This window comes from Antedon bifida, chromosome 2 (assembly GCF_963402885.1).
Source record: "Antedon bifida chromosome 2, ecAntBifi1.1, whole genome shotgun sequence".
Taxonomy (NCBI): domain Eukaryota; kingdom Metazoa; phylum Echinodermata; class Crinoidea; order Comatulida; family Antedonidae; genus Antedon; species Antedon bifida.
In genome coordinates, this window is record NC_136227.1 from 33,272,103 (window position 1) to 33,333,768 (window position 61,666).

Here is a 61,666-nt window from a genome sequence, read left to right on the forward strand (position 1 = left end):
CTAGTTTAGAGTCTACTACTAGGCCTAATTAACGTAGGTGACCTCAATGTCTGATCAGAATTGTCTTCATCTTCTCACAGCAGGATGGATTACGGTCGAAGCGGCCGCCAACGAAAGCGGCCGCTAGTTCAATAACGGTAATTTGTATGGAACGCCGTGTGCGCTTTGATTGTCGTTGTTTTGTAATCTTTGATTGTCATTGTTTCGACATGTTTTCTTTACCTCGGACGTAAATAACAATCTAAATTATTATGTAATTTATTCTCTTTTTTTACAGATTGAATGTGATACGTTCTTTTAAACGAAATGGCGAATCGATGATTACTTACTTTATAACTGTTCTAACCTGATATATATGTTTAATAAAGTCAATAAAATACATTGTGGTGTTTGTATTGTATATTAATATAATATATAATAAGCCAATTATTAAGAATAATATATATATATTTTCAATAAAGTATATCAAAATATATATATTTGTTATTGTATTTTAATTAATTAGTAAAGTAACTACTGTAGTAGTGTTCGCAATAATAATTACAATAACATGATGACATCAATTTATTTATTTAATATCCTAAATTATTTTATACCTTCAGATATATAAATATTGATCAATTTAAAATGAGTTTTAAATACTAAAATAAGATGCAAGTGTCTGTACGGTACGGTAATTAATTACGCGAATTTCTGCTAATAACTACACGGCCGGCCAGGAATAGTGCTGTTGAAGGTCGCGTTTTCGTCCCTATGTTGCTTTATTGAAAACACAAACAATGTATTACAATGGAATAACACTTAATGTATAACACACCCTATTACTAATCAATAAAAAAACAAGATTCGATAGTACAGTGTAAATGAGATATAAAGATTCGGCAATACCGTACGTAAATTATTATTGCAATACTGTATGAAGATTCGATAGTACAGTGTAAATGAGATATAAAGATTCGGCAATACCGTACGTAAATTATTATTGCAATACTGTATGAAGATTCGATAGTAAAGTAAATGAGATATAAAGATTCGGCAATACCGTACGTAAATTATTATTGCAATACTGTATGAAGATTCGATAGTAAAGTAAACGAGATATAAAGATTCGGCAACACCGTACGTAAATTATTATTGCAATACTGTAAAAAGATTCGATAGTATGTAAATGAGATATAAAGATTCGGCAATACCGTACGTAAATTATTGCAATACTGTATAAAGATTCGATAGTATGTAAATGAGATATAAAGATTCGGCAATACCGTACGTAAATTATTATTGTAATACTGTAAATAGATTCGATAGTAAAGTAGATGAGATATAAAGATTCGGCAACACCGTACGTAAATTATTATTGCAATACTGTAAAAAGATTCGATAGGAGAGTGCTCGAGAAACGTCGGGTTAGTTCAACGGTATTTTTTTCCTTCACATGTATTTAAAAAAAAAGAGATATAAATAAATAAATAGTACGTAAATGAGATATAAAGGTTCAATAGTACGTAGATTGATGCAAACGTAAATTATTAATGATTCGATAGTATATGTAAATATATTTAGTTAGTTAATATTAAAATACAAATAAAATATACATTAATTTTTCGGCAGGCAAACTTAATTATTATAGAAATATAAAGATTCGATAGTACATGATTTGGCTTATATTTATTGGTTTGACCATACATACAGCTGTAACTCAACTCGCCATAGGCCATGGTGTTGACAACGACAATCAAAGATTAAAGCGCACATGGCGTTCCATACAAATGACGATATTAAACTGGCGGCCGCTTTGGTTGGCGGCCGCTTCGACCATACTCCAGCAGGATGACAGTGCGTGACATACGTGAAGATTACAGCTGCTACACAGAGTTGTTATAAATACCTCCACCACGACCATGTAGACCTACATACCGCCATGTACAGAGACAGAACTACTGTGTCGTCTAGATGGCTGTTGACAGGTAAGCACTCATGGATACAGAGTAAAGAAACAACTAACTTTTGCCAATTTGTAAATGTAAATTATAGTTATGCACAATTAATGGCCAGTCTGAGTTAATGTAGACATTTCATTCATTCAGATTTTAGCAGCAACTAAGCCTACTGCATGCTGTATTATTACTATATAGGCCATCAGCTGTAGCCTGTATTGTTTCATCCCGTTCCAGTGGAAGTGGCACTACATAATTTCACTTGAAACATATTGTAAATAAAATAGTTAAATAAAATATAAAAGTTCTTTTTACGATATTCTGTAGTTTTTGCGTAATTTTAATATAAAATTCGGACTATTTTTTTCAAAACACATTAACAAATTTTCATACGCCGACGTGGTTTTTAGGTCACGTGATTGCATTCAACCAATAACAATTAAGATTGTCCGTCACGCTTCATCTACTTTAACCATAACACACACTAGCTGTCAACATGGACGAAGCATGCGAGCAGACAAAGAAAAAAAAACATTCGACAGAATTTAAGTGTATTATACATTTAGAATCCGTTGTATCAGAAAAGGTAAGCCCGTTTACAAATGTACGGTGGAAAAGGGTAACAGAATGTGCCAGTAAATGGCAAAAATTGGATGGTTATGACCGTATCCTAGCCGAAGCCTCACGTCATCTATTTGAAGGTAGTTTTGAAGGCCTACATAATGAAGGGTTTCACCCAACATGCTACCGACGGTTTATTGACAAGACACGAATTGTTAAAGCTGTTAAAAGATGTGAAAATAAGATTTCTAGTTCTAGTAGTGAAAGTAGTAAAGGTAGTAGTGATGAAGGCTTGTATCCAACAACAACGAAAAAACTACGATCATCTTCGGTACTGGCCTCGTCCATCACCAGCAGGGTGCCTTATCCAAGGTCGTCATCATCTAGGCCTAGTCGCTCAGTCTTACCAGCTGTTTGCATAATTTGCAACAAGGTTGATTGCTACATAACAGTCTATCATAAACGCAAGAAGGACAAACTGTGTCAAGCAGAAACTAAAGATGGAGGTATGTGACACCATTGATTGATTGTTTTTAGGTGACCTCGATACATAATAGCATTACAGTATTTTGCATTACAGTAATAAAAATCCTACAAATATTTCTACTGTTGTGAATTCCCAGTTTGGGATAATACAGTTTTTAGAATAAAATTTGAATAAATAATGATAAAATGATGACAGAATTGTTATGCATTAAGTAATTCTTATTTTACTTTATTTGTCTTTATTTGTATCTTAAGGACTTTTACGCCAAGCTGCAGAAGCTAAAACTGATGAAAATGTGTTGATACACATACGGGACAAGGACTGTGTAGCATTAGAAGTTCGCTACCATCGTTCTTGCTACAGGCATTATACTAGATTTCTGTCAAGGAGGACAGGTAGTCATAAGTAAGTACTGTACATTATTACTATAGTTGTGCTATACATAGTATTAAATAAACACCCCAAGTGGACAGCAACCTTATGATCAAGAGACTGTCTCACTACACGACTATTGCATTTTCAAAGTGTATTATCTATCTTTTTTTAGAACGGATGCTTCACTAAAACCAGAGTATGATGCATCATATCAAGTTTTCAAGCAAACAGTCATTCAGGAGCGTCTCATAAAAAATCAAGACATTTTAAGGATGCGGAAATTGGTACAATTGTTTACAAAGATTGTTAAACAGCATGAAGGGCTTGAAATGATTAATTACAGGTACATATAAAACGAATCTAATCTAAAGAACAAAAACATAATACAAACAAATTAAAGTTTTAATTAAGCATTTAAATGTCAATGAACAGTATTATTCTATTTTGATTTGAATAATACTGTCCTAGTATCCATTAATTAGGCATAGTGAAACAATTTTTTAATGTCATTTAATTCCTACTTTAGATCTGATAGACTTAAAGAACGAATGAAGCAAGACTTTCCGCAATTGTGCTTCCACAAGCCTTATCGTAAAAACCAATGTGAGATGGTATTTACAGAGGAACTTTCAACTGGAAGTGTGTTAGATCGTATCAAGTCATCTGAGGAGTCTTCAACAACTGGTGAATCTAGCTCTGAAATAGAAATTGAAAACACCATTCCAGCAATACATCATGAAATAGGTCTAGAAAAGGTTAGAACTGTTTTTAATGCAGGTACAATTGTACACAACGAAATAAAAGATTCACCTGCTATGAGTTGTAATTGGCCTCCAACATCAGACGATATAAATTTGAAGGAAGCAATAAAGATGATTCCATTTCACCTTTACAACTTAATTGCATGGTGCATTGGTGCCACATTTGAACCAAACATGGCAACTTATGTTGATGTTTCTCCTGAGACCCATGTTAAAATTTTATCCATTTGCCAGGACATTGTTTATTTAACATCAAAAGGTAAAAAGCAAACTCCGAAGTCTCTTGGACTTGGATTGACAATACGACACTTGACTGGTTCATCCCAAGTGTTGAATCTGTTGAATAAATATGGACACTGTGCTTCATGGGACACCATTATCGACATGGAAACAAGTATAGCAAAACTTCAGCTATTAACTGTAAATGAAATTCCAAGTGGGTTTGCTAAGCATGTACCAACAACTCAAGTCAATTCACTGCAGCTGTAAAGTGGGAAATTGTGAAAAAGGAAGATGTTCCTGTTTGAAATCTGGATTACCATGTACAGACTTATGTAAATGTAAAAACTGCCAAAACATAAAAACACCCCCTACCGATTCAATGAATGATAATGAAGATTATAATATTAGTGATGACGAGTCGGATGATGATCTAGAATATTATGATCTATGAAGAAAAACAGTTACATTATAAATATTATAAGTTTTACATCCGGGTATGAAGCGTCTCACATACACACAGAGCCAAGATATAAGGAGCTTGGACTTGCACAGTGTATGGACTCTAACCTTACGGTTTTCATTAAATAGATCATTCCATGCTATCCATTCTAAATATCTTATTTTTCAAACTCTTGCATTCTTCTTACTCATCTCATTCATTTTTGTCTTGGTGAAAAGGGAGGGTATTTTATATTCCTCCCCTGAGTTTATAGCCTCTCTACCCGAACATGAACACAAAAAACGAGCTTTATAGAATAATGAAAACTGTCAAAAGTACGTTTTTAATCAATTTTTATCGTCTTTATATTGCCATTTTGTTACTTCTTTATATATTTAAATTACTTTTTTAAAATGTAAAACAACGAATGCAAATATGGTTTTAACAACAACAAAATCAATCATTTTATGTATTTATAGGAAATGTTTTTATTACAACTACTTTCAACGTCTGTTACTCTGTATAACATTACTGTATAATGAGAACTTAAAAGTTTTGTAGGAAAATGTCAATAGAGGGCGTCATCAAATGTATGGAAGGCCACTGCAACCGACCAAAAAAAAATCACAATTTTCTTTGTTTCTTATTATTTTTCATTTTTTAAAACCAAACCAACTGTTTATATTTAGTACATAACAATATGTTTATAATGTATATACAATTAACCGATTCGTTCGTTTTTTTTATTGCTGTATTCTAGTAATAAGCCAACGGCGGCAGCACCGTATCATACAATTTGCATCGCGACGCCATTTACTCGATGTAAACATTCACGGCAGAAGGTCTAACAACTCGCACTTTTTCAGTTACTGTTATTTTAAGGATTTTTACATTTGAAATTTAACATTTTGGATTTGTGATATAAACTGTGTTTGGAATACGTGTTAAAAATTTCAAATGCTAAAGGTATTTATAAATAAAGTTACAGCTACCCAAACATGGGCTCAGACCTCAAAATAGGCCTTTTTTATGGTACCATCACGAGTTTAAATCACTCCTGACAAAAAACAGCAGCATGTTTTTTAAAGAAACTTTAACATAACATGTATAAAGGGTTAAATTATCAGTATTTGCTTTCAAAAAGTAGTGCCGCCGTTACTGGAACGAAAGTCATTTTCTAGCCACTTTTTGAGTTACAGCTGATGCCGTGATGGCCTATCTGCTTTCAACAAGAGCTAGTGGGTTAGGCATCAACTTGACAACAGCTGACACAGTCATTATATATGACTGTGATTGGGTAAGTTAAATAAATAATTACTACATTTTATTACAGCGTGATCAATAATCTGCCATACGATTTACACACAGAGTGTCATATGTAAAGAAGTATTTGTGCTGAGTGAAGTTGAGCCTAACCTAAATTGATTCTACCCAGCTTATATTTCACACACCAACTTAAGTCTGTTCATAACCTAGTCTTACCTACCACTTTCACTGTTTGGAAACCACCATCATGTTTATAGAAATATCCCAACATGTTTGTAATGAATTTATAGCAGTGCAAATTTGCCTCCAACTTTATACAAGCTATTTAAATAATAAGGTGGTAAGATAAATTGTTTGATTTTGTATTCAACTATGTTTATTTTAGAGAACTGAAGACGTACCAATCTGCCAACAGACTTCTACTTACTGGTACCCCACTTCAAAACAACCTGTCTTGAGTTGTGGTCTATGCTAAACTTCTTACTATCAGAAGTGTTTGATAATCTACAAACGTAAGTTTTAATTGTTATCAATTTGGATCCGGTCCTGCTCCAGTTGAGGTTCGCAACAGATTGTGCGTCGTACAGCATTAGTGACTTTTTGTTTTCATGACGTGTGATGCAGCTACACGCATATCGAGGAAAAAGAACATGGCACATGGTGCGTCGTGAAAACAAAACAAAATGAGACATGATTTTTATTTTCCGAAGCAGGTGTGAAAGGCAAACATGTCAATCACTGCCCACCAAACAATTTCCCTCTGTATAAGAACAAAACTGATGTGGATGTAAATTTTCTTTATTTTATTTTTGAGGTTTGAATCCTGGTTTGATTTTAATTCATTTTCAAGTCACGAAGATGAAGAAGCCATTGTAGCTAAGGAGAGAGAACAACATGTTATATCCATGATGCACCAGGTACTGCCAACAAATCAGTTAACAGTTTCTTAGATCAAAAACGAAGGGAACGGTAATTGCTCCATCTATCAGACCGAACGTTAAATCAACCAATTATAGTCCCGATGAGATTGGAACAGATTATACTGGGCTTAAATGCATGCACAGATTAATGTTGATATTAAAACTGTTTGTATCTTATAGATCATTTTTATTATGACGCTTAAAGACAGATGTTGACCTGACAATACCTCCAAAGAAAGAGATCATTGTAAATGCACCAATGACGAGTATTCAACAAGAATTCTACGCATCAACTCTAGACAGTGCATCACGTGCCATGGCTCTGTTATAATCAACCTAGCTGCCTACAAGCCAGAGTGTTAGTTAGCATGAAATTAGAAACACCTGCGAGATTCTGCAGCTGAAAAATTGCAGTAAGAATTAGCCAATGATTGGTTGGTAACTTTCTATAGTTTGTTTAGGTGCCTTAGGTTATTAAGTATAATCTCTCTATGACTCAGTTATTATTATTACTACGAGTACTGTTTCCAATTTTTCACATTTTAAAGTGACCTTTAAAGATAATTTTTTTGTTTACATCGCTAGTCTACTCCATGTTTCGACCTTCCTGTTTAGTTTTGTGTGTGTCTGTGTAAACAAAACCAAATGAACCTACCTACTGGAAATAACAATGATAAACAAAACCGATTAGATAATCAAATTTTTAATCCTTATTCATCATATGATAAACATGAACAAAATCTCAACCCAGATTCCTATTTTTTTTCTTCCAGCCAAACAAATTGTGAATACTACCAACCTGAACAAATCGCCTGTCTAAGTGAAAGTGACAATCATAAACAAATATTTTCTTCCCTCCATATCAATGCCCGAAGCTTACTACATAATATAAATAACATTCAAATATTATTAAAATCCCTTAACCATAACTTTGATGTAATTGGTATTACAGAAACTTGGTTAAAGGATGATAATCCCCTAGCACAAATTGAACACTATTCCTTTATTCATAAGAACAGACCTGGGAGGGCTGGTGGAGGTGTTGGCTTTTATATCCGAAATGGTATTAAATTTAAAGAAAGGGTCGATCTACTATCTGATAGTTCCGTATACGAATCACTTTTTATCGAAATTGAAAGAAAATCTGGGAAAAGTATTATTGTTGGTGTCATCTACAAGGCCCCCTCTTTAGATGCAAATAACTTTATTGAATCGTTTGACGCCTTATTAAACAACTTGTCCAGTGAAAACAAACATATTTATTTATTGGGGGATTTTAACATTGACATTTTAAAACATCAGTCCAATAATCAGTCAAGACACTTTGTCAACTTACTATTTAGTAATTTCTTCCTTCCTTTAATCCACAGACCCACCCGTATTACACAAACCTCCTCAACGTTAATTGATAACATAATTACCAACAATATTGAATTCCCTAATATTAATGGACTGATCTACAGCGATATTAGTGACCACCTACCAATTTTTAATATTACATCACTTTCTACCAATTCATACGACAAATGCCCAAATTCCCCAATATCATTTCGTAAGATCAATAACACCACCATAAATAACTTTAGAGAAGAACTTGAGAGAGTGTCTTGGACCGATATTTATTTAACTGACGATCCTACCCCTGCATTTTCCTCCTTTGAAACAAAATTTAAACAGTTATTTAATAAGCATTTTCCATTTGAAGATCGGGTTAATAAACATAAAAAACTTAAGACTTGGATGACCAATGGACTCATTACTTCCGTCAAACATAAACATAAACTGTACTCTAAATCTCTAAAATTCCCAACTAATAGAAATATAATTGAATACAAAAAATTTCGAAATAAACTAAATTCTGTAATAAAAAAAGCTAAAAAGGATTATTATGAAGATCAATTTTACCAAAAAAGAGATGACATTAAAGGTACTTGGAAAATTATAAACACCCTAATTAAAAAACGTGTAGTGAGTGATCACGGTGAATCTGTAATTGACTGCGGGGGTAATCTTACAGATGACCCTACTACCATTTCCAACCACTTGAATAATTATTTCGTAAATATTGGGCCTAATCTCGCATCAAACATTAATACTTCTAATGTAAACTATAAAACTTATCTTCCCCCTCCTATCCTAAATTCTATATTTCTCAGTCCTGTTATCAGCGATGAGATAATCGACTTAGTTAAAAATTTCAAAAATGACAAATCCCCTGGCATTGATGATATAAGTCCATCTATTATCAAACAAGTTATTCATCAAATATCAGATCCCCTATGCTACATTTTTAACTTATGTTTATCAAACGGTTTCTTTCCCGATAGTCTCAAGTTAGCAAAAGTTACCCCGATCTTCAAATCCGGTGTTAAACACGACCCTGGAAATTACCGCCCCATTTCAGTACTGCCAATCTTCTCCAAAATTCTTGAACGTCTTATTTATGACAGAACATATACATCTCTTCAGCAGAATAACATATTATACAAAAATCAATTTGGCTTCCGTAAGGATCATAACACATCTATTGCACTTCTTAAATTAACAAACGAGATTGTACAAGCATTTGAAAAAAACAAATTAGCAATTGGCCTTTTTATCGATCTTTCCAAAGCATTTGACACAATAGACCATGATATCCTAATGACAAAATTATTTAATTATGGAATCCGTGGCCCTGCGTATAATCTTTATAAAAGTTATCTGACCAACCGTTACCAATGCACTAAATTTAAACAATCTATATCCGATCTCCAACCCATTACATGTGGAGTCCCTCAAGGATCCCTGTTAGGCCCTCTACTGTTCTTGCTATATATAAATGATATTTACCGATCCTCAAATTTACTTTCATTCCTTTTATATGCAGACGATACCACCCTCCTATATACTGACACAAATTTAGACTCGCTCCTTAAAGTTACCATTGATAGCATACCCAGCATCCTTGATTACTTTTCTGCAAACAAGCTCTCCGTAAATTTTAAGAAGTGCAATTTTATGATTTTTCGGAATTCGCCCAAACCACTAGTAGGATGCCCAAACCAACTCCAGTTTGGCACTTACCAAATACCATTAGTGAATAAAACAAAATTTCTTGGGGTCTATTTAGATAGTAGATTGACCTGGAAAGCCCATATTAACGAAATCGAAAACAAAATATCTAAAAGTTCTGGTATTATTTTTAGACTTTCAGCATTTATTCCTCAAAACATCCTTCGTACTATATATTGCTCCCTTATTCTTCCTTATCTCCACTATTGCAATATTGTCTGGGGGAACACTTATCCGTCGTACCTAAACAAACTTCTTTTACTACAAAAAAAATGTATTAGAAACATTTCAAACTCGCCTCCAAGAGCCCACTCAGATCCGTTGTTTGCATCCCTTTCCCTTTTAAAAATTTTTGTATACTCTTGGTTAAATTCCCTAATCCCCGCTCAATTTCAACCCCTGTTCAAATTCAATTTCAACTATCATAGTCATAACACAAGAACCTCAAATAAAATACATATTACATTACACAAAACACTATCTTTCCAACATAACATTCAGTTTTCAGGGCCAAAATATTGGAACAACTTACCCAAATACATAACCGAATCGCCAACAAAAAAACATTTCACTTTTAAGCTAAAAAGGCATCTATTATCCACATATAATCACTGAATCCTAAATAATATTAATTCAAATTTCATTGATATTTTCAATCTGTTATTTTTGTTTACTTTGGTTTTTTTATGATTTTTTGATATTTTTTATTTTTTGGCAGCCCACCACAAGTTTACACTTTCTGGGGTTCGCCTCTCTTATTTAAAATTGTTTTTTTTTTACAAACACTGTTAATAGAAAAGAGAAGAGAAATAAATGTTCTGAATATATAAGTGTATATAAAAAGAATGTTGTTGTCACTCATCATGGCGTCCTTTTGTTCCACAGAAAAGAGAAGAGGTAACATTGACCCCAAAAGGTCGACCCAAGAGAGGATGCTCTAGAAGCGACTGCACCTGGTGAGAGGGTGTCCCTGTCCACCTCCACCACTACAACATCCATGAGTACATTACTTTATGCCCCTTTTATTATTTATTTCAGAGAACCAACTGCACCTGGTGTGACCCCATCAAATACAGAATCAGTAGTTAATATTAAGCTTCAAAACATTGTAATGCAACTAAGAAAATGCTGTAACCATCCTTACCTACTGGAGTATCCACTTGATCCGGTCACGCAACAGTTCAAAGTTGACGAGGATCTTGTCAAGTCATGCGGAAAGCTTTTAGTGTTGGAGAGAATGTTACCTGAACAAAAGAAGCGTGGGCACAAGGTATCAATCTTAAATATTCATGTTAGTTTAAAAGAATGCAATAAGTTAATGAAATTGGCAATTGGTACCGGATTATTTTATAAAAACATCTGAATTATATGTCTGTTTGTCTGTAGGTCCTGATCTTTTCCCAGATGACCTCAATGTCTGATATGTTTGTCTGTAGGTCCTCATCTTTTCCCAGATGACCTCAATGCTTGACATACTTGAAGATTACTGCCACTTAAGAAACCACAACTACTGTCGTCTAGATGGCAGCATGGCTTTTGCTGAGAGACAACAACAGGTATATGGTGAAGATGAAGAAATTTAGAATTATTTGGAAGAACTTGTAAATATAAATGATACTGAATTAAGTTGATACACTCATTCTGATTTTAGCAACTACTGCTGTATTATGTTAATTAGTATTATGAATGTTTTTACTGAGAAAAAATAGAAAATGTGTTTGTCTTAATTTTTACCAAATGTCCACCTAATGCTAATTATCTTTAATATCAGTTGGTTGTAGCAGTTTTTTGTTTGTTTGTCTCAGTTATTCAAAATTAGTAGAAGAAAGTTGTGTTATTATCTTTCTCAGACTAGTAATTTTAGCAATGGTCCTGATTATTTCATCTTTCTGCTTTCAACAAGAGCTGGTGGGTTAAGCATCAACTTGACAACAGCTGACACAGTCATTATATATGACAGTGATTGGGTAAGTTAAATAAATAATTACTACATTTTATTACAGCGTGATCAATAATCTGCCATACGATTTACACACAGAGTTCAATATGCTTTTTTGCTGCGCACTTTTTGCACTCAAGTGCATGATAGTGAAAAAATAAAGAGCGCACACGTGACTCATTTCAGCGCGTCTGATTGGCTACATCCTTGAACCCATGTTATAATAATTAGTCACAAGCTTGTGGTGTAATGTTTGTTTTAGTGTAATGACTTTCAATACATTGTAAAGTAGCATATATAGTTGTATTATAGAATCCACAGTCAGATCTACAAGCCCAAGATAGATGCCACAGAATTGGTCAAGAAAAGCCAGTGATTGTCTACAGGTTAGTGACCATTAACACCATTGACCAGAAGATAGTGGAGAGAGCAGCTGCAAAAAGGAAGCTGGAGAAGATGGTCATTTATCAAGGTCAGTTTTGTCTTTCACACCTCCCTAAAACCTAAAAACCCTCCTGAACAATAAACGCCTGGGGTGTTTATTCATATAAATACGTTAAAGATGTATTGTCCCTTGAAACACAAAAAAATGAAGGTCAAAATATTCTAAATTTAAATTGGCCATATCAAAGTAATATTAAAGTTATTCACTTTAAGTCGAAAATTCAAGCCAAAAGCAACAAGCAACAACGTAATTAACAGGTAAATTAGTTTGATTACATTTCTCTGGAAAATCGTCGCGAGCGAAAGTAAACAAACATTTCAAACCACGAGTACGCATTATGCATGATGCTAATTAGGATTGTTTACAACTCGTCACGATTGAGAAGGTATTTTCACACAGATTGTGAGGAAGTTTTATGATTATGCATACAGAGTAGCCAAACAAGCGCGTTTCATTATGGGATATGTTTTGATCGAAAACTTTGACTGGAAGTCAAAGTTATTTTTGTAACAAAAAAACGTCTGTATTTCAGTTAAATGATTTTTTTTTGACAAATTTTTGGTGATAGTTAATAACTATTATGATACTTCAAAATGACCCACCTTTTTTCGAAATCTGTTTTTATTTTTTTGGAATTGTTTTATATACTTCTACCGCAGTATGCATTGACTGTTCTCATTCATTTCATTATCTTATTTTTTTTTTTTAGGTAAATTCAAAGGCTATGGTGAGAGACTCAAAAGCTGTGATGGATCCTATGGAACTATTAAAAGTGTTACGCTCCACTGATCACTCTGGCATTATCAAAAACTGTGAAGAACAAGTCATCAGCGACGCAGATCTTGAGCTCCTATTGGATCGCAGCGACCTTGTTGGGAATGACACGGGAAAAAAATTGAAACCAGTAAAGGAGAATGAAGTGTTTAAGGTTCTAGAATCCTGCGATGAGAATGTCATGGAGTTAAAGATCTCAGTACTGGGTTCACATACTGTATACCCAATATTGCACAAATTGAAATCTGGGATTGTTAATGGTAATGGTATGACATTTATTTCTATGCAAGTAGTTACTGTTGTTTTCGGCACAGCACAGTGTTTAGGTTTAAACTGTTGTTAACACCAAGTGTTATTACAAGTCAGCACAGTGTTCAGGTTTAAACTATTGTTAACACCAAGTGTTATTACAAGTCAGCACAGTGTTCAGGTTTAAACTATTATTAACACCAAGTGTTATTACAAGTCAGCACAGTGTTCAGGTTTAAACTATTGTTAACACCAAGTATTATTACAAGTCAGCACAGTGTTCAGGTTTAAACTATTGTTAACACCAAGTGTTATTACAAGTCAGCACAGTGTTCAGGTTTAAACTATTGTTAACACCAAGTGTTATTACAAGTCAGCACAGTGTTCAGGTTTAAACTATTGTTAACACCAAGTGTTATTACAAGTCAGCACAGTGTTCAGGTTTAAACTATTGTTAACACCAAGTGTTATTACTCTTACAACATAAAGAAAATCAAAGACTGTACACAAATATATCTGAACATTAAGTAGAACTTTTAATTATTCCAATCTCTATATTTTCACCCTTAAATTTATTTTATACAGGATTATATTTCACTATTTCTACATCATAACATAAAAAATAAGTCTACATCAAAAAATATATTTAAAAACAATCATTGATATCAAACTATATTATATAATGTCTTCATTGTTTGATTTTTGTCATTTTTAGTTTTACAAATTCTACTACAACTTTGTTCTGTTGTTGTTACTGTGCCAAAGACATCTCATAATGTGTTTATTTGTTAATTTAATTTCTAATTACGTTTTCATTTAATAAAACTGCTTTTGATAACTAATTACGTTTCATCATTATGTTCATGTTATGTTTTATAGTTTAAAGTTGTACCACTTTACTTTTAGTATTGGATGGTTAAAACCATCCAACCTAATTATAAAGAGTGAAATTACATTTATGATTTAATATTATTTTATCACATAATATTATAATTACATTTAATATAATACTATCACATAATTACTTTAAAACACGCACAACCAATTCTATACAATATATCAAGTAAAAAACATTGCATTATTATAAAAGAATCATTTTCATTAAATATGGCAGCACAGCTTATAAAGATTATAATGAATAAGAAACAAACATTCTTGTTTATCTGCATGCTACACAGCTGTTAATAATTATTACTTCCGTTGCTAGTGTGCCGCGTGCGGAAGTACGCGCGCGCGCTCCGTCGATGAAGGTAAGTATGTCAAAATAAAATGTTTAAAAACAATTTATGTTTTAGATTATCATATTGATTTAATCTACTATACGATTTATATATAAAAGGTCGTTTTTATATTGTATACACATTTAATGTTAGAAATGCAATTATTTGCGATATTAAAAATTGACACCAGCTTGCTGCGAGATTTAAAAATGTGTCTGTTATATAGTAGACGTAACATACGTTATCAGTGAAAACTAACGATGATCAAATGTAATATTTCTTATTGAACACTTTTCAGACACGTGACGAATGTCGTCAGCTGATAGATTGCAATCCTTCATGACAAGCCACTCCAGCTCAGGACACATAATGAGAAATGAAAACAATGTATTAACATCAATGTTGTGAAGTTTACTATCATAGATACCGAGATCACGTAATGCTAATTGAACTTGTTTGAGAGAACATTCTGATACAAAGTCATTAAATACATCACGTGATAGATTCCGAATCCCAACACAGTAGCCACATCTATCTTCAATGCCTAAAATGTGTGCAATAACTCTTCCCTTTCGCTCCAATGCCATCTTATCACAAAAGTAACTGACACTAACACTATCATAGTGCATAAAATACAATTGCATAATTAGACGTATGAAATGCCCGTCACATTGTACACCTGGACTAATGTAATCAATAAACATTCTTATGGAGGTAGATATATCATCCAAATGATCATTTATTTCTAAATCTTTGCTTGTCATGTGATTAATTAATTCATTTACCACATCATCTTTATGTTCTTTTTTAACAAAGTTTAAATTTCTCGGCAGATTGCGATATGTTGACAAACTATTTGTAACCCAGTGCTTGAGGAAACCGCCAGCTTTATCACCAAGGAAACCAGTTGCAAACTCTCTCGCTCTGTATAAATGCTCACTCTCTCGTATCACCTTCCACTCATCATCATCCAATGGTGTAAGTAATGTTCGTACATCTGAGCACTCATTCTCCATACCTTCACGTTCACATAATTTGCACAAGTAAAATCCCACCAATGACTCTACTATCAATTTGTGGGGAGGCATAAAAATGTTATCAAAATTCGATTTTAAAATCGGTGCTTCTTCATAAACAAATCCAAGTTTCACGGACATATCAACCAAATCTTTATTCGTATGTTTATCATTCAAATCTTTCATGTTTATTGAAAGTTGATTTACTTTCAAGCTATCATACATACATTTTCCTAGCAATATCATAGCATTTACGTATTTTGCTGGTGTGTCTTCAAATTTAGACAGCTTTGCGAATTGTTTTTGTTTGTTGAACTGATTTAAAATATTACGAAATATTTCTTTAAAGAGTTCAGCTTTATCTGTAGGAAGGATTTGACTGTCTTGCCATAGCAAACAGATTGAAAAAAGAAGCATGGGATTTTTGCACATTTCACACGCCTCAGGATGGGTTTTCCCAGCCCACCAATAAGTGTCAATATCTAATTCGTTTCTAAGGGATTTTCCCAATTCTGGTTTTTCAAAATACTCAAAATGTTTGTCAATGTACTTTCCTATGCTCTGTTTATTAAATCCCTTAACTCTTATATGTACGTCACTCTCTTTTACGAATTCATCTATGCTTTCTGATCGTGAAGTAAGTATCACGGTACTTTCTTCTAGGTTGTTCTTTTTGAACAGACTAATTACGCTTGGATTATTAAATCTCAATTCGTCTAACCCATCTAGTAGCAGTACAACTTTATCGTCATGTTTGTTTATGAATTTCTTAATCAACCGTGGATCATCTGGGAGATCTGTTTTTAAATTAAAATCTTCCATATCCAGTTGCTTTACAATGAGATCGGAAATGTTATCATCTTTGTCTAAATCCCGTACACTTAAAAGAAATACAATTTTACCTTTAAATGTTTTAATCGATTGAGTAGCCGTAGCCCAGTTGTATGATAAATGCCTTAATAAGGTAGTTTTACCTATCCCACCCTCTCCGTCTACAAGAGCTCTACATCCAGGTGTGGAGCTGATAACATCTACCACTTCTGTTAATGTTGGTGGTTTGCAGCCTTCATTCTTGTCACCTTCTTTCAGTAGTTCCAAATCTGTGAACATCTGCGAAATGTCAACTTTGTATCTATCACGCATTGTTGCTGGTGTAAATCTACTGGCCTGGCTACACAATTTCCTTTGTCTTTGAAGCAGATATTCTTCAATCTTGTCTAGATACGAAGAAAAATGGCAAAAACAATATTTTAGTAAAATAAATTTATTTTATCTAATAAGGGCCTTGCAATTTCTAGTATTATAATACAATAAGTAGTATTGAAGCCGCGCCGAAGTAGTAAACAAAGTAAATAATATAGAGGGCGACAAACATAATTTATTATCAATCAGAAATAAAACTCTGTTAATAAACGACTGGTGGTCGCCAGCAAATCGTAACAACCGATAAATGTAGAGCAATCCACCGCTTATGGTAAAACCATATCAATCATTGATGCTGATGGCCGCTTTTAGGAAGAAAGCAAGGCGGTCGCTTTTTTTTAAACAAAGGTTCAATTTTGTAAAAAACATAATAATTCTATGCTGATCGTCGATAGTAAAACTACATTAGCGTGAGGCAATTTCGTTACTCCATTAACTTTTGACTGTTCTACATAAGCTGTGTGTGTTTCTACTAGCTGAAAGTTTTACTAAAGCTGATTTTTCTAGATTCACTGTTTACGACATTAGCGTTGTAACACGCATTACATTCATTTTTTTGTAGGTGAAATAAAAACGTGTTGTAGGCCTACAGTGTAGTATAACAAATTAAAGATTTTTCAGGCATCTCAGTACAACTTTTGTTCTTAATACGAAAGCAATAACAAATAACAGAAATAGAAAATGCGTTCAAAGTGATAGTTTTTACATTTAATTTTAATAGGAAAAGTTAAAATTGTAAATAAATTTTGCTTTTATTCAAAATTGAAATATTGCACGCGTGTACGAATTAATTAAATACCATGCATGTTATTAGATTAAAAGGCTGTTTGTTGTGTAAGGTGTTTTTGATTGAAACTGAATTCAAATTTTATTCCAAATGGCATATACCATTGTGCATTTATAGGCCTTAATAAATGCTGTATCCATGAAAATCAAAGGGATTATAGAGGGTGGCATACATAATATATTATTAATCAGAACAAAACTTTAAACAATGTTATATATTTGACGGTGAATTACTATTTTTGAATCTGATTACAAAATCTCATTAAATGTTTTATGAAGACATTTATTTTCAAATTAATTATGACTTTATAATGAGCAAGACGATGTGATTTTATTAATCATTCAATCTTTTATCTCGGAATCTCTGGTCCATAGAAAGTAAAATTACATATAAATTAAATGAATTAAAAATAAAAATTATTACTACTCATCTCATGTTTTTAATGCATTAAGAATTTTTGATTGTTATAGAAATGTAGTATGAGGCCATTATTCACTTTTAGATTTTCCCTTGTATATTATTGTTGTTTATTTTTTCGCCAGATCAGAAACTTTAATCACACTTTATGGTTAATGAAGTTATTGTTGCAACATTCGTTTTTTCATTGAATTGTAGTATAGGCGGAATTATAGAGGGCGGCAAACACAATGTTTAATCCATCGGAAATAATAAAACGTCCTCTGAAAATCTTAAAAACTTTTAAGTAGACCTATTTTTATTTTAATTCAGTAAACAAACTTTGCAATGCGGATTAGAATTAAGCTTATTGGATCCCAAAGAATAATAATATGTGTAATATGAGTCTTACTTTTTATGATGTTAACAACATTTCGTTTTTAAAACAATGAATCTTCCTAATTATTATATCGTTCTACACGTGGTTAGGATTGGAATTAAACATCTAAAAGGATTTTGTTTAATTATTATTATTCTGAAAGCAACTAAACTGTTTTTTGATTTAACCTCTTTTCGAATTCCTTGTTTTAAATTATACAGTACATTAGTAACTAACCTGTTTCTGATTTAACTTCTTTTCGCATTCCTTGTTCTTCATTACTACTGGTTGCCACTTGCCCTGTTTTAATAATAGAATAATAATAATAAGAAAAAAAAATGAAATACTTATTCTACCTAAAAAACTACCGATTGAGAGCAAAATTATACGGTACATTATTAGTAACTAATCTGTTTCTGATTTAAATCTTTTTCGCATTCCTTGTTCTTCATTACTACTGGTTGCCACTTGCCCTGTTTAATAAATGACAGGACAAAACCTGAATTTAGGCTACAATGATATTCTATACCGGTATGCTTCTTTAAAAATATCATTTATTACATTAATTCAACACAAATATTTTTCATTGTATATACAAAATAATAATAATTAACATAACAAAACAACTGCAATGTATTAACATGCACCTTCAGTCGGCGGACATGGATTTAATGTTGCCAGACTGTTTTATATTTCTTTTTACCAAATTAATGTTTTTTACGCTTTTCTCACTAACATACCTTCAGTCAGATGTGTTACTCTTGATTCCAGTCCAACTTGTCTTAAATTGTTAATAAATTCTTCAATTTTTTCTTCACAGATTTTTTTTCTCTGTTCCAAATCCAGAATCATACTCCAAGCATCTTTATAATTCTTTAACGCACTACTATTGTACAATGCATCTATTCTGTCCACATCAGCCTGTCTAAGTCCATTTCCGAAAGCTACAATTTGGAGTCGATATCGAGTGAACATAGTAATTTCTTGAACATCGAGAAAAGAATGTTTGAGACGATCTATGACACCAAACTGTTCAGTTACTTTTATTGTCTCGTATAACAATATACGATTGTCTGAACTTAAACGTCCATTTGCCATTAATTCCTGTAGTAAGTGTATTGTGTTGGTGGCGCTGTCTATGTTCGATGCTGCAATCAAATCTTTGTACAAAACTTTCAGCTTTGTGACGAGATTACGTTCATCATACCAAGTTGAAACATTTACTAAATCTAGATCAAAATCTATAAAATGGTGAAAACAGAACAATATTAAAAATGTGTATTATTATTTAATGCAACACTAGGATTACTGTATATAATCATGTAAAGCGGACCGATCTTTTTTTATGTCGGTACTTATTATACTAATATATGTTTATAATTTTGTATTAAGTCTTTATGAGTAAATACATTATCAGTGTACCTGTTGCCATTTTTCAAATTTCTGTCTTCATTCCTGAAAAATAAGTGTTAAATCGGATCATATTCGCAAATATATCTACTTCCGATAGGCTGATGTATACTTATGACGTGATGATCGTTTCATACTAAGTTCAATGTAACGATAAGATCAATGATTGAACTGTCTGCAGTTTGTTTATAGTCAATAAGTGTGGAGCATCCCAGCAATTTATATAATGTTCTTTATGTCTTGCTACCCGTGCGTACTTCAGGATTGGACAGGACAGGTTGGGCATCAGTGACAAACTGAACACAAAGTAACTTCACATTAATGGAATATTGGTCAAAATTTAACGAATTTACTGTATTACACTATAGCATAGTTAAAATATAAAAACTGAAAGATGTATGTATCTGATTTGATTATTGTGATGGCCACATTCTGGATTGAGAGATGAGAAAAATGTGTGCTTGTTCGTTATAGGGTGTACAGATACGTTTAATTAACAGGAACAGGTCATTTTCGATCCACAACCACATACTCGCTCCCTCCCATTAAACGTAAAAATAACTATAGTAAGCCTATAAATGTGGTACGAGTAAGTTTAATATTATTGTAGTTGGCGGTGTTAGCATTGCGCAGAACGCAAGAGGAGTGAACACCCGCTACATTTATGATTATGATCAGGTTCGGCAATCACCCGAGGATTATGATCAGGTTCGGCAATCACCCGAGGATTATGATCAGGTTCGGCAATCACCCGAGGATTAAGATCAGGTTCGGCAATCACCCGAGGATTAAGATCAGGTTCGGCAATCACCCGAGGATTAAGATCAGGTTCGGCAATCACTGGAAAAATGAGATTGAATGTTAGCATGTATAAAACCGTACTTAAATATAAAAAAACATACATAGGTATTATAATTATCTTATATGATATATCGTTTGTTGTGATGGAATTCTTCAGAGAAACTCGCTGTTTGTTGACGATTATGTGTGGCACAAGAATAGTACGTTCAGTGATATTAACAAGACATATACCACAATCCACACTCTACTTTATGCCTATATTCTCATATTATTGTTTTGCAAATAAATTAGGCTATATTAATGAAATGATGTAAACTTACAAATTGGCTTAAGACTGGACTGTAACTGGATCTCGTATCTGGACTATCAATATACCGATACAGTAAAATGTGACGATTTATAGCAGCAACTGCACCACTCCCTTTGACGTCAACTACTGTGTAATTATGATTCATAATCCACGTACATGTATGCTATATTGACTTTGTGTGTGACGTCACAAAAGCTATTCCACGGTCCAACGTACACGAATATATCGTCGTCGTACGACGTCTATAATTATTCCATTCAAAAATCCCTAGAAAGCAAAGAAGAGAGAAAGACTCTTTTTGAATAATATTTAAAAACTGCAGATTATTTTAGTATATATTATATTCATGGTATTTTTTATTTGCAAAAACATTAAAATACAGTGGCAGCCAAAAGCTGAAATAAAGTATCTTTTACAAATTACAATTAAAGATTAGTAAATAAACAGCAATACATTATATGGTACTTACTAAAACTAAAACTTGTAATATCAAAAAGGGCAATTTGTGATTGCAGATAATAATTACGATTAAAGATTAGTAAATTAACAACAGCAATACAATGGTACTTACTAAAACTAAAACTTGTAATATTCAAAAAGCAATTTGTGATTGCAGATAATAATTGTTCTGATATGCATTGTACCAACACACATTTATACAAATGTGTAAATTGCAAAAGAACTATCAATATTCATTTCAATATTCCAATATTCATTTCGTAGCAACAATTAATGCGCGCCACTCTCTTTGAGGTCAACTTTAATATCACGATCACATGTCGCTATTGACTTTGGCCGTGACGTCACAAAAGCTGTTCCACAGTCTGGTGCAGGTCTTTCTGTAGAAGCACAATAGGGTTACTACTAAGTCTATACTTATTCACTCAAAATTCTACAGAAACTATTTTAGAAAAATACTTACAATTTCCTTCTGAAATTATATGGTTTTATCGAATATCGATTTAAATAATATCAATACCTATAATAATAGACTTTTTGAAAAAAGTTGCCTATCGTTGAGTTTATTAAAACACACACTTAAAATTATTGTTATAGTCTTTTTTTGTTATCACATACTAAAACTGGGTTGGTTACTGATTTTGGGGTTGGTTCTTCCATGTTCGGCTTTGTTTTCGCCGCCGAGTTAAATATACTTATAAGGATTTTGTGTGAGTTCAATGATGAGCGACATGAAATGAACAAACAACAACGGTTTTCAAGTCCTATTTCATGAGTAGGCCGTAGAAGCTGATGCCACAATAAAATAAGAATTCTAGGTTCTTGAGTTTAATATTTTATCAAAAAGGAAGTACCGGCTTCCTTTGTGCATTCATGCATGGCGTGATGTTTAAATAATCACTAAAACAAACACATGATTTGTTAGTTCAAACTTCGTATTAAACAGTTTACCATATTTAATGATTTATGTTTTTTTTTTTTGTACACATGTACGGAACAAATTTTATTTATTTGACCTATTATAAAGTGCTATAACTTAAACAGACACACTCTGTGTAGGCGCGGATGCTGAAACCTCTGAACATTTCGTCATGTGAAAGGTCAAATGAACTACAATGAACGGTTTTGATTGCATACAACAACTTTTTGTACACTATCAACATAAATATGTATATCTTTAGAATGAGTGACTAACAGACAGACTACTGTAGGTAGTCGTCGAGTGTAGCTTGCTGCAGTAGGCATACCTTGCATTTGGACTGTTACAACATTCTACGCAGATTTTAAAGCAGGAAACATTGATCAAAGATGTACTCATTCTTGCTGAAAACATCTATCCATATTTTTGGTAAAAATGATGACTTTCGATTCTCTAACATTTCGATTTAAAAACTACATTGTAAAATGATGATGACGATGATGATGATGATGATGCACATGTATCAACCATGGAGTAAAGAATATTCTTATTCTTTACTCCATGGTATCAACAATGCATAATTTGTGTTTCACCGAATAAGGAGTGACGACGAGTTTGCGAAGTAAAGAGTGGCTGCACTGACGTCGTCACATTAGGTTTTTTAGAAACTTCAGTAAATGAAGGACCTTTAAACACATGATTTGTAGCAGTTGTACAGTGTATTATTTTGATATTAACGTTTTTATTGAAGTCAAATATGATCTATGATTGCAATCTGTATCATAGTCTACATTGTATTCGCTGTGTAATCGTATTGAGTTGTTTTTCTTCTCGTTTTACGTCACAATGGGTTCTTGTTACTAGCACGCTATAAGGAAGTTATCAAAACGATCTCTTTTCCGACCTCTTTCCTTATAAATCTAAACTGGCAGAATGTTGTCTTTTTGGTGAAGGAAATAAAACTAATATTTAAAAGAAAAATGAAACAAATTCCAAGATCAGATCTTCAGATTATTATTACATCACGCATAGAGGCCTATCATAACATAAGGAAGTTAAGCACAATATTATCTTATAGCTATCTTGTTTATAATAGATAACATTTCTCAACTTAATTGTTTCTGATGTACTTGTTTACAACAGTGTTTATAAGAATAAAATGTGCAATAAAATATTCTATTTATCAATATTTTCCTAAAGCCCTGTCCACACTATCAAACTAGTTTGACAAAAAAATGGTGATGTGCCCAAATATGTTAGTGATATGACATCATCGTGTCCATATGGGCACATCACATTTGTTGTAACATACAATTTGATAGTGTAGACAGAGCTTAAGAAGCAGAGCATTACAAACTACTGAGGATCAATGATCATGTTTCATGTCTGAATCCACCTCTTTGTTTACCTCACAATTGTTTTTGCAAATAACGTTACACAGTATCGATGGAATAGAAAAAAGAACCAAACATCTATACCATTAGTTTACAATGTCTTATTCTGACGTCATTACTATTCCCGTAAGCGGTATTGACGTAACGTTTTGCTTCCCCACAGTGTTGTCTGCCTCTAAGCGAGGTACAAATTGTTTCCTATACATTAGAAAGGCATTCTGTAACAGACAGTATTTTGCGGCATACATACCTTGAACCTTTAAGTAGAACATTTCAGCATTCGAAGAATGGGAAAAAATGAAAATAAAGACATATATAATAATATTACTCATGCATCATAAAGGCCAATTTACACAGAAGGTAACGATACTGAAAATATAGAATCTATGTTATTCCGTATGGCCGTTTACACACAACGCGGAGCGGACGGACGGTTTCCGCTCATGATAGATACAGATTCTACGTGGGACAAGCTACGCGGTATTCCACTCAGGATAGATACTGACTCTACGTGGGACAAGCTTACCGTCTGTGTTGGCCTTTATTGTTTTGTCAATACACATTACTCTTGTCGGGTTGGCGTGCCATACATTACCCATGTACAGAATGCATGTTAAAGAAAATAGTAATCCAAGTTCTCAAGTTCAGTTTTATGTTCTTAATTGAATATATACTATGTATTTATCAACATTAATGTTTCTCGTTATGAGTAGGGATTTAGACAACATTTATGGGAAAACGTTGATATTATAGTAAAGTGTATTTTCGGTAAAATGGTGAATTTAATCTAATATTTCGATTAAACACTATTACATGATGATGATGACGCACGCGCACATGTATCAATAATAGCATAATTTGTGTTTCCACGAAAAAAGAATGTTTAAATAGAGGACGTGGATCTTGAATAAGGCAGGTCAAAGCTTGCGTATACGTCCGTTTCCAGTGTAAACATGCAAAGCATTAAGATGAAACATCCACGCCTTAATAACTTAGATTTGAACATTAGTGGGCCTACAGAGCTTGATGATTTAGATTTTGACGAGATTGCGAAAGTATTAAAAAAGTGAGCACTGACGTCACATTAGGTTTTAAAAACTTCAATAATGGAGGACCTTTTAAACACATGCATTTGTGGAAGTTGTATAAACTTTGTTTTAATTGTGTTAATTATAATAATATTAACGTTTTATTAAAGTCAAAATATGATATGAGATTTCAATCTGTATCATATTGTATTATTTCGCTGTGTAACCGTAATTGAGTTGTTTTTCTTCTCGTTATACGTCACAATGGGTTCTTGTTACCATCGCGATATGAGGAAGTTATCAAAACCATCTCTTTTCCGATCTCTTTCCTTATAAACCAAAACCGGCAGAATGTTGTCTTTCTGGTGAAGGAAATAGATCTAATATTACCTATATTTGTCTATAAGAATCAATGTGCAATAATCATTACGGTATTCTATTTATCAATATTTTCTAAGAAGCAAAACATACCGGGCCTGTAACTATGTTGAGGATCATGCGATGGTCATTGCATTTTGGTTGTACTCGCGCACAGTGATAATGAATAGGATACGATTAAAATCAGTGAGAAGCTTACCACGGTGCGCTATTTTACCCATGTTGGTTGTACTCGCGCACAGTGATAATGAATAGGATACGATTAAAATCAGTGAGAAGCTTACCACGGTGCACTACAATACCCATGTTGGTTGTACTCGCGCACAGTGATAATGAATAGGATACGATTAAAATCAGTGAGAAGCTTACCACGGTGCGCTATTATACCCATGTTGGTTGTACTCGCGCACAGTGATAATGAATAGGATACGATTAAAATCAGTGAGAAGCTTTACCACAGTGCGCTACTATACCCATGTTGGTTGTACTCGCGCACAGTGATAATGAATAGGATACGATTAAAATCAGTGAGAAGCTTACCACTGTGTGCTACTATACCCATTTTGGTTGGACTCGCGCACACGGATTAATGAATAGGATACGAATAAAATCAGTGAGAAGTTTAGCGCTGTGCGCTAATTAATACCCATTTTGGTTTAATACTATAGCGAACAGTAAAATGAATATGTCTGAATCCACCCCTTTCTTTACTCTACCAAGAACAATTGATCGATGGAGTATAGATTCCACACGAAAAGTAACGCGAAATAATAACACGCGAAAACAAATAAAGTTACTACGCGAAAAAATTAATAATTATTATAGCAATTTTGTTTCTTCTCATGCCTATTGCTTTTGAATATCACAATACGTTTTATTTGGCATCTGATTTGACTCTCAATCCTCCCTAAACCGGCTCAGCTACAGTGATTAAGTTCACTTAGGTTGACCCTGGTCTCCCCAATTTCAGTTTTTTTTGTTTTGTATATACTTAAATAGACCAAATAAATAATGAAATGAAATGAAATGAAAATATTTACCTTTTAGTTCGTGTGTCATTTTTATTTTATTATGTTGCCGCATACAAAATGTTGTATTTTCGTTTAAATTAATTGAAGCTGAAGTTTTTCAAGATTTTTCAAGAGCATTTGTTTTTACAATATTGACAATATAACAATACTGAACATTATGACTATGATTAAAACATTTTAAAAATAATTTATTAGGTTTAATTAAATTGTTTATTAATGGTAACATGATTGCATCAACATGAGTATAACATATTACTGTGCGTCACTCTTGGGTCATCATCAATATAGTACCGTCCTGCTGCATAATAATTTAATGATGAAAATATCGAAATTTGAACATTTGAAATTAAAATTTGGTCCTTTTTAAATTCTGTTCGATTTTACCATAAAAACTCGTGCATAGCCTATAGTGAATATAACGAAAACACACATGATCCTCGATTTAAATGTATAATATCAATATATATTTGACAAGAATGACATTTGTACTTCAGTTAAACTCAGGAATTACAGTACCTAACAATTAAAAAAATAAAAATCTCTCAATTAATGAGAGATAGACCTGGCTACTGTACTATTTATAGTAGAAAATAACGATGACCAGGTTGATCGACATTGCAGTAACAATATCAAAGAGAAGACAATAATTCAATGTTTATTAAAAAAATAATTAAAAACTTTCAATTAAAATGAGAAAGTTGGACAGTCAAAATAATACTGAAGACATTTTCCGATTATTATATGATGATATACTACTAATATACTATTAATCTTCTGTCTGAATGTGGGACGATTCGGCCGTATTTAAAATTTGTAAATGTCAAGATGCCATTAAATAATAATACATCAATTCAAGTAATAATGTTTTCATTTTCAAACTACAAAAAAATTGCTATTTTAAGGTTATATTTGAAAGTACTTATTGTTTCAGATGTATAAAAATCAAATTGATAATTTTGGCTATTTTTATTTTAAAACAATGAAAATGTTGTTATTTGAGAGACATTTTAAACTACTTATTTCTACATAATGTTATGAATGAATTTAATTTACGAGGTTATATCCACTTATATGTATAAAAATCATGTGTGATTTATATACTGTAGATGATAAAGCATTGAGATAATAAACATCCATACGAACAACCTATTTTTAAGTATCTTTATTTCAGAAAGAAAGAAGTAGATATGTATAAAAATGAATTATAAAAACAGAATTGTAAATGAGCAAAATTGTACATATCGGTGGTACGCTGTGATCCGGTTAAGAGTTTTTTTTTACATTTGTTCATTTCCATAGAGATAATGCATTTCATAACAATTTAGTTGCTATAGATACAGACATGTATAGGTTCTCAACTTATGAGACCATAAAAAAACCAAACATAATAATATACTATATACGGAATCAACTCTCTCAAAATTGTATTCCTGATTTCTATTGGACCATTTTATGTAAACTCCCATCAATTTTAAAAACCAGACAGACAGATAATAAAGATTCTAGAGTATAGCTGCTGTTTATCAAAATTCATGTTACATAATATCATGCAACATCCCGATAAAACATTTTAAATGTCTTTCAAGGTATTTTATATTAAAATGTTTTGTCCGTAACTAATACATACAAATATCCAAAAATCAAAAAAATTCTGTCTATTTTTGTATTAAACATCTGGAGTTGATAAATCGATTATTTACATATTGTTTGATAAACATTAGTAGAGAGTAAGTTTTGCATCATCTTGAAATTTCAAATGTTACTGTACTCTTCCCGCACATTGTTGCTTCATGCCTCCATATTTTACGCTATATTTTTGTAATTATCGTGAATTTTTAGAATATAATTATGCATTTTAAATTGTAAAATAAAATCAAAATTTCTTAATGATTTATAATATATCAATATTCGTTCTAGGTATGTATATATCTATATATGTCTATTGCACTATGCAAATTACAATAGCATGAATGTTGTTTCATTTTTTATCTGTTTAGCATTTTATGGGAGGTTTAGGTGAGGGAATATAAAAAAACCATGAAATGTAAAAAAAAAACACACAAAACGAATCCAAATGAGTGTCGTGTTTCCGCTAAATATCAAATATCAACGTAAAATACACCCAAAATGTTTGTGTCCGAGGGCATCATCTAATTTCGACTACTTTTGGTGTTGACTCCGTAATCATTGTTATTATTCCAATACTTCACATCTTAATGTCTTCTTCATCATTAAAATGTTTTAATCTCTGCCGACTGATTGACAGATGTCTGTCCCGCTCATGCACGATGTCACTTTCTGAGGCGCACCCCAAATCCAGTATTGCTTTCATTTTGTAGCTTTCTTACATATACTTCAAAGTAAAGGAATACTCCGTGTGTAACAAAATCAATGGCCGTAAATAGTTCCGAATTGTATAGTTGACAATAAAAAAAAACAACTTGTCAGGGGCCGGGAAGCGATTTTTTATTTCGTACAGAAGTTGGGGCCCTTATGTGAAAGATAGCCGAACTACTTAAGTTCCTAAATATAACTAAACCTAACCCTCTAAATAATCTCTCTCTCACTATAAAGTAAAAAAGAACTTGCTCATCGGATTCGAACCCCATACATCGACAAGTCCAACACAAAACCTTTGTATTAGAGAATTGTTAGCTCATTTCTAACGTAGCTTAGGAAAAATGATTAATGAATATTCATGTTAATTTTGTGACGTCTCATGAGGGGTCCCCAAATTATGTAAGAAAAGAAATATCGTGGCCGGGAAAAGTACTCTTTTATTATACTTAATAATCATGCCATGCGAATTATTATTAAGGTAGACAAACCGTACCGGAGCACAGGTTTCTGGTAGACCACACTTTAATTACAAAAGTAGCAAGTACGTAACAAATCTACCATACAAAAAATTGCAAAATATCAAAGCCAGTGAAATAAAAATAAAAATGTTTATGAATAAACTTAATTCGTGTTTCCGCATCAATGTGTTTTTCATTCGATTTTTGTCCACTTTTTTTTTATCTCTACGTATCAAATTAATACACCACAAAAAACACCCAAAATAATAATATATCATCTAAATACACAGCACAATTTTTCTTTAGCGTCTTTTATTTTCCAGTCAAAAGTAAAGTCAAAGTTTTATTTTTGAGCCTACATATTGAAGTGAAGGAATAGTGTATAACAAACCAATAGCCGTAAATACAGTAGTTCCGAATTTTATTCGTGATACAATTTGTTTTTATATAAAAAAAAAATAATTTGTCAAAGTACTTTTATCAAAGTGCGCTGTTATTATTACTTGCCCATGCAAAATATATAACAAGATATTAAGGCAGGTTTCTGGTAAGGTTACTGCTAGTTGAGTTTATTAAAACACGCACATACACATACAACATTTCATAAACAGCAACACAATAGCGATAAGACGGAAGTTGCCATAAGATACCGGAATTACTTGTATGCAATTGACACGAGTAATTTGAAGACAATTCCGTTTAAATCGTGTTTGTAGTTTGTTGACGCGCGCGTTGTTGATCAATGTATTTGGACCTTCCCATAATGCATTGGTGCGTGTGGATTAAGGTAGTCAGGATGATGTCAGGAATTGTTTTTTGATGATTTGTGAATTCTCATAATTATATAAAGTACAAGTAGGCCTACAAGAACTGACGTGAGTTTCTTAGCGTTTCGATCAATATTATGCTTTGATTGTCCCATCAATAGATATCATGATCGTCTTTATGAGTGAGGAGTAGTGTTCTGATTCTCCTGAGGACGATCAAATTATTTATTTGATTGAAATGTCGGCGAGAAACTTAACAATTCATTCATTTCAGAACTTTATATACGCGTGGTGTACTGCAAACTTTATATAATCTTTGATTTCGTCATGAAAACCTTCAAACAATTCTCAAATTCTTCCATTTTCTTTCTTTGTCAAGTCGGCATTCATCATTTTATACCTTTTACATATTTGCTATTATTATTGTTGTTATGCTAAAACTGGCATCTTTGCACCGTCGATCCTCATTATCGCATCGTCACTGCGCCGACAATATTACAAAACAATTGTTGTTGTATTGTATTTAAATTCTGGGTAGAAAAAAAACCCGAATTTGGTTATATTTTGACATCGACATAGTGATAAAAATTAAATTGATAAAATAAATTATTTTTCAAAAACTGGTACGGTCTCATTGTCCGCTGAAGGCGCTCTTTGTTTTTTTTATTTAAAAAACGACTAGAGAGCAGGCGGTTTATGGTTTGGTATCAATTCACACACACACAGCGCGGCCTTTATGAATAATATAAAAGGTGTAGGCCTAGCCTGTTCTTCTAAGAGCCAGGAAACTTAGGTAAGCTGGGTGTTTATAGTTTTTTTCTGTTTTGGTATTACGATAGGCCTACTGGTGCCTGCCTGGCACCTAACTATTATCACACACAGCCAGCCAGCAGGGTGTACCACTCTTTTCTCCACTAGAGGCCTAGCTCACAAACAACTCTGGAGAGTCGGAGGGAAGTGTGAATTCTACTTTTAACTAGCCTAGTTTAGTAGTCTACTACTAGGACTAATTAACGTAGGTGACCTCAATGTCTGATCAGAATTGTCTTCATCTTCTCACAGCAGGATGACAGTGCGTGAAGATTACAGCTGCTATACAGACCATGGAGTTATTAAATATTAATTATATAACCTCCACCACGACCATGTAGGCCTACAGCTACATATACCTCCTGTTGGCTGTTGACAGGTAAGCACTCTTGGATACAGAGTAAAGAAACAACTATGTTTTTGCCAATTTGTAAATGTAAATTATAGTTAATGCACAATTAATGGCCAGTAGACATTTCATTCATTCTGATTTTAGCAGCAACTAGGCCTACTGCTGTATTATTACGTTTCTGTGTTTTTTTTAAGAATGAGTGCAAGAATGTTTTTACTGATAGATAGACATGTAAGTATTTCAGAATACGTCAGAGTAAAGAGAAAACTTAATTCAGTTGGCAAATGTGTTTGTCTTCATTTTTACACGTCCAATTAATGATAATACCTTTAATACAATAATATCAGTTGGACTTGTAGCAGGCCACAGACCATGTTTTGTTTTGTTTTGTTTTTTTTCATAATAATAGCAGCCATGAATCACGTTAATTTGTTTTTCAATGATTAAAAAATAATGGAAGATTGTTTTCTTATCTTTCTCAGACTAGTAATTTTAGCAATGATCCTGATTATTTCATCTTTCTGCTTTCAACAAGAGCTGGTGGGTTAGGTATCAACTTGACAACAGCTGACCCAGTCATTATATATGACAGTGATTGGGTAAGTTAAATAAATAATTACTACATTTTATTACAGCCTGATCAATAATCTGCCATACGATTTACACACAGAGTGCAATATATGCTTTTTTGCTGCGCACTTTTTGCACTCAAGTGCATGATAGTGAAAAAATAAAGAGCGCACACGTGACTCATTTCAGCGCGTCTGATTGGCTACATCCTTGAACCCATGTTATAATAATTAGTCACAAGCTTGTGGTGTAATGTTTGATTTAGTGTAGTGACTTTCAATACATTGTAAAGTAGCATTTATATAGTTGTAGAATCCAGTCAGATCTACAAGCCCAAGATAGATGCCACAGAATTGGTCAAGAAAAGCCAGTGATTGTGTACAGGTTAGTGACCATTAACACCATTGACCAGAAGATAGTGGAGAGAGCAGCTGCAAAGAGGAAGCTGGAGAAGATGGTCATTCATCAAGGTCAGTTTTGTCTTTCACACCTCCCTAAAAACCCTCCTGAACAATTTGAATAAATATGTTAAATTAATCATATTGTTTTATAGACTTCTACAGTAAAAAGCTGTGATGGATCCCATGGAACTACTAAAAGTGTTACGCTCCACTGATCACTCTGGCATTATCAAAAACTGTGAAGAACAAGTCATCAGCGACGCAGATCTTGAGCTCCTATTGGATCGCAGCGACCTTGTTGAGAATAACACAGGAAAAAAATTGAAACCAGTAAAGGAGAATGAAGTGTTTAAGGTTCTAGAATCCTGCGATGAGAATGTCATGGCGTTAAGGATCTCAGTACTGGGTTCACATACTGTATACCCAATATTGCACAAATTGAAATCTGGGATTGTTAATGGTATTTATGACATTTATTTCTATGCAAGTAGTTACTGTTGTTTTCTGCACAGCACAGTGTTCAGGTTTAAACTATTGTTAACACCAATTGTTATTACAAGTCAGCACAGTGTTCAGGTTTAAACTATTATTAACACCAAGTGTTATTACAAGTCAGCACAGTGTTCAGGTTTAAACTATTGTTAACACCAAGTGTTATTACAAGTCAGCACAGTGTTCAGGTTTAAACTATTGTTAACACCAAGTGTTATTACAAGTCAGCACAGTGTTCAGGTTTAAACTATTGTTAACACCAAGTGTTATTACAAGTCAGCACAGTGTTCAGGTTTAAACTATTGTTAACACCAAGTGTTATTACTCTTACAACATAAAGAAAATCGAAGACTGTACACAAATATATCTGAACATTAAGGAGAACTTTTAATTATTCCAATCTATATATTTTCACCCTTAAATTTATTTTATACAGAATTATATTTCACTATTTCTACATCATAACATAAAAAATAAGTCTACATCAAAAAATATATTTAAAAACACACCAATGAAACTAATCATTGATATCAAACTATATTATATAATGTCTTCATTGTTTGATTTTTGTCATTTTTAGTTTTACAAATTCTACTACAACTTTGTTCTGTTGTTGTTACTGTGCCAAAGACATCTCATAATGTGTTTATTTGTTAATTTAATTTCTAATTACGTTTTCATTTAATAAAACTGCTTTTGATAACAAATTACGTTTCATCATTATGTTCATGTTATGTTTTGTAGTTTCAAGTTGTACCACTTTACTTTTAGTATTGGATGGTTAAAACCATCCAATACTAAAAGTAAAGGGTGAAATTACATTTACGATTTAATATTATTTTATCACATAATATTATCACATAATTACTTTAAAACACGCACAACCAATTCTATACAATATATCAAGTAAAAAACATTGCATTATTATAAAAGAATCATTATCATTAAATATGGCAGCACAGCTTATAAAGATTATAATGAATAAGAAACAAACATTCTTGTTTATCTGCATGCTACAGCTGTTAATAATTATTACTTCCGTTGCTAGTGTGCCGCGTGCGGAAGTACGCGCGCGCGCTCCGTCGATGAAGGTAAAGTATGTCAAAATAAAATGTTTAAAAACATTTTATGTTTTAGATTATCATATTGATTTAATCTACTATACGATTTATATATAAAAGGTCGTTTTTATATTGATTACAAATTTAATGTTAGAAATGCAATTATTTGCGATATCAAAAATTGACACCTGCTTGCTGCGAGATTTTAAAATGTGTTTGTTATATAGTAGAAGTAACATACGTTATCAGTGAAAACTAACGATGAATAAATGTAATATTTCTTATTGAACACTTTTCAGACACGTGACGAATGTCGTCAGCTGATAGATTGCAATCCCTCATGTCGAGCACCATCAGCTTAGGACACATAATGAGAAATGAAGAAAATGTATTAACATCAATGTTGTGAAGTTTACTACGAGAGATATCGAGAAAACCTAATGCTAATTGAACTTGTTTGAGAGAACATTCTGATACAAAGTCATTAAATACATCACGTGATAGATTCCCAATCATAACATATCCACATTTATCTTCAATGCCTAAAATGTGTGCAATAACTCTTCCCTTTCGCTCCAATGCCATCTTACGACAAAAGACACTGACACTAACACTATCATATTGCATACAATACAATTGCATAATTAGACGTATGAAATGCCCGTCACATTGTACACCTGGACTAATGTCATCAATAAACATTCTTATGGAGGTAGATATATCATCCAAATGATTATTTATTTCTAAATCTTTGCTTGTCATGTAATTAATTAATTCCTTTACCACAGTATCTTCGTGTTCTTTTTTAACAAAGTTTAAATTTCTCAACAGATCGCGATATGTTGACAAACTATTTGTAACCCAGTGCTTGAGGAAACCGCCAGCTTTATCACCAAGGAAACCAATTGCAAACTCTCTCGCTCTGTATAAATGCCCACTCTCTCGTATCACCTCCCACTCATCATCATCCAATGGTGTAAGTAATGTTCGTACATCTGAGCACTCGTTCTCCATACCTTCACTTTCACATAATTTGCACAAGTAAAATCCCACCAATGACTCTACTATCAACTTGTGAGGAGGCATAAAAACGTTATCAAAATTCGATTTTAAAATCGGTGCTTCTTCGTAAACAAATCCAAGTTTCACAGATATGTCAACCAAATATTTATTCGTATGTTTATCATTCAAATCTTTCATGTTTATTGAAAGTTGATTTACTTTCAACCTATCATACATACATTTTCCCAACAAAATCATAGCATTTACATATTTTGCTGGTGTGTCTTCAAATTTAGAAAGCTTTGGGAATTGTTTCTGTTTGTTGAACTGATTTAAAATGTTACGAAATATTTCTTTAAAAAGTTCAGCTTTATCTGTAGGAAGGCTTTGACTGCCTTCCCATAGCAAACAGATTGAAAAAAGCAGCATGGGATTTTTGCACATTAAATATACGTCTTCATGTTTACGTTTTCGCGAAGACCCATCGTCTATGAAAATATCTAATTCCTTTCTAAGGGAATTTCCCAATTGTGGTTTTCCAAAAAACTCAAAATGTTTGTCAATATACTTTCCTATGCTCTGTTTATTAAATCCCTTAACCCTTACATGTACGTCACTCTCTCTTACGAATTCATCTATGTTTTCAGATCGTGAAGTAAGTATCACGGTACTTTCTTCTAGGTTGTTCTTTTTGAACAGACTAATTACGCTTGGATTATTAAATCTCAATTCGTCTAACCCATCTAGTAGCAGTACAACTTTATCGTCATGTTTGTTTATGAATTTCTTAATTAACCGTGGATCATCTGGGAGATCTGTTTTTAAATTAAAATCTTCCATATCCAGTTGCTTTACAATGAGATCGGAAATGTTATCATCTTTGTCTAAATCCCGTACACTTAAAAGAAATACAATTTTACCTTCAAATGATTTAATCGATTGAGTAGCCGTAGCCCAGTTGTATGATAAATGCCGTAATAAGGTAGTTTTACCTATCCCACCCTCTCCATCAATAAGAGCTCTACATCCAGGTTTGGAGCTGATAACATCTACCACTTCTTTTAATGTTGTTGGTTTGCAGTCTTCATTCTTGTCACCTTCTTTCAGTAGTTCCAAATCAGTAAACATCTGTGAAATGTCAACATTGTATCTATCACGCATTGTTGCTGGTGTAAATCTACTGGCCTGTCTACACAATTTCTCTTGTCTTTGAAGCAGATATTCTTCAATCTTGTCTAGATGCGAAGAAAAATGACAAAAACAATATTTAGTAAAATAAATTTATTTTATTTAATAATGGCATTGTAATTTCTAGTACTGTAATACAATAAGTAGTGCTGTGGCCGCGCCGAAGTAGTAAACCAAATAAATAATATAGAGGGCGACAAACATAATTTATTATCAATCAGAAAGAAAACTCTGTTAAACGACTGGTGGTCGCCAGCAAATCGTAACAACCGATAAATGTAGAGCAATCCACCGCTTAAACCTCCAGCTGTCCATAGTAACTACATTAGCTATGAGGCAATTTTGTTACTCCAATAACTACAGTAGATGGTGTTTTGTTTTTGTTTTTTTATTTACTACATAAGATGTTGATGTTTCAATATTAGTAGCTATAGGCCTACTGGAGGTTTTTAAAGCTGATTTTTCCGACGACATTAGCGTTGTAACACGCATATAGGTAGGTGAAATAAAAAATGTGTTGTACAGTAGTATAACAAATTAAAGATTTGTCAGGCATCTCAAAGTGATAGTTTTGACATTTCATTTAATAGGGAAGTTAAGTTAAAATTTTAAATAAATTTGCTTTATTCAGAAATATTGCACGCGTGTACGAATTAATTTAATTTAAAACCTTGCCATTTATCCTAAATTAAAATTAACTGGTTTGCAATATTAAATTTAATTGATTTTGCGCATTTTATTCTTTGTTATTTCGTGAACAGAGTTAAATGATACACGACCCAGGATTTTTTTAAAATACCATATGCATGTATTTTATTAAGTTTAAAGGCTATTTGTTACGTAAGATGTTTATGATTTATTTACATTTATTTATGATTATCCACAATGTCATGCAAAATATATATACAATTGTGCATTTAAAGTCTTTTATTTCAAATTAATTATGATTAAATGAGCAAAATTAAAGTAAGACGATGTGATTTGATTATTCATTCAATTTTTAATTTTAAGCTAGGTATTTCTGTGTAAAGGTATAATGTGTGTAATATGAGTCTTACTTATTATGATGTTAACAACATTTCGTTTTTAAAATGAGAAGCTTCCTATAATTGTTTATCGTTGTTTAAAATGATTTTGTTTAAATATTATTCTTAAAGCAATTCTAACCTGTTTCTGATTTAACCTCTTTTCGAATTCCTTGTTCATTATGCCTACTACTGGTCGCCACTTGCCCTGTTTTAATAATCACATAAAAAAAATGAAATAATTATACCTGTACTACCAAAAATATTGAGAGCAAAATTATACGGTACATTATTAGTAACTCATCTGTTTCTGGTTTAACCTCTTTTCGCATTCCTTGTTCTTTATTAGGCCTAATATAACTGGCTGCCACTTGCTCTGTTTTAATAATAGAATAATAATAAGAAAAAAAATGAAATAATAATACTACCTAAAAAATTCCGATTGAGAGCAAAATTATACGGTACATTATTAGTAACTCACCTGTTTCTGATTTAACATCTTTTGGCATTCCTTGTTTTTCATTACTACTGGTTGCCACTTGCCCTGTTTTAATAAATGTTATTATTAGGTAGGCTATTTGTTGCATGGACGTTTATGACTGAAACTAAACTCACAATCTGCGTCATAATCACATTCATTTATGATCATCCACAATTGTATGCCAAAAATGGCATGTACAATTGTGCATATAATTAATACTACAGTACCTGTGAGTGTGACGTGTATCCATGAAAATTAAAGGGATTATAGAGGGCGGCAAACAAAATATATAATTAATCAGAACGAAACTTTTAACGGTGTTTGAGTTAATATGATTGGAACTACAGTACATCAGCATGAAATAGTACGGTCAATTACTATTATTGAATTTGATTACAAAATCTCATGAATTGTTTTAGACATTTTATTTTCAAATAATTATGATTAAATGAGCAAAATTGAGATGTGATTTTATTTAATAAACTTTATTTAAAAATAAATTATATATCTATCTAAACCCATCAAACAATTAATTTAGTGTACTTTCTAAATAGGAAATCTCGTGTGTACAATTATTGCATTTAAATACCATATTATTATGTTAATGCATAATAACTGAAGTAACTCACTTGAATCTGATTTTATCAAGCCCAATCTTTTGAAAAAAGTAACAAAGCAAGATTTTCTTGATAATATCATGATTGTTGTTAATGCATAAGAATGTTTTATTGTTACAAAAACTTCGTTTTTCCATTGATTGTAGTATAGGCGGAATTGTAGAGGGCGGCAAACAAAATTTTTAATCCATCAGGGGTTGTCTAAATATGCTCAACAGAGGGCAGCAAATAGAAAAATAACAATTTTCAGATACACCGTGCGGAGTGTTAGTGTATTAAAATACTAATAAAACATAAATATTTACTCTGAAAATCTAACTTTTTAGTAGACCTAATTTTATTTGTATTTAGTAAACAAACTTTGCAATACGGATTAGAATTAAGCTTATTGGATCTCAAAGAATAATAATATGTGTAATATGAGTCTAATTACTTATTATGATGTTAACAACATTTCGTTTTCAAAACAATGAACCTTCCTAATTATTATATCGTTCTACATGTGGTCAGGATTGGAAATAAACATCAAAAAGGATTTTGTTTAAATATTATTCTGAAAGCAACAAACCTGTTTCTGATGTACCCTCTTTTCGAATTCCTTGTTTTTCATTACTACTGGTTGCCACTTGCCCTGTTTTAATAATAGAATAATAATAATAAGAACAACAAAAATTAGAAATATTTATTCTACTCAAAAAACTACCGATTGAGAGCAAAATTATACTTATTAGTAACTAACCTGTTTCTGATTTAACTCCTTTTCGCTTTCCTTGTTCATACAATTATTTTACCTAAAAATCTACCGATTGGGAGCAAAATTATACGGTACACTTTTAGTAAACTAACCTGTTTCTGATTTAACCTCTTAATATTGTGTACTGTATATGTAAATCAAATATCTAAAAACCCGTTTTAAAATAATATTATAAATAATAAACTTTGTTATATAGTTAAATACAAAAATTACGTAATTAATTAGGTTCTATTGAAATCAAATGATCTCAAGTAAGTGTATTATGTATAATAATGTGGTGATCTACCTTTTAGAAAACTTTGTGCATGTTGGTTTATAAGCTTTGCAAAAGTGTCACGATCGTCTTGTGAATTCAAGCGTCCAGCTTTCTCAATGTGATATACAACATCCCATATATTGTTATAGTTGTAGGCACGCAGTTTGTAGAAACCAATAACCGTCATCAAATCGTCTTCGTCAGTGTTAGTTAGCACATTAAACATTGCTCTGCGATATGCTGTTAATCCTACACCTGCTGTATCGCTACTTTGGATAGTGTTCTTATATGTGTCTATGCGTTCTGTTGCTGAGGCCATCATGGTTACTTCAGCAATGTCCGACAACAGCTTCACATCAGTTTTGGAAATCAATCCACGTTCAGTCAGTTGATTAAATAATTCTAGGGCTGATTTTTCATCAAGAGTTCCAATGGGTATAATACGAAATAGAAGCATTCTCAGCCATCGCATCTTTACACCAGAATAGTGTTCACTTAGTTCTCTCAGAAATGTTTGGAATTCCATTTTGAATCTGTTAAAAAAAATTTTTTTTTTTTGAATATGAATGAAATTTAATTTTATCGAATATTCCTTGTTATCTTCTTACTGATTTTAGCAACTTCAATAACATGCTAGTTTTTAAACAAATCTTGTTTTTAAAATATGAAAACATGCCTTCGAAATGCCATCTTCGACTAACCCACTCAAACAGAAAAGCTTTAGATTATATCAGGAAGAGTGAATGAGTTCCTTAATAACTTACTTAAGTGTAATGTCACTATTCCTATTTCATACATTGAATTGTACACAATGTCAGAATGTTATTAATAAGCATAATAGACCATTATTTTCTTATTTTTTTCTTATAGAAAATGCTCACATTTTATGTTTTATTTGGTTCGACCAAAAATGTAAAAAGTCATTTGATTTCACACAGTTCATATGATTAAACCAGTACATTTGTTGTTCATAGGCGTACATTATCTATCATATCCAGCACCGTCTTGAGGCACAGTTCATTAAACCAGTACATTTGTTTTTCATAGGCGTACACTATCTATCATACCCAGCATCGTCGTGAGTTTTAAATATGAAAAACGCGTTAGTCATGGCGTGTGTTCATAGTCCTGATACGTATGAACAGATTATAACAATGAAGTTAAACAATTGAGTAGAAAACCATAACGTTGATATTTATAGCAATGCTTCTTTTGTTATAGTTGAACTCTGTAGAAAATGTCCATGGCTGAGCCCAAAGGTTGCAAACAAATACAAACATTGATTGTAAATGGTGCAACGAATTACTACAACGCCGACTCTTTTAAGATTTCTGGGTTAAAATTATTCAGTGAATAATCAAAATACTCGATCGTATACGAGTAATGTATTGCCTTTTCCTTCATTGAGATGACGGATTCATGATATTAACAAGACATTTACCACAACCCACACTCTACTTCAAATAACCATGGAAGCATAACCACCATAATTATACTTATATTCTCATATTATTGTTTTGCAAATAAATGTTCCGAACTATTATTATATATATGAAATACAGTATATTATAAACTTACAAATTGACTCGACTGTAACTGGATCTCGTATCTGGACTATCAATATACCGATACAGTCAAATGTGACGATTTGTACCAGCAACTGCGCCACTCCCTTTGACGTCAACTACTGTATAATTATTATTCATAATCCACGTATATGTATGCTATACTGACTTTGGCCGTGACGTCACAAAAACTTTTCCACGGTCCAACTAAATTTCTGTTGAAACACAATGTACACGATTATATCGGCAGGGTCGTACGACGTCTATAAATATTCCATTCAAAATTCCATAGAAAGTATTTTTAGAAAATTACCACCTAAAATCTTTTTAAATAATATTAAAAAACTGCAAAATGAATGTTATGGAAACACCAAAAGGGAATTGGTTTAAATACTTAAAGAAAGAAAAGAAATGACAATTCACATTTGTGTATAAATATAGACGGCAATAAATGTTTTAATATTTGCACTATATCTAATCATTTTAATAACTATTTTTGTAATATTGCTTCTGATCTGCTATCTGAACTCACTTTAGAAATGTGTTTCCGAACAAATTAGTTTTACCTGAAGTTACCGAAGAAAACATTTTGATAAAATCGCAGCCAGATTATTAAAAAGCCTTTAACGTTTATTATTAACAAATCTATAATTAAGAATTCTGTTCCTTGTGATATGAAATTAGCTAAGATGTTGCCTCTCCATAAGAAAGGTCCCAAAGATAATGTAAGGAATTACAGACCAATTAGTATTTTAAGTACCGTATCTAAAAAAAAGTAGTTTATAAACAACGTGAAAAGTACTTGTCTGACAATAATTTATTGTATACTTTTAACTTTAACTGTGGTTTTAAAAGAAGCTTCTCTACCGACTCAGTCCTCATTCACCTAAATGATTGTCTTAGAAGTCAAATTTCAAAAGGTAATTTTGTAGGGGACACATTGCCCCTAGGGCACACATTGGTCCTAGGGCACACATTGGCTCTAGGGCACACATTGGCCCTAGGGCACACAATTCCCCTAGGGCACACACTGCCCATGGGCACACATTGGTCAGGAACAACTAAAAGCTGTTGGTTATCTGAACATAAACCACAGAGTTAGATTTCTAAGATAGACTTCAGGTATTATTATAGGTCCACGCCTATAAGATATACCATGATGTAGATTACACTATTATGTCCACGCCTATAAGATATACCATGATGTAGATTACACTATTATAGGTCCACGCCTATAAGATATACCATGATGTAGACTACACTATTATAAGTCCACGCCTATAAGATATACCATGATGTAGATTACACTATTATAGGCACACGCCTATAAGATATACCATGATGTAGATTCCACTATTATAGGTCCACGCCTATAAGATATACCATGATGTAGATTCCACTATTATAGACACACGCCTATAAGATATACCATGATGTAGATTACACTATTATAGGTCCACGCCTATAAGATATACCATGATGTAGATTACACTATTATAGGTCCACGCCTATAAGATATACCATGATGTAGATTACACTATTATAGGTCCACGCCTATAAGATATACCATGATGTAGATTACACTATTATAGGCCCACGCCTATAAGATATACCATGATGTAGATTACACTATTATAGGCCCACGCCTATAAGATATACCATGATGTAGAATCCACTATTATAGGTCCACGCCTATAAGATATACCATGATGTAGATTACATTATTATAGGTCCACGCCTATAAGATATACCATGATGTAGATTCCACTATTATAGGTCCACGCCTATAAGATATACCATGATGTAGATTCCACTATTATAGGTCCACGCCTATAAGATATACCATGATGTAGATTCCACTATTATAGGTCCACGCCTATAAGATATACCATGATGTAGATTACACTATTATAGGCCCACGCCTATAAGATATACCATGATGTAGATTACACTATTATAGGTCCACGCCTATAAGATATACCATGATGTAGATTCCACTAGGCCTATTATAGGTCCACGCCTATAAGATATACCATGATGTAGGTTCCACTATTATAGGTCCACGCCTATAAGATATACCATGATGTTGATTACACTATTATAGGTCCACGCCTATAAGATATACCATGATGTTAATTACACTATTATAGGTCCACGCCTATAAGATATACCATGATGTAGATTACACTATTATAGGTCCACGCCTATAAGATATACCATGATGTAGATTACACTATTATAGGCCCATGCCTATAAGATATACCATGATGTAGATTACACTATTATAGGTCCACGCCTATAAGATATACCATGATGTAGATTACACTATTATAGGTCCACGCCTATAAGATATACCATGATGTAGATTACACTATTATAGGTCCACGCCTATAAGATATACCATGATGTAGATTACACTATTATAGGACCACGCCTATAAGATATACCATGATGTAGATTGCACTATTATAGGACCACGCCTATAAGATATACCATGATGTAGATTCCACTTTTTTAGCAGACAATTTTACAAATATTTCTAAACAACATACGTACTGTACGAGGAAATTAAATGAACATTTTGTAATTCCTAATATCAAAGTGTTAGCTTCGAAAACATTTTATTATCATACTATATTAAAGATTGGAATAATCTTCCATCAAACATAAAAGGTATAAAAACACCTAATGAGTATAAACGTGTTATAAAGCTTTATGTTAGTACTGTTGTTATATTTTTGTGAAATTGTCTATGTTTTTGTTAAGGACCCCATCCCATTGGAAAGCTTAGATCTATGGGTAATCCTTGGTATGTTAATTGTACCGAATAAAACAAACAAACAAATGCATCCGACATAGTAATAAAACATTGCAATTCGTGATTGCAGATAATAATTTTTATGGTAGGTAGATTGATGATTGTATCCAAAAACACTTATACAAATATAAATTGCAAAAGAACTATCAATTATTCCAATATTCATTTGGAAGCAACTGCACCCTTTTTAGGTCAACTTTAATATCACGATCACATGTCGCTATATTGACTTTGGCCGTGACGTCACAAAAGCTGTTTCACAGTTTAGTGCAGGTCTTTCTGTAGAAGCACAATAGGATTACTGAAGTCTATACATATTCACTCAAAATTACACTAAACTATTTTTAGAAAAACACACAGAATCCTCGATTTAAATGTCAAGATCAATATACATAATATAATTTTTAAATAAAACGTACGGTAACCTATTTGGTTCTGAAAATGACGTGAGTTTCTCAACGTTTCGATCAATTATGCTTTGATGTTCATAGATAATTATGATCCGACGTCCTGCTTAAGAGTGAGGAGTTTGTTTTCTGATTCTCACAAACAGGATGATCAAAGTAAATTAATGATTGAAACGTCGAGAAACCCAACAATTCATTCATTTCAGAACTCATATATACGCGTACGTGGGTACTGCAGTACAGTACAGTTTTGTTCCTCCCACTGATGCCAGTCGCATCCAAGAGGCAGTCTTCTCTAGCATCCAAATATATGCTGGGTCCGACTGTTGAAGGGCTTCCTTGACTGGGTTAGCTTCTTAGCTTGACTAGGATCGCACTGAAGGAGATTGCTTAATTTGATCCATGGGTCACGATAGTATAGTTTTCGGGCTTGTGCAAAGAGCATTCGTTTTGTTAATGTGTTATTTGGTTCTCGACAGATATGGGCTATGTACTTCAGGTAGTGAACATGTATATAATCTTTTAGTGGAGTTGCACCGACGATATTTTCAACATCTTTATTTGAGAACAGGAGACTGAAAATTCCATCTTCTGTAGATTGCTCTTGGTTCCCTGTAACCTTCGCTTCTTTACATTTATATCCTCCTCTTATATACATTTGATTTCGCCAAGCAAACCTTCAAACAATTCTCATATTGTTCCATTGTCTTTCTTTGTTCAGTCGGCATTCATCATTTTATACCTTTTATATAATTATTTGCTATAGTGTTTTTTTATGCTAAAACTGGCATCATCATGATGACTCAGCATTATCGCATCGTCACTGCGCCGACAATATTACAAAACAATTGTTGTTGTATTGTATTTAAATTCTGGGTAGGAAAAAAAATAAATGAATAGAGTTATATTTTGATATCGAAATAGTGATGAAAATTTAAATTGGTAAAATAAATTATTTTAAAAAAACTGGTACGGTGTCATGTTGTCCGTTGAAGGCGCTCTTTGGTTTCTATTTAAAACGAGTAGTAGAGCAGGTGGTTAATGGTTTGGTTGGTATCAATTCACACAGCGCGGCCTTTATGAATAATAAAAAGGTGTAGGCCTAGGCCTAGGCCTGATGTAGTTTCTTTTAAGAGCCACAAAACTTAGGTAAGCTGGGTGTTAGTTTGTTTCTTTTTTGGTAATATGCTAGGCCTAGACTCTACTGGTGCCTGCATGGCACCTAACTAACGTGACAATTATGAACACATCAATTGTTATATCCCTACTTCTACTATAGGCCTCCACCACGCACAGGCAGCCAGCAGTCGTGCGTGTACCATTTTTTTCCTCTCTTTTCTAGCCCACACAAACTAGAGAGTCGCAGCGCATGAGGGAAGTGTGACTTCTAACTAGCCTAGTTTAGTAGCCTACTACTATACTAGGCCTGGGTAGTAATTTTAGCAATGATCCTGATTATTTCATCTTTCTGCTTTCAACAAGAGCTGGTGGGTTAGGCATCAACTTGACAACAGCTGACACAGTCATTATATATGACAGTGATTGGGTTAGTTAAATAAATAATTACTACATTTTATTACAGCGTGATCAATAATCTGCCATACGATTTACACACAGAGTGTCATATGTAAAGAAGTATTTGTGCTGAGTGAAGTTGAGCCTAACCTAAATTGATTCTACCCAGCTTATATTTCACATACCAACTTAAGTCTGTTCATAACCCAGGGCCGTAACCAGGTTTGACGGCGGGGTGGATCGTTAAGTTCTTTAGTGGAACCCAGGGGCGGATCCAGGATATTGAAATAGGGGTGGCGTAGCTTTGCGAGCGAAGCGAGCAAACATAGGATGGGGGCCAGGGGGCCGGCAAGGGCCCCCGGTCGGGGTCCAGGGGCCGACGGCCCCTGGAAATTTTGACGTTCTAGCGCATTGCAAGTCGTTTAAAACGATTTACAAACATCTCATAATGTCATTTACCAAACACTCTAAAGCTCGCAAATTACGACATGTGGAACATGCAGCTGATACTTACCTAGGGTACCAAATGCAAGCTAACAACTTGCCTGTACTTTACGCCCCATACGCCCCCGCTAGATCCGCCACTGGAACCATACCCTCGATTTTTTTTTCTCTATAGGCCTATGGCCGCAAATCGCATTTCCGGCTATTCTCTTTTGTTTATGAACTATAAGTTGGTGTAATTACCAGCCCACAAATTTCAATTGCCGACCTTATATTGTCAGAGGACGGCATTCTCTTGCCGACCGAAATTAGGCTAGATCCCTCCTCCTTTCAAGCCTCCTAGCAACAACATGGTACATTAGGGATCGTATCATTGAGACTTTAACAGGCATATTCACCATCATGTGGTGTTTAGGTAAAAAACCATGGAATTAAGATGATCTCTGAATTCACTCAACCGTTGCATCTTGCACTTGCGTGTGAGCTGCATGCTTTCTCTATCAAGCAGCTGGCTGGGCACGTCACACGCACGCGGAGACCTGTGTAGGGGAATACCCTGTTATGTCAAGCAAACAACTATGCATGCTCTGTGTACAGCTCGCTAGAGCTCCAGAACCACGATGTTCAGCAGTTATCAAATAGAACTTATCTTGTAAATTTTAGTGTTAGGTTTTTATATTTTAGTTAAAATATATATATATATATTAATTAAATTTATTAATGCTTGACTAGGCCTGTAGTGAACAATCGTCGTGTTGTGTTAGTATGCCCAGCAAAAAAAAAGTGGGAGGCCAAGCGGAACTCGCTGTTCAGCGGGGGGATCGTACGATCCCCCCGATCCCCCCCTGGTTACGGGCCTGTAACCTAGCCTTACGTACCACTTTAACTGTTTGGAAACCACCATCATGTTTAAAGAAATATCCCAACATGTTTGTAATGAATTTATAGCAGTGCAAATTTGCCTCCAACTTTATACAAGCTATTTAAATAATAAGGTGGTAAGATAAATTGTTTGATTTGTATTCAACTATGTTTATTTTAGAGAACTAAAGACGTACCAATCTGCCAACAGACTTCTACTTACTTCTACTTACCCCACTTCAAAACAACCTGTCTGAGTTGTGGTCTATGCTAAACTTCTTACTACCAGAAGTGTTTGATAATCTACAAACGTAAGTATTAATTGTTATCAATTTGGATCCGGTCCAGCTCCAGTTGAGGTTCGCAACAGATTGTGCGTCGTACAGCATTAGTGACTTTTTGTTTTCATGACGTGTCATGCAGCTACATGCATATCGAGGAAAAAGAACATGGCACATGGTGCGTCGTGAAAACAAAACAAAATGCGACATGATTTTTATTTTCCGGAGCAGGTGTGAAAGGCAAACATGTCAATCACTGCCCACCAAACAATTTCCCTCTGTATAAGAACAAAACTGATGTGGATGTCAATTTTCTTTATTTTATTTTTCAGGTTTGAATCCTGGTTTGATTTTAATTCATTTTCAAGTCACAAAGATGAAGAAGCCATTGTAGCTAAGGAGAGAGAACAACATGTTATATCCATGATGCACCAGGTACTGCCAACAAATCAGTTAACATTTTCTTAGATCCATCTATCAGACCGAACGTTAAATCGACCAATTATAGTCCCGATGAGAATGGAACAGATTATACTGGCCTTAAATGCAAGCACAGATTAATGTTGATATTTTCTGTTTGTAATTTTATTCTGTAATAAAACTGTTTGTATGTTATAGATCTTGACGCCATTTTTATTACGACGCTTAAAGACAGATGTTGACCTGACAATACCTCCAAAGAAAGAGATCATTGTAAATGCACCAATGACGAGTATTCAACAAGCATTCTACGCATCACCTCTAGACAGGTCAATTATTAATAAGGTCAAACCCAAGGTAAGAACAGTGCATCACGTGCCATGGCTCTGTTATAATCAACCTAGCTGCCTACAAGCCAGAGTATCTAGGGTTAGTTAACATGAAATTAGAAACACCTGCTAAAATAAATGAGGCGAGATTCTGCAGCTGAGAAATTGCAGTAAGAATTAGCCAATGATTGGTTGATAACTAAAAGTTAAAAAATTGTGCCACACTTTCTATAGTTTGTTTAGGTGCCATAGGTTATTAAGTTCCAAACTATTGAAGTGTATATAAAAAGAATGTTGTTGTCACTCATCTTGGCGTCCTTGTGTTCCACAGAAAAAAGAAGAGGTAACATTGACCCCAAAAGGTCGACCCAAGAGAGGATGCTCTAAAACGGTCGACTGCTCCATTGTATTTAATGAAACTGAGGAATCTCAAGGTATCAATCTTAAATATTCATTTTTAAAAGAATGTAATAAGTTAATGAAATTGGCAATTGGTACCAGCTTATTTTATAAAAACATCTGAATTATATGTCTGTTTGTCTGTAGGTCCTGATCTTATCCCAGATGACCTCAATGTCTGATATGTTTGTCTGTAGGTCCTCATCTTTTCCCAGATGACCTCAATGTCTGATATGTTTGTCTGTAGGTCCTGATCTTATCCCAGATGACCTCAATGTCTGATATGTTTGTCTGTAGGTCCTGATCTTTTCCCAGATGACCTCAATGCTTGACATACTTGAAGATTACTGCCACCTAAGAAACCACAACTACTGTTGTCTAGATGGCAGCATGGCTTTTGCTGAGAGACAACAACAGATAAGCACCCGCATGGTGAAGAAGAAGAAATTTAGAATTATTTGGAAGAACTTGTAAATATAAATGATACTGAATTAAGTTGATACACACATTCTGTTTTTACCAACTACTGCTGTATTATGTTAATTAGTATTATGAATGTTTTTACTGATAGAGATGGAAAATGTGTTTGTCTTAATTTTTACCAAATGTCCACCTAATGATAATTATCTTTAGTATCAGTTAGGTGTAGCAGCCACAAATCATGTTTGTTTTTCTCAATTATTCAAAATTAGTGGAAGGAAGTTTTGTTCTTATCTTTCTCAGACTAGTAATTTTAGCAATGGTCCTGATTATTTCATCTTTCTGCTTTCAACAAGAGCTGGTGGGTTAGGCATCAACTTGACAACAGCTGACAGTCATTATATATGACAGTGATTGGGTAGGCATCAACTTGACAACAGCTGACACAGTCATTATATATGACAGTGATTGGGTAAGTTAAATAAATAATTACTACATTTTATTACAGCGTGATCAATAATCTGCCATACGATTTACACACAGAGTGCAATATGCTTTTTTGCTGCGCACTTTTTGCACTCGAGTGCATGATGGTGAAAAAATAAAGAGCGCACACATGACTCATTTCAGCATGTCTGATTGGCTACATCCTTGAACCCATGGTATAATAATTAGTCACAAGCTTGTGGTGTAATGTTTGTTTTAGTGTAGTCACTTTCAATACATTGTAAAGTAGCATTTATAGTTATATTATAGAATCCACAGTCAGATCTACAAGCCCAAGATAGATGCCACAGAATTGGTCAAGAAATTGATTGTGTACAGGTTAGTAACCATTAACACCATTGACCAGAAGATAGTGGAGAGAGCAGCTGCAAAGAGGAAGCTGGAGAAGATGGTCATTCATCATCAAGGTCAGTTTTGTCTTTCACACCTCCCTAAAAACCCTCCTGAACAATAAACGCCCGGGGCGTTTATTCAAATGAATACGTTAAATTAATCATATTGTTTTATAGACTTCTACAGTAGTATGCAAACTTCTAGGCATTGATTGTTCTCATTCATTTCAAAAATTCATTATCTTGTTTTTTTTAGGTAAATTCAAAGGCAGTAAAACTATGGTGAGAGACTCAAAAGCTGTGATGGATCCCATGGAACTACTAAAAGTGTTACGCTCCACTGATCACTCTGGCATTATCAAAAACTGTGAAGAACAAGTCATCAGCGACGCAGATCTTGAGCTCCTATTGGATCGCAGCGACCTTGTTGAGAATAACTCGGGAAAAAAATTGAAACCAGTAAAGGAGAATGAAGTGTTTAAGGTTCTGGAATCCTGCGATGAGAATGTCATGGCGTTAAGGATCTCAGTACTGGGTTCACATACTGTATACCCAATATTGCACAAATTGAAATCTGGGATCGTTAATGGTATTTATGACATTTATTTCTATGCAAGTAGTTACTGTTGTTTTCTGCACAGCACAGTGTTCAGGTTTAAACTATTGTTAACACCAAGTGTTATTACAAGTCAGCACAGTGTTCAGGTTTAAACTATTATTAACACCAAGTGTTATTTACAAGTCAGCACAGTGTTCAGGTTTAAACTATTGTTAACACCAAGTGTTATTACAAGTCAGCACAGTGTTCAGGTTTAAACTATTGTTAACACCAAGTGTTATTACAAGTCAGCACAGTGTTCAGGTTTAAACTATTGTTAACACCAAGTGTTATTACAAGTCAGCACAGTGTTCAGGTTAAACTATTGTTAACACCAAGTGTTATTACAAGTCAGCACAGTGTTCAGGTTTAAACTATTGTTAATACCAAGTGTTATTACAAGTCAGCACAGTGTTCAGGTTTAAACTATTGTTAACACCAAGTGTTATTACTCTTACAACATAAAGAAAATCAAAGACTGTACACAAATATATCTGAACATTAAGGAGAACTTTTAATTATTCCAATCTATATATTTTCACCCTTAAATTTATTTTATACAGAATTATATTTCACTATTTCTACATCATAACATAAAAAATAAGTCTACATCCAAAATATATATTTAAAAACACACTAATGAAATTGAAATTGATATCAAACTATATTATATAATGTCTTCATTGTTTGATTTTTGTCATTTTTAGTTTTACAAATTCTACTACAACTTTGTTCTGTTGTTGTTACTGTGCCAAAGACATCTCATAATGTGTTTATTTGTTAATTTAATTTCTAATTACGTTTTCATTTAATAAAACTGCTTTTGATAACAAATTACGTTTCATCATTATGTTCATGTTATGTTTTGTAGTTTCAAGTTGTACCACTTTACTTTTAGTATTGGATGGTTAAAACCATCCAATACTAAAAGTAAAGGGTGAAATTACATTTACGATTTAATATTATTTTATCACATAATATTATCACATAATTACTTTAAAACACGCACAACCAATTCTATACAATATATCAAGTAAAAAACATTGCATTATTATAAAAGAATCATTATCATTAAATATGGCAGCACAGCTTATAAAGATTATAATAAATAAGAAACAAACATTCTTGTTTATCTGCATGCTACAGCTGTTAATAATTATTACTTCCGTTGCTAGTGTGCCGCGTGCGGAAGTACGCGCGCGCGCTCCGTTGATGAAGGTAAGTATGTCAAAATAAAATGTTTAAAAACATTTTATGTTTTAGATTATCATATTGATTTAATCTACTATACGATTTATATATAAAAGGTCGTTTTTATATTAAATACAAATTTAATGTTAGAAATGCAATTATTTGCGATATCAAAAATTGACACCTGCTTGCTGCGAGATTTAAAAATGTGTCTGTTATATAGTAGAAGTAACATACGTTATCAGTGAAAACTAAAGATGATTAAATGTAATATTTCTTATTGAACACTTTTCAGACACGTGACGAATGTCGTCAGCTGATAGATTGCAATCCAACATGACAAGCTGCCACAGCTTAGGACACATAATGAGTAATGAAGACAATGTATTAACATCAATGTTGTGAAGTTCACTATCACAGATACCGAGATGACGTAATGCTAATTGAAATTCTGATACAAAGTCATTAAATACATCACGTGATAGATTCCCAATCATAACACTGCCACATTTATCGTCAATGCCTAAAATGTGTGCAATAACTCTTCCCTTTCGCTCCAATGCCATCTTACTACAAAAGTCACCGACACTAACACTATCATATTGCATACAATACAATTGCATAATTAGACGTATGAAATGCCCGTCACATTGTACACCTGGACTAATGTCATCAATAAACATTCTTATGGAGCTAGATATATCATCCAAATGATTATTTATTTCTAAATCTTTGCTTGTCATGTAATTAATTAATTCATTTACCACATCATCTTTATGTTCTTTTTTAACAAAGTTTAAATTTCTCGGCAGATTGCGATATGTTGACAAACTATTTGTAACCCAGTGCTTGAGGAAACCGCCAGCTTTATCACCAAGGAAACCAGTTGCAAACTCTGTCGCTCTGTATAAATGCTCACTCTCTCGTATCACCTCCCACTCATCATCATCCAATGGTGTAAGTAATGTTTGTACATCTGAGCACTCATTCTCCATACCTTCACTTTCACATAATTTGCACAAGTAAAATCCCACCAATGACTCTACTATCAATTTGTGAGGAGGCATAAAAACGTTATCAAAATTCGATTTTAAAATCGGTGTGTCTTCGTAAACAAATCCAAGTTTCACGGACATATCAACCAAATCTTTATTCGTATGTTTATCATTCAAATCTTTCATGTTTATTGAAAGTTGATTTACTTTCAAGCTATCATACATACATTTTCCTAGCAATATCATAGCATTTACGTATTTTGCTGGTGTGTCTTCAAATTTAGAAAGCTTTGCGAATTGTTTTTGTTTGTTGAACTGATTTAAAATATTACGAAATATTTCTTTAAAGAGTTCAGCTTTATCTTTAGGAATGCTTTGACTGTCTTGCCATAGCAAACAGATTGAAAAAAGCAGCATTGGATTTTTGCACATTTCATACGCTTCAGGATGTTTTCTCCCAACCCGGTAAGTGTCAATATTCAATTCGTTTCGAAGGGATTTTCCCAATTCTGGTTTTTCAAAATACTCAAAATGTTTGTCAATATACTTTCCTATGCTCTCGTCATTAAATCCCTTAACCCTTACATGTACGTCACTCTCTTTTACGAATTCATCTATGCTTTCTGATCGTGAAGTAAGTATTACGGTACTTTCTTCTAGGTTGTTCTTTTTGAACAGACTAATTACGCTTGGATTATTAAATCTCAATTCGTCTAACCCATCTAGTAGCAGTACAACTTTATCGTCATGTTTGTTTATGAATTTCTTAATCAACCGTGGATCATCTGGTAGATCTGTTTTTAAATTAAAATCTTCCATATCCAGTTGCTTTACAATGAGATCGGAAATGTTTTCATCTTTGTCTAAATCCCGTACACTTAAAAGAAATACAATTTTACCTTTAAATGTTTTAATCGATTGAGTAGCCGTAGCCCAGTTGTATGATAAATGCCTTAATATGGTAGTTTTACCTATCCCACCCTCTCCATCTATAAGAGCTCTACATCCAGGTGTGGAACTGATTACATCTACCACTTCTGTTAATGTTGTTGGTTTGCAGTCTTTATTCTTTTTAGCTTCTTTACGTAGTTCCAAATCAGTGAACATATGTGAAATGTCAACTATGTATCTACCACGCATTGTTGCTGGTGTAAATCTACTGGCCTGGCTACACAATTTCCTTTGTCTTTGAAGCAGATATTCTTCAATCTTGTCTAGATGCGAAGAAAAATGGCGAAAATAATATTTAGTAAAATAAATTTATTTTATTTAATAAGGACCTTGCAATTTCTAGTACTGTAATAAGTAGTGCTGGAGCCGCGCCGAAGTAGTAAACCAAGTAAATAATATAGAGGGCGACAAACACAATTTATTATCAATCAGAAAGAAAACTCGGTTAAACGACTGGTGGTCGCCAGCAAATCGTAACAACCGTTTAAATGCAGAGCAATCCACCGCTTATGATTAAACCTCCAGCTGTCCATAGCAACTACATTAGCTATGAGGCAATTTTGTTACTCAAATAACTACAGTAGATGGTGTTTTGTTTTTGTTTTTATTTACTACATAAGCTGTTGATGTTTCAACATTAGTAGCTAGCTGGAGGTTTTTAAAGCTGATTTTTTACTGTTTACGACATTAGCGTTGTAACACGCATATATTCATTTTTTTGTAGGTGAAATAAAAAATGTGTTGTACAGTAGTATAACAAATTAAAGATTTTTCAGGCATCTCAGTGTTCTTAATACGAAAGCAATAACAAATAACAGATATAATAGAAAATTCGTTCAAAGTGATAGTTTTTACATTTCATTTAATAGGGAAGTTAAGTTAAAATTTTAAATAAATTTGCTTTATTCAGAAATATTGCACGCGTGTACGAATTAATTTAATTTAAAACCTTGCCATTTATCCTAAATTAAAATTAACTGGTTTGCAATATTAAATTTAATTGATTTTGCGTATTTTATTTAAATGAGTTAAATGATACACGACCCAGGTTTTTTTTTAATACCATGCATGTATGTTGTTAAGTTAAAAGGCTATTTGTTACGTAAGATGTTTATGATTTATTTACATTTATTTATGATTATCCACAATGTCATGCAAAATGGCATATATACAATTGTGCATTTATAGTCTTTTATTTCAAATTAATTATGATTAAATGAGCAAAATTAAAGTAAGACGATGTGATTTGATTATTCATTCAATTTTTAATTTAAAGCTAAGTATTTCTGTGTAAAGGTATAATGTGTGTAATATGAGTCTTACTTATGATGTTAACAACATTTCGTTTTTAAAATGAGAAGCTTCCTATAATTGTTTATCGTTGTTCAAAATGATTTTGTTTAAATATTATACTGAAAGCAATTCTAACCTGTTTCTGATTTAACCTCTTTTTGAATTCCTTGTTCATTATGCCTACTACTGGTCGCCACTTGCCCTGTTTTAATAATCACATAAAAAAAAATGAAATAATTATACCTGTACTACCAAAAAAATTGAGAGCAAAATTATACGGTACATTATTAGTAACTCACCTGTTTCTGGTTTAACCTCTTTTGGCATTACTTGTTCTTTATTAGGCCTAATATAACTGGTTGCCACTTGCCCTGTTTTAATAATAGAATAATAATAAGAAAAAATTGAAATAATAATACTACATAAAAAACTACCGATTGAGAGCAAAATTATACGGTACATTATTAGTAACTCACCTGTTTCTGATTTAACATCTTTTGGCATTCCTTGTTTTTCATTACTACTGGTTGCCACTTGCCCTGTTTTAATAAATGTTATTATTAGGTAGGCTATTTGTTGCATGTACGTTTATGAGTGAAACTAAACTCACAATCTGCGTCATAATCACATTTATTTATGATCATCCACATTTGTATGCCAAAAATGGCATGTACAACTGTGCATTAAGTGGAGTTGTGGCTTGGTGGTTATGATGCTTGGCTACCACTCCAAGGGTCCTGGGTTCAAGTCCCGTCACATGTCAGGATTTTTTCTAAGGACAAAATTACAACTCCACTCCCAAAGACTTGTAATAAGACTTTGTTTATGTAGAGCATCTTGTATATATGTTTGTCTTGTGAACCTCTGAGGGTCACTAATGATCAGCAATTGCTGGATGGATCATCCTCTTTAAATATGGTAAAAAAAAAAAAAAAAAAAAATACTACAGTACCTGTGAGTGTGACGTGTATCCATGAAAATGAAAGGGATTATAGAGGGCGGCAAACAAAATATATAATTAATCAGAACGAAACTTTAAACTGTGTTTGAGTTAATACGATTGTAATTCTACAGTACATCAGCATAAAAATAGTCAATTACTATTATTGAATTTGATTACAAAATCTCATGAATTGTTTAGACATGTTATTTTCAAATTAATTATGATTAAATGAACAAAATTGAGATGTGATTTTATTTAATAAACTTTATTTCAAAAATAAATTTTTAAATCTATCTAAACCCATCAAACAACTAATTTTTACTTAATATACTTTCTAAATAGGAAATCTTGTATGTACAATTATTGCATTCAAATACCATATTATTATGTTAATGCATAATAACTGAAGTAACTCACTTGAATCTGATTTTTTCAAGCCCAATCTTTTGAAAAAAGTAACAAAGACAGATTTTCTGTTTCGTCGTGAGGCGGAGTCATTATATTCTCTTCGCTTTCCTTGTTGTTCTTTAAGAGTCGTCGACACTTTCTCATCTGTTTAAGAAAAATAACTAAAGTATATCTTTTCTGAATATATTTTATTTTGGAAAACATTATTAATATTATTACATTGCCGATTATCAATCGATCCATTAGGCAGTGTTTTTACTAAATGAATATGAATGTAATCATGTTAACTATTTATTTATGTTTTTGCAGGGCTAGATAATCTCATGTTTTTAATGCATTAAGAATGTTTTATTGCTACAGAAAATTTAATTAATTAATTTGGTTAATGAATTTATAATTGTTCGTTTTTCATTGATTGTAGAAAAGACGAATTTATAGAGGGCGGCAAACACAATTTTATATCCATCAGGAGGTGTCGGAAATATGCTATATCGTTCTACATGGGGTCAGATTGGAATTAAACATTAAACAAGATTTTGTTTAAATATTATTATTCTGAAAGCAACAAACCTGTTTCTGATTTAACCTCTTTTCGAATTCCTTGTTCTTCATTACTATTGGTTGCCACTTGCCCTGTTTTAATAAGAAAATAATAAGAAAAAATTTGACAATTATTCTACCTAAAAAAAATCTACCGATTGAGAGCAAAATTATGCGGTACATTACAATGAATGTTTTATACCTCAAATAATTCAATTATTGGGAACATTAATTCAACATAAATTATCTTTCATCGTGTAATAAGAAATAGGCCTATAACTAACATAACAGAAATATTTATGTTATAACAATTGCACCTTTATTCGGACTCGGACGTAAATGGATGTTATTTTGTTTATTGTTTCATTTGAAACGATAAAGTTGAGGAAATCTGTAAGATAGAGAAAAAGTCGCCCCAACTGAGATTCGAACCCGGAACATTCTGCTTTATATGCAGATGTCCAACCATTAGAATGCTGGGGCTGTCATGGTATTGTTGGATAGCGACTCTTTAACACTCTCGGCGTGGTACGGTAGAAAGCGCCAATCCCTCAATTGTACGCACGCGCACCATGCAGAGATCAAATTGATACGCCCTCATCTTGTCAGTATTATTATTATTATATTAATTCATGAAGCGCCAAAGGCAAACTACTGAAAACAGACATGCACTTTTGTTCGACTCGGATGTTATTTTGTTTAATGAATTAATTTGAAACGATTAAATTATTAGAAATGATAGCCAAAGGCAAATTACTGAAAAAGACCTAATTAGGTTCTATTTAAATCAAATGACCTCAGTAAGTGTACTATGCATAATAATGTGGTGATCTACCTTTTAGAAAACTTTGTGCATGTTGGTTTATAAGCTTTGCAAAAGTGTCACGATCGTCTTGTGAATTCAAGCGTCCAGCTTTCTCAATGTGATATACAACATCCCATATATTGTTATAGTTGTAGGCACGCAGTTTGTAGAAACCTATAACCGTCATCAAATCGTCGTTGTCAGTGTTAGTTAGCACATTAAACATTGCTCTGCGATATGCTGTTAATCCTACACCCGCTGTATCGCTACTTTGGATAGTGTTCTTATATTTGTCTATGCGTTTTGTTGCTGAGGCCATCATGGTTACTTCAGCAATGTCCGACAACAGCTTCACATCAGTTTTGGAAATAAATCCACGGTTAGTAAGTTGATTAAATAAATCAAGGGCTGATTTTTCACTAAGAGGTCCAATGGGTATAATATCAAATAGAAGCATTTTCAGCCATCGCAGGTTTACACCAGCATAGTATTCACTAAGTTCTCTCAGAAATGTTTGGAATTCTACATCCATTTTGAATCTGTAAAAAATAAAAAATACGTACTGAAAGTTTAATTTTGTCGAATTTTCCTTCTTACTGATTTTAGCAACTTCGATGGAATGGTGGTTTTTAAACAGATCTTTTTTTTCTACCGTATATAAAATATGCCTTTCTACCATATATGCCACACTCAAATAAAGAAGCTTAGATTATACCAGAAAGAGTGAATTAGTTCCTTATATGGCCCAATCCATTCCTACCTATTCATATTGAATTGTACACAATGTCAGAATAAGCATATTAGAGCATTTTTTGATTTAAACATTGTCTTATAGATAATGCTCACATTGTATGTTTTATTTGGTTCGACCAAAAATGTCAAAAGTCATTTGATTTCACACAGTTCATGATTAAACCAGTACATTTGTTTTTCATAGGCGTACATTATCTATCATTCCAGCATCGTCGTGAGTTTTAAATATGAAAAACGCGTTACTTATGGCGTGGGTTGATAGTCCAGATACGTATGAACAGATTATAACAATGAAGTTAAACAATTGAGTAGAACACCATAACGTTGATATTTATAGCAATGCTTCTTTTGTTGTTGTTGAACTCTGTAGAAAATTTCCATGGCTGAGCCCAAAGGTTGCAAACAAATACAAACATTGATTGTCAATGGTGCAACGAATTACTACAACGCCGACTCTTTTAAGATTTCTGGGTTAAAATTATTCAGTGAATAATCAAAATACTCGTATACGAGTAATGTATTGCCTTTTCCTTCATTGAGATGACGGATTCATGATATTAACAAGACATTTACCACAATCCACACTCTACTTCAAATAACCATGGAAGCATAACCATCAGAATTATACCTATATTCTCATATTATTGTTTTGCAAATAAATGTTCCGAACTATATTATATATATGAAATACAGTATATTATAAACTTACAAATTGACTCGACTGTAACTGGATCTCGTATCTGGACTATCAATATACCGATACAGTTAAATGTGACGATTTGTCCACCAACTGCGCCACTCCCTTTGACGTCAAGTACTGTGTAATTATTATTCATAATCCACGTATATGTATGCTATACTGACTTTGGCCGTGACGTCACAAAAACTTTTCCACGGTCCAACTGTCTTTCTGTTAAGACACAATGTACACGATTATATCGGCACCGTCGTACGACGTCTATAAATATTCTATTCAAAATTCCCTAGAAATTAGTTTTAGAAAATTACCTAGAATCTTTTAAATAATATTTAAAAACTGCAAAATGTATGTTATGGAAACACCTAAAGTGAATTGGTTTAAATAAAAAGAAATGAGAATTCACATTTGTGTATAAATATAGACGGCATTAACTGTTTTAAAACTTGTACTATATCTAATCATTTTAATAACTATTTTTTTAATATTGCTTCTGATCTGGTATCTGAACTTTATTTGTGCAATACTTCATAATTATACTGACTCTAAATTTATTTAATCATTTTACAACTCTAGAAATGTGTTTCCGAACAAATTAGTTTTACCTGAAGTTACCGAAGAAAACATTTTTGATAAAATTCCAGTCAGATTCTTAAAAAGCCTTTAACGTTTATTATTAACAAATCTATAATTAAGAATTCTGTTCGTGGTGATATGGAATTAGCTAAGGTGTTGCCTCTCCATAAGGAAGGTCCCAAAGATAATATAAAGAATTACATATCAATTTGTATTGTACCGTATCTAAAATTTTGGAAAAAGTAGTTTATAAACAACGTGAAAAGTACTTGTCTGACAATAATTTATTGTATACTTTTCAAAGTGGTTTTAGAAGAGGCTTCTCTACCGACTCAGTCCTCATTCACCTAAATGATTGTCTTAGAAGAGGCTTCTCTACCGACTCAGTCCTCATTCACCTAAATGATTGTCTTAGAAGAGGCTTCTCTACCGACTGAGTCCTCATTCACCTAAATGATTGTCTTAAAAGAGGCTTCTCTACCGACTCAGTCCTCATTCACCTAAATGATTGTGTTATAAGAGGCTTCTCTACCGACTCAGTCCTCATTCACCTAAATGATTGTCTTAGAAGAGGGTTCTCTACCGACTCAGTCCTTATTCACCTAAACGATTGTCTTAGAAGAGGGTTCTCTACCGACTTAGTCCTCATTCACCTAAATGATTGTTTTAGAAGAGGCTTCTCTACCGACTCAGTCCTCATTCACCTAAATGATTGTCTTATAAGAGGGTTCTCTACCGACTCAGTCCTCATTCACCTAAATGATTGTCTTAGAAGAGAATTCTCTACCGACTCAGTCCTCATTCACCTAAATGATTGTCTTATAAGAGGCTTCTCTACCGACTCAGTCCTCATTCACCTAAATGATTGTCTTAGAAGAGAATTCTCTACCGACTCAGTCCTCATTCACCTAAATGATTGTCTTATAAGAGGCTTCTCTACCGACTCAGTCCTCATTCACCTAAATGATTGTTTTAGAAGAGGCTTCTCTACCGACTCAGTCCTCATTCACCTAAATGATTGTCTTAGAAGAGGCTTCTCTACCGACTCAGTCCTCATTCACCTTAATGATTGTCTTATAAGAGGCTTCTCTACCGACTGAGTCCTCATTCACCTAAATGATTGTCTTAGAAGAGGCTTCTCTACCGACTCAGTCCTCATTCACCTAAATGATTGTCTTATAAGAGGCTTCTCTACCGACTCAGTCCTCATTCACCTAAAATGATTGTCTTAGAAGAGGGTTCTCTACCGACTCAGTCCTTATTCACCTAAACGATTGTCTTAGAAGAGGGTTCTCTACCGACTTAGTCCTCATTCACCTAAATGATTGTTTTAGAAGAGGCTTCTCTACCGACTCAGTCCTCATTCACCTAAATGATTGTCTTATAAGAGGGTTCTCTACCGACTCAGTCCTCATTCACCTAAATGATTGTCTTAGAAGAGAATTCTCTACCGACTCAGTCCTCATTCACCTAAATGATTGTCTTATAAGAGGCTTCTCTACCGACTCAGTCCTCATTCACCTAAATGATTGTCTTAGAAGAGAATTCTCTACCGACTCAGTCCTCATTCACCTAAATGATTGTCTTATAAGAGGCTTCTCTACCGACTCAGTCCTCATTCACCTAAATGATTGTTTTAGAAGAGGCTTCTCTACCGACTCAGTCCTCATTCACCTAAATGATTGTCTTAGAAGAGGCTTCTCTACCGACTCAGTCCTCATTCACCTAAATGATTGTCTTATTAAGAGGCTTCTCTACCGACTCAGTCCTCATTCACCTAAATGATTGTCTTAGAAGAGGGTTCTCTACCGACTCAGTCCTCATTCACCTAAATGATTGTCTTAGAAGAGGGTTCTCTACCGACTCAGTCCTCATTCACCTAAATGATTGTCTTAGAAGAGGGTTCTCTACCGACTCAGTCCTCATTCACCTAAATGATTGTCTTAGAAGAGGGTTCTCTACCGACTCAGTCCTCATTCACCTAAATGATTGTCTTAGAAGAGGCTTCTCTACCGACTCAGTCCTCATTCACCTAAATGATTGTCTTATAAGAGGCTTCTCTACCGACTCAGTCCTCATTCACCTAAATGATTATCTTAGAAGAGGATTCTCTACCGACTCAGTCCTCATTCACCTAAATGATTGTCTTAGAAGAGGGTTCTCTACCGACTCAGTCCTCATTCACCTAAATGATTGTCTTAGAAGAGGCTTCTCTCTACCGACTTAGTCCTCATTCACCTAAATGATTGTCTTAGAAGAGGCTTCTCTACCGACTCAGTCCTCATTCACCTAAATGATTGTCTTAGAAGAGGCTTCTCTACCGACTCAGTCCTCATTCACCTAAATGATTGTCTTAAAAGAGGCTTCTCTACCGACTCAGTCCTCATTCACCTAAATGATTGTCTTATAAGAGGCTTCTCTACCGACTCAGTCCTCATTCACCTAAATGATTGTCTTAGAAGAGGGTTCTCTACCGACTCAGTCCTTATTCCCCTAAACGATTGTCTTAGAAGAGGGTTCTCTACCGACTTAGTCCTCATTCACCTAAATGATTGTTTTAGAAGAGGCTTCTCTACCGACTCAGTCCTCATTCACCTAAATGATTGTCTTATAAGAGGGTTCTCTACCGACTCAGTCCTCATTCACCTAAATGATTGTCTTAGAAGAGGGTTCTCTACCGACTCAGTCCTCATTCACCTAAATGATTGTCTTAGAAGAGGGTTCTCTACCGACTCAGTCCTCATTCACCTAAATGATTGTCTTAGAAGAGGGTTCTCTACCGACTCAGTCCTCATTCACCTAAATGATTGTCTTAGAAGAGGCTTCTCTACCGACTCAGTCCTCATTCACCTAAATGTTTGTCTTATAAGAGGCTTCTCTACCG

At 33.3% G+C, this 61,666-nt stretch overlaps 5 protein-coding genes across 6 annotated transcripts; 4 read left to right on the forward strand and 1 right to left on the reverse strand.

Annotated features, from left to right (window-relative positions):
• The first annotated feature begins 1,789 nt into the window (after positions 1–1,789).
• On the forward strand, positions 1,790–11,172 carry LOC144834714 (uncharacterized). 2 transcript variants are annotated; one of them, XM_078689611.1, is made up of 9 exons: positions 1,790–1,967; positions 2,088–3,004; positions 3,240–3,390; positions 3,533–3,703; positions 3,887–6,079; positions 6,434–6,560; positions 6,863–6,965; positions 7,149–7,381; positions 11,061–11,172. In XM_078689611.1, exons 2-5 carry the CDS (start codon positions 2,434–2,436, stop codon positions 4,608–4,610), a joined length of 1,617 nt encoding a protein of 538 aa, XP_078545737.1. In that variant the 5' UTR covers positions 1,790–1,967; positions 2,088–2,433; the 3' UTR covers positions 4,611–6,079; positions 6,434–6,560; positions 6,863–6,965; positions 7,149–7,381; positions 11,061–11,172. The 2 variants fall into 2 exon arrangements, with proteins under 2 accessions (XP_078545737.1, XP_078545738.1); XM_078689612.1 differs by having other exon boundaries at positions 1,950–1,967; positions 2,348–3,004.
• On the forward strand, positions 5,993–14,064 carry LOC144834671 (lymphoid-specific helicase-like). The gene is made up of 9 exons (XM_078689557.1): positions 5,993–6,079; positions 6,434–6,477; positions 6,899–6,965; positions 7,174–7,292; positions 11,061–11,292; positions 11,459–11,578; positions 11,873–11,989; positions 12,274–12,433; positions 13,116–14,064. Exons 1-9 carry the CDS (start codon positions 5,993–5,995, stop codon positions 13,193–13,195), a joined length of 1,026 nt encoding a protein of 341 aa, XP_078545683.1. The 3' UTR covers positions 13,196–14,064.
• Positions 14,065–46,611: 32,547 nt separating this feature from the next.
• Positions 46,612–48,211, forward strand: LOC144835641 (lymphoid-specific helicase-like). The gene is made up of 5 exons (XM_078690716.1): positions 46,612–46,655; positions 46,958–47,060; positions 47,244–47,402; positions 47,706–47,808; positions 48,071–48,211. The coding sequence occupies exons 1-5, from the start codon at positions 46,612–46,614 to the stop codon at positions 48,103–48,105; spliced, it is 444 nt and encodes a 147-aa protein (XP_078546842.1). The 3' UTR covers positions 48,106–48,211.
• Positions 48,212–48,651: 440 nt separating this feature from the next.
• Positions 48,652–50,528, forward strand: LOC144835642 (lymphoid-specific helicase-like). Its single transcript, XM_078690717.1, has 4 exons — positions 48,652–48,665; positions 48,950–49,107; positions 49,289–49,560; positions 50,502–50,528. The coding sequence occupies exons 1-4, from the start codon at positions 48,652–48,654 to the stop codon at positions 50,526–50,528; spliced, it is 471 nt and encodes a 156-aa protein (XP_078546843.1).
• A 4,809-nt stretch (positions 50,529–55,337) lies between these two features.
• On the reverse strand, positions 55,338–57,289 carry LOC144835643 (uncharacterized). Its single transcript, XM_078690718.1, has 3 exons — positions 56,787–57,289; positions 55,982–56,044; positions 55,338–55,555 (listed from the first exon to the last, which is right to left on the reverse strand). Exons 1-3 carry the CDS (start codon positions 57,286–57,288, stop codon positions 55,338–55,340), a joined length of 783 nt encoding a protein of 260 aa, XP_078546844.1. The 5' UTR covers position 57,289.
• Between the last annotated feature and the right edge of the window lie 4,377 nt (positions 57,290–61,666).

What these genes read in the sequence shown, in the direction of transcription:
- LOC144834671 (XM_078689557.1), top strand. Translation starts at nt 5,993, where the DNA reads ATGGCCTATCTGCTTTCAACAAGAGCTAGTGGGTTAGGCATCAACTTG. An exon ending in AAAAGAAGCGTGGGCACAAG is followed by an intron (nt 11,293 to 11,458) that starts GTATCAATCTTA and finishes GTTTGTCTGTAG; the next exon opens with GTCCTCATCTTTTCCCAGAT. An exon ending in TTGCTGAGAGACAACAACAG is followed by an intron (nt 11,579 to 11,872) that starts GTATATGGTGAA and finishes TATCTTTCTCAG; the next exon opens with ACTAGTAATTTTAGCAATGG.
- LOC144835641 (XM_078690716.1), top strand. Translation starts at nt 46,612, where the DNA reads ATGCTAAACTTCTTACTACCAGAAGTGTTTGATAATCTACAAAC. An exon ending in TTATATCCATGATGCACCAG is followed by an intron (nt 47,061 to 47,243) that starts GTACTGCCAACA and finishes TGTATGTTATAG; the next exon opens with ATCTTGACGCCATTTTTATT. An exon ending in TGAAACTGAGGAATCTCAAG is followed by an intron (nt 47,809 to 48,070) that starts GTATCAATCTTA and finishes GTTTGTCTGTAG; the next exon opens with GTCCTGATCTTTTCCCAGAT.
- LOC144834714 (XM_078689611.1), top strand. Translation starts at nt 2,434, where the DNA reads ATGGACGAAGCATGCGAGCAGACAAAGAAAAAAAAACATTCGACAGAA. An exon ending in AGGAGGACAGGTAGTCATAA is followed by an intron (nt 3,391 to 3,532) that starts GTAAGTACTGTA and finishes ATCTTTTTTTAG; the next exon opens with AACGGATGCTTCACTAAAAC. An exon ending in CTTGAAATGATTAATTACAG is followed by an intron (nt 3,704 to 3,886) that starts GTACATATAAAA and finishes TTCCTACTTTAG; the next exon opens with ATCTGATAGACTTAAAGAAC.
- LOC144835643 (XM_078690718.1), bottom strand. Translation starts at nt 57,288, where the DNA reads ATGGATGTAGAATTCCAAACATTTCTGAGAGAACTTAGTGAATACTAT. An exon ending in TGCACAAAGTTTTCTAAAAG is followed by an intron (nt 56,045 to 56,786) that starts GTAGATCACCAC and finishes TTATTAAAACAG; the next exon opens with GGCAAGTGGCAACCAATAGT. An exon ending in AGAGGTTAAATCAGAAACAG is followed by an intron (nt 55,556 to 55,981) that starts GTTTGTTGCTTT and finishes TTTCTTAAACAG; the next exon opens with ATGAGAAAGTGTCGACGACT.
- LOC144835642 (XM_078690717.1), top strand. An exon ending in GATGGTCATTCATCATCAAG is followed by an intron (nt 49,108 to 49,288) that starts GTCAGTTTTGTC and finishes TGTTTTTTTTAG; the next exon opens with GTAAATTCAAAGGCAGTAAA. An exon ending in TCATGGCGTTAAGGATCTCA is followed by an intron (nt 49,561 to 50,501) that starts GTACTGGGTTCA and finishes TATGTTTTGTAG; the next exon opens with TTTCAAGTTGTACCACTTTA.